This window comes from Panicum virgatum, chromosome 2N, assembly GCF_016808335.1.
Source record: "Panicum virgatum strain AP13 chromosome 2N, P.virgatum_v5, whole genome shotgun sequence".
Taxonomy (NCBI): Eukaryota; Viridiplantae; Streptophyta; class Magnoliopsida; order Poales; family Poaceae; genus Panicum; species Panicum virgatum.
The window spans coordinates 42848083-42918460 of record NC_053146.1 but is presented as its reverse complement, the minus strand read 5'-3'; the positions used below and the strand labels follow the sequence as shown (position 1 = coordinate 42918460).

The following is a 70378-nucleotide window of genomic DNA, read 5'->3' as shown; positions in this document are numbered from 1 at the left end:
CCCGCTCCTAGCCCATTATAATACTTGCTCTAAGAAGAAGACAAGGAAATGAAAGACATGCAAACCTCCAGATGATGGAGCATCATCTCCGAGCCAATACATATACTATTAAGTATAAATAGTAAAGAAAGCAATAATAGGTCTGTACGGACACAATCTACATAAACTAAATCCAATATATGATGATAGGGCATGAATAGCTGAAAGTGTGTGCTGGTTCATGTTCAAATCATGTCTCGAAAAAGGAGCAGACATAGTAGTGCCCAGAAAGAGGAGGATGGGTGAGGTAAAACATAGGTTCATGATGATACAATGAGCATATATAATTGGATTCTTGAGATTAGCAGCGTAGTTGGCTAATTGCAAGGTTGAACAAAATCTTTGATCAACGATTGTGGGAATTTCATATGACACCCATAGTTTGCAATTTTTTCCTGGTTAACACCATGAAAATGATCTTTTTGTATGAAACTACAAATATTATACATTTGCTGGTTGCTACACATAAATGGTTAGAGGAACCCTTGCTAAAAGGAAAGAGTAATTGTGTCCTCTAGCAAAAATACAGGGTTAATTATATAGTTTTCAATTGCAAATGTCAGTTTCGAGTGTCTTTCAGCAAAAGCCATGCATTTACGGGTGGTCTAAACATGGGGTTGAACAAAATGTTTGATCGGCTAGGCTTCGCGTGGTTTTTCTAGATGATGCTTGTTTAGGCGTTTCTTCGTCCTTGGGAATTTTTAGAGTGCACCCATAACGTGTAGCTTTTGCTGACTACACTCTAAAAAAATGTTGTTTTGCACTTCATTACTTTTTAAGACTACAATTTATTTGTACCAAGGCTTCTCAAAATTAGCACATGAGCACTAATTGTGCCCTCCGGTAAACTACATAGTTTTATGGAGTGTACTCCCTCCGTTTCAAATTATAGGTCGCTTGATTTTTTAGACACTAAGTTTGACTACTCGTCTTATTTAAAAAATTTATGCAAATATAGTTAAATTTAAACCATTCTTCAAGAATTTGTATTAATGAAGCAAGCCACAACAAAAGAAGTGCTGTTTTGCACAAATTTTTGAATAAGACGAGTGGTCAAACTTAGAGTTGAAAAAGTCAAACGACGTACAATTTGGAATGGATGGAGTAGTAGCAAATGCTAGCTTTTCCCGTATCTTTCAGCAAAAGCCACGCATTTTAAGTGTCCTACTGCCCTTTGTGTATTTCTTTGGACACGAGAATATGGGGCTAGTGTAAAGCAGAGAACAAATTTAGATAGGTGGGGTTGAGGGAATTTATTCTCTGGCAAGACAAAAGCCCATGACACATGATAGTCTAACTACTGAAAGCAGCCCTACAAATGTTCCCTTTTTCATGCGTTTAGGATCAAGTAGTCTACCAGAAATCTTGCCTCGATCCAAGCTTACTGCGAGGAATTCTGGTCAGTAGGCTGCAACTGCAGCCAGCACTGTCTTCCAATTCACTAATGATACTGTTAAGTAGTGTTTCCATGTAACATCTGTCCCTAAATAAGTGTTAAGTAGTGTCACTAATGATACTGTTAACTACTAGTCCATTCATCTGTCCCTAAATAAGTGTACGGCTGATGAGAGTGGGTAGGATTACAATAGTGGCCAGACATTCTCCTCTGTTGTTCTGAGCCAGACAGAATTCTGTTTCTGGTTTTAGCATTATATAATCTTTGATTTTTTTCTCCCTCCGTGGTTGTTGGGTTCATCAAGACTTCAAGAGCTGTTTTCCAACTGCTATTGCCATATAGTATTCTGGATTATTGGACGACATGCATGTGCAAGAGCAGGGGGACACCGGAAGAGGAGGCACAGGGCACAGCTCCAGTAATGCGGCGGGCCGGGAGGAGCCAGCCAGTCGCTCAGTTCTCACGTCTGCTAGTGTCCTTCTTCATTTTTAGTATAGTCCTGGTTTTGGGTCAAGGTCACCAAGAAACGTCTTGGGTGGGTTTTTGTCCTTGTTTAATTTGTGCAGATTGGAAAAAACGTAAGTTGCAGGGTGTACTCTCCACTTATACGAACAGTACTACAAATATACTACCATGGTCCCAGCAGGGTCTTGATCGGCCAACTGTCTTCAATCAAGGCAATCGCCTTCTTTCAGAAAAAAAATCGAGGCTGATGTCCAGGTGGCTGTTTTCTTTTTTCTTTTTATCCAACACTGCCAAGAAAGATGCAGTGCTCATAAGAGCAAGTATAATAAAGGATGAGGAGCCGGCGAAATTCAATGGGAAAGAGAGAAAATAGAAGAGAGAAGGAAGCGGGCGGTTGGTGAAGCGCCGGCAACAAACAAGCGAAATACGCCGTTGGGCAGCTGCCCCACAAATTGCCTCCCTCTTATTGGTTTTCACAACTGCTATTCGTTGGGTAATCTTGCAACCGGCAGTCGGCGTTTTTATTAACTTTGCTCTAAGTGATGATTCCAAGGAACAATTGATACTCCTACCCAAGCGTGGGTCCATTTCAGTTACGAATAAACCTAGCTATATGGTGATTGTTGGTATGATCAGTAGGAGTGGAGAGGAGAGCATCATTTGCCCTGAACTTGCTGCAACCAACCAATCCCAATTCCCAAGAGTGACTTTCCCCGCCCATGATGAGAAATACTCTACTCTACTGGGGGGAGAGAGAGAGAGAAGAGCTAGGGTTAGTTTAATCCCAGGATAAATAGACAGTGGTATGGTGCAGGAAAAAGTACTTAACCCGCCCATCACTTTCTGGATTGGTGATGGCGGTGGTCGACGACGACGATACCAATCAGAGACCGGGCATCCATGCCTCAATCACCTTGGCCGGTTGGCTGGGCCTGTAGTGCGGGTGTGGTGAGGTGTGTGGCCCTGTACGTGACAAGCGAAGACATCGCCGGAGAAGAAGCGATATCATGCGGGGTTTCGGGTCACGTCGTGGCATCAATATGCTCGTACTACCAATCTATTCCCCGGTTCAATGGGCAGTTCATGCTAGCCGATGGCGACGACCACGACCGGCTTGATCAAGTGCAGGAGGGTTTGGAGGAGAAGCTTCCTGTGATCATGCCTTGCGAGATGAGCACGTGAAAACGACTAATATTATGTCTATCTGAATCAGAAAGGGCAAAGACATAAGACTTTCTGAAACCGTGCTTTCTTAGCCTGCCAGCATGTTTGTAGACATCTCGCGTTGATCCAAGTGTCATGCACAAGATTTGCTTCGCCGAGAGAGAGAGAAGGACAAAGGAAGTCACGGTGATGCTAGACACACTATCTACTTACTGATTGCAGTTGAAAATTGACTGATCGATTAATCTAACCGCCTCAAACGAAACCGCGCCGTCGCTGTCATCTCGTGGTGCCTGCCAGTACTCAAGCCCTCCTCTGCTTGCGATCTCTCCGGGCGGTGGCATGGCTTGGAGCTCCTTCTCGATCCATCCATCGACACGACGGGCGGGCGGGGAACAGCGCGACGTGTGAGGCGCGCGTTTGGTCTCGCTCGTCTCGTGTAACACCTCATGTATTAACCGCCTATAATTAATAATTAAGTAAGAATTGTCATTAATTTCTAACGCACTCGACAAATCACTAAATCCAAAATTCTTCCTGTCAGCCTAGGCTGGACCGGTCTGACCGGTCCGGGCAACCGGTCTAACCGGTTGGCTCTGGGTCAATCATTTTTTAGGCCCATAATGTTTAAACTACACTCTCCCTCACTCTCACTCTCACTCTCACCGCCAATTATCTCTTCCTCACGTTCTCCCGAGCTCCCCTTCTCACACCAAACCCAAAACTCCAAATCCCCCATTCCCACCCCAATCCAAGGCCGGGGGAAGCTTCAAGTTGGTGGAGGATCATCTTCTCCATGTACTCCACCTTCTCCATGTACTCCACCCCGGGGTGACGTGGAATCTCAAGTTCTTCGTGGGGGAGAAGCCCATTTAAAGTAACCAAGTTAGGGTTGATTCGATCTCCTTTTCTAGGTGGTTATAAGCGATTCCCTTTGGTCAAACACATCCATTTGCATCCCAGAATTAGAGCCCAGATGAGTTTTGGAATTGGTGGGCGATTTTCGCCACGCCTAGGATTCCAGCTTTTGGTCTGGGTTGGACCGGTCTGACCGGTTTGACCGGTGTCGTGGTTAAGTTAAATGGGACCGGTCTGACCGGTATGGGGTACCGGTCTGACTGGTAGGGCAGTGGCTGAGAGGGTTAAATAGGTGGTTGTTGGTGCAATTAGTTAGAAATTAATTCGAATATAGGTTACTTGTAATTTTTATAAATCATACATGCATTCTCATGTCATATGTATATGTACACGTGTAGCAGCCGCCGCGGAGGAGGTGGTATACGAGGTGGTTGCGGAACCACAGGAGTCGCAGGGGCAAGCCCTGCAGCAGGAGGTTCGTGAGGAGGCGGCCCCAGGCCCAGCCGACCCTAGTACTGAGCAGCAGACGCAAGGCAAGCCCCGGTGCACTTCCTATTATTTTAAATTATGACACCTATATACGTAACTACTACTTGTGCATTAGGTTTAGGAATAGTTTGGAACCCTAGTTGCATGATCCCTAGAGTTCCCTGAGTTAAACTAGTATGTATAGGACGATAGAAGTGCTATGCTTAATGGTTCTCCAGTAGAAGACGAGTGATCTCTTGCACTCGCGAGATATAGGATGTTTAGAAGTCGAGTAATTTCCGGTTACTCGCGAGATATGAGATATAATTATATTCCAGTACATGAGATGTTGAATTTGACATGGAATAAATAGAGAATTGAGACCGGACGGGAAATGATGAGGATACATAGGAATGGCAACAGGACTGGGTTCCTGGGTGTCTTAGTCCCGTCTGTGTTGATTAAGGACCGGTCGTTGTCGGCAGTGCTGATCAGGGATTGAATTGTACTAACCGCATGCAGGGAGTAGGAGGTAGTCGAAACCGGTAAGCCGAGTACTGCCTTGCTTCGAAAGTACATGACTCCATCTCACCTCCTGGGGTGGTCGAGTAGTCGCGGAGAAACGGGGATGCATATATTACTTTTGGTGGTCTCACGTTGAGCTCGGCTGACCATATGATGGTGGGGCGGTCCTGCAGTTCGAGGCGGGGAGGGGAAAGGTCAGTGCGTGGAGTCCTACGGGGCTTTTGCGTGCCGTGTTGGGTAGTTCCACCTTGCAAGGTTAAATCGAATTGATTCGCCGTGTCTCGCGGTTACGAGGGACTAGATCTCTTTGCTGCATCGTAGTCTCATGATAGAATGAGGAGGATATGTATAAATATGACAATGAACACATGGAATTATTATTTGATTGCACCAACATGTTTGCTATAGTTGATTCATGCAAACATTATATTAGAGTTAATTTGTATAGAATCTGGAGCTAAAATACTGAAAGTAAGGAATTACTTTAGTCGTTTTTCTGCAAAATAACCGCCAGCCAAAAGCCTTGCATGTCTAGGTATGTGGGCTAAATTATACCCATTGGCCAGCCAAAAGTCTTGCTGAGTATTAGTTACTCAGGGTGTTGCCACCATTAATTTGTTTCTGGGCACCCCGACGTCGATTTCTGCCCCTTCTGCGTCAAATTCATCCGCCAAGATGCAGAGGGGTGGGAAGTTGTGGAGAGAGACCAGTAGACTATAAAGTCGGCGGGTTGCACACTTGAGGGCAGAGTGTGCCGCCCTCAGTTTTGTTCAGACCGGTCTGAAGGACCGGTCTAACTGGTGTATACGTGGGGAACCCATGCACACCGGTCTGACCGGTGGTGTTAGGCAGAACCTCTAGGGGTAATGTAGTATAGTTCTTTCCTAGTGTAAATTCTAGTTTTATTTGTTGGAAGACTTTTATATTAAGTATGTTTTTAAACCCGGTTTATAAAATTATTGTATATGAATTTGGTTTGTAAGAAGTTATGTGTTATTTGTGTCGTGTTGTTCTATTTTCAAGTATTATGTCGTGCTTGTACCATCTGCGCCCACTTTCGCGTGGGACTACCGGTGTTGTTTCGATCGGGCCGTGGGTTGAGAAAAGATCGCCAAATTAAACTGTTAAGCTAATGCGCCCGATATATTCAAATGACGACCATTACACTTAATTTTAATTTAGAGTCTTAATTTGGCCGTTCCGTCACATCTTACTCTCGGCAGAAGCTAAGCGCGTCGCCGTCGCCTTCAGCGCTAATGAGCGCGAGGTCGTCCCAGACGCTTGTCAGGCCCTCAGGCGTTCGTTGACTCATCCTCGTTGATCGGGCTCGGTTGTCTATCTCTTCCATGCCACGTTTCGTCTCCTTGCTTTTCCAGCGAGGCCTTCTTCGATCAGCTAGCTTATTTCGTCGTTGTCCGACCGGTTCGTCAGGTGAGAGCTCCGTCCTCTTCCCGGTCGGCTGGCTGCTCTGGTTCCTTCTCCTCTCTTTTTGGGGCCTGTTTAGTTAAAAAAAAATTTGCACAGTATTTATCACATCAAATCTTCGGATACATATATAAAATATTAAATGTAGTTGAAAAAATAATCAATTACACAGTCTAACTGATTAGCACGAGCTGAATCTTTTAAACCTAATTAGTTCATAACTAGTCTGTCAACCCGTGCTCCCGCACGGACTAATTAGAATTAATATAAAAATAAGATCAATAATTATAATTATCCATCTCACGCCCTTTTCATCTATTAAATATTCTAATATATTCTAAAATATTTTTTTATTATTTAGTTATAATAGATTTTATTTTGTGCAGCTCCATATGTATTCAATATATGTTTAGTTGAACTATTTGTCTGTGAATTGGTGTTCTTATCTCTTCCATCATACATGAATATATGGTGACATATATCGTTGGTAGTATTTTTATATAAATAATATATTATTAATGATAGAAATAGTAATTTTAGAATTTTATATTGGTGCACTTTAATATATTATTGTAATTATATAATTTAGATTCAGATTTATGACTACTTTAATTTGTAATAATAATAACATAATTGGATAATTTATATGCAAATTTAGGGAGGTATTTATATTATTTTTATAATGGCATAGGTGGGTAATTTACAAAAAAATTAGGAGGTTACTTTAGATTTTTTTTATAACGGCAGAGGTGGGTAATTTAAATACATATTTAGGGGGTTATTTTAGTCTATTTTTATAATGACAAAGGTGGGTAATTTATTAGGAAAGATAACAGATCCGATGATTATTATAATTAGAGTTGTTGGATTGATGGCCGGATGTTTTTGATTTTTGTGAGAATTTATAGGATTTCTCTATTTTTTCCGAGTGTTCACCTAGGATCCTAGGTGGCTTCACGTGAAGGCTCCAAAGAAGCCTCCAATTAGTAATAGTAAAATTGGACATTATTTGTCAAGTTACAACGAAATATACTATAGTACTAAAATCCAAACTTTTTCACCAACTAAACACACCCTTGGTTTGGAGGTCGCGGAATCGAATATTGGGAAATTACTATTTGTTTGTGTGTTTCATAGGCACGCATGTGCTGAGCGAGCTGCGCCTGTTGTAGGCGAGCATGCATGATTGGAAATTTGGCAAAAGTCTCGTCGAGTTCGTGTTCTGGAAAGTTGATCCTCGGACACTACTAGAATCTTCTTTCTTTTTTTTTCTTTTTTTTGGAAAAGAAAATTTTTATTAATTTCAAGCACAATACATCAAGATGATACATCGTCTTGAAATATTTCCGACCTCTGCATAACCAGCACACAGCCTAATAGAGTTTGACAAATAACCTTCCACACTAATGACTGTTAATTCTAAGACTAGACCGCCACCCATATGCCCGGGCAAAAAAATCTTTGGCCACCTGTACCAAGAAATAAGATGCCGCTACAAGTTTGTCCTGCAAGGTATGCTTCTGAAGGATAGTCCACGAACGGAGGCAGTGCATAGTTGAGTAAATAACCTGAAAAAGAAATATTTTTTGTTATCAAACACCACAGCATTTCTGTATAGTCAAACAGACCAACACAAAATTGCCGCGCCCAGAAGTACTAGTGGTTTATATTCTTTCGGAATTCCATTGAGCCAGCGTAATGAAGATCAATGCATCATTGATGCATATAAAGTGCGTCTGAAAACATACAGAAGAGTGCAATTTCCTTAGCATAGAAAATTACTTCATCTGTCTCAACTGGACAGCCTTGTTTCAGCAATAACCTAAAGATTATATAAGCTTCTTGCCCATGTTTCTTTTTCACAAGAGACTCTACCTATATGCACAAAGAAGAGGAACCAATATGGGTCTGATTTTAGGATATTTGAGTAACCCTAAACAATAAAAGGATGAAACAGTAAAGCATTCACGTACCTCATCATTTCGACATGCAAAAATCTTACATAAATAGCTTATAGTGTCAAGGCAGATAGTGTCATAGTGGAAGTCCAAATTAAGAATTACATCAGTGTTCAAGAAAGGCTACATGGTAAACAGCATGTTAAGTCAAAACCACTAGCACTAGGTCAGCAACCTCACAAGAGCAGAGTTAAGGTTGTATTACCAAATAATGATACCAAACTGATGCATTACAGTTTCAAGCAGAGAACCAGACAATTCATGTATACAGTGATACAACAGTCCAGTCTCCAGTTCATGTACAACAAATAGTTAAATACAAGTCTTACCGAAAGTGAATTGTTCTGGGTCCCTAGTGGTAGAAATGCACTTCAGATCATTCAATACACTTATTATCTGATCCACTGTCATTGATGGACCTCCTTCCTTCTGTCCTACTCTCTCCAAAATTCCATTCATTGGTGATGTCACTGCAAAAATCGGAAATTCATTACTAAAGTAGTTCTCATCATAATTATTGAAACTTTGCCAAGATACAGTCAAATTTGATACTTTTTTCACCAAATAGCTTTCAAAATTTTTATTTTTAGTTTGGAAACCAAAAAAATAATCATATATGCATATCACATAAGAAATGCCCCTACCCCACAGTGCCCAAAAAGATCCCAACATTTTTATTGTGTACAGTAAAGTGAGGATCAAATAAGAAATGAAATTTATGATTTAGGGAGTCAGAAAAATGATAAAACAGCACAACTCCATCTAAGGCCATACCAGTGTTGAATTAACTATTAGTCACTTCACTTCATAATAGTTTATCAGTTTATCGGGCTTCCTCGTTTCAGAACAGTTATCCTACAGAGAGATCAACATTGCAATTATTACTGTGTTTTCTATCCTTCATCTCTCCTACTAATGATGTTAAACGATATGAGTGGCCTCTTATGTCAGTAATAATGGTCTAATACCCTTAGTTATTAAGAAGATTTTATGCCTCTTTGGTCATTGCATATAGAGTAGCATTTTGAAATGGACTAACATAATGTCCGTGCGTTGCTACAGGTAGTATAAATTTTACACAAGCCTACATGAGACCACCAATTTTGTGCTCTTTCACTCCATGTACAAGCCATGCTGTGACCGCATGAGGTATTGATTGTCCGGTTTGCGATTGGGATTCAGATTGATTTGTTCGGGTTCCGATTGACGGACCGAGGAATCATTGCTTGCTTTAGAAATAGTAGAGATTAAATGTATGACATGCTCCAAATTGGTTCATAGAAGAACCTTACAGATAAATAGGATCAAAATTACCTACTTAATGAACAACTATCACATTGTGGTTTACTACAAAATAAACTTTATAGTATCTTCATTAACACTAGTATAGTTTTAAACTAAAGCCCTGTTTGGCATGGCTCCTGCTAATAGCTCCACGACAGATTTGAGGTTGTAAGCTAAAATAAATTTGCCTAATATATATTTTTATTCTATCACTAAAACACTTGCAGAGTACACAGAACTTCAGCCCCACGAATCTGGAGCTAGGAATACACAGCTCCAAGAATTCTTCGAGCTGGAGCTGTGGACACACAGCAAGTGTTTTTTTGGCCTGACAGCTCTGCAGCCAGCACCATGAGGCAAGACAAAATCAGATGCACATTCAGAACAGAGATACATGTTTAAAAACAGTCTAACTTCATGAAGTATGCAGGAGAGCTAAACAAAAGCTGGATCAACCTAGGACCAACCATGTGGCTTTGTATTATATACGAAATAGGCACCCAAATTCACCTTGACAAGGATTGAACTTGGTTGGTGTGAATAACATCCACATCGTTGCACTCAAAAAAAAAAAAATCCACATCCCCAAACAAACTGAGCCAGGCTCGATTCCTGGTAATGTCTATAACACTTATATTTCATGGTCTAGTATTGAGAGCATTTGACCAAGATATTGGATGTTACCAGTCTTGTTGTCATTGTTCGTTACATTGGCCTCAAAAAATGCTTCCCATATAGCAAGGGTACCAATCTTCAGCTTTGCTTTCTTTCGGTCTGCACAGAACTTCAGTACAAGAAAGAATAAGCAGTAGGCAAGTTCAAGGTCATGCTTCTCTGACCTGCACTTAGCATGTATAGACAAATAAAATGTATAACAATTGTGCTGTCAATATTTATTTCTTCTTTTTCTGTACCCCATGCATGTACAGACATGATATATAAATAAATTGTGAAGCTAACAGTTTTGTATTTTCCTTCAACTTAACTTGTAAAGTACACCCAACTCTGTGCCACAGATGGTAAGATGTTTTTACAGAGAGAACCAAGTAGTGGTTCGGTTGATAGACCCTCCAGTTAAGAGGCCGCCCACTCGGGCTCGAACCCAGGTGCTCGCAGGGCATGTGAGTAACTTCTTTATAAGGGTTCAGTACTCCCTTCTCTAAAGACAAAGTCAAGGGGACGTCTCTACCGGTGGATGATTCTTTCTTCTTTATAGAGAAGCAAAGTTCGACTTACCTACGTCTGATGTGAAAGTAACATATATGAACTTTTATGGTAAACCTTTTTTTCTGTAGTTCCAATCCATTCTTAATTCTATTTGTTGATATAATTTTCCAGAAGTTGCACTGTGCTTGTATATAGGATATACTACCTCCGTTATTAAATATATGACACCATTGACTTTTTTCATTCATTTGAATTTTCATATTTTTTTCTAGAAATGTTTAAGTCCATAGATAAATTGCAAGTCAAACATAAAGTACATACATTTGATGATAGATCTAGTGGTACTCGTTTTACTTTACTGAACTAATTTGAGGAAAAAATTCAATTCAACGGTGTCATATACTTAATAACAAAGGTAGTATTAGTTAAGAAAAAGGACATAGTTAGAATAAATTGGCTTGCAATTAGCTAGACTAGGATTCTGCTTCAAGAAGTCCCATTTGCAGACAGGTAAGCACAAATGCACATGGGAAAAAACATGAATACATGCACCTACATAGATATGCTATATATAGTAGTGCTAAGAGTACATAGAATGTTCAAGAAAAAAACGAGTACTCTCTTCTTTAAACAAAATAAGTAAAATTTATTGTCTGGGACACCAGAAATGTATTGTCTGGGAAAGATTTGAGCTCAAAATAAGAAAGGAGTTTGGATAACAAAGATAACGCTCATTTGGATCCATATTTAAGTAAAATTTCAGTTTTGGCATTTCACAAGTCTATATATCCTGAATACATGCAGTGCAAATGTGTCCGCCAATCAACCTAAGTTTTTATTAACAAAATAAGTAAATCTATACCACTAAATGTGTTATCTGGGTCAAAAAAATCACTAACATGCAGGAATATCGTTATATTAATTAATGAAGAAGGTATCAAGGAAAAATTAAGCTAAAAATATAAAAGAGGTGTGGACAACAAAAACATCACTCATTTGGATCTATGTCTAAGTAAGAACAATAACCTGAATATCATGTTGCCTTTTCTAGTTTAACACAAGGAAGGCAGAATCAGGATCATCATAGACATTTTGTTCTGTAAGCATGAAGCCAACACATGACCGGGTATCCCCTGCAGGGTGTATAATCGATTCGAATCGCCGCACTTCTCGGTTATGAATACCGCTTGATCTCGCTTGAACATCATAGAGTAACAGGATGCAATAATTGTAAAAGTTAAGCTTGAGCTTGCTGAACCTAGTTTACTACATGTTGGTTTGATGCGGTATTAGATGTCATAGGTTACAGTTTTGCTCTTGTTTCCTTTTATATTAGAAGTATTTCGAGTCCAAATATTTTCGGCCAATAGACCGGTCCAGTCAACAAGTCTTGCATATCCTTGAAACCTATATATTCATACTGGTTAGTCGGGTCAGTCTTGCTGAGTACCTTCGTACTCATTGTTTGTGTTGTGTGTGTTCAGCTACTGTAGGAGGAGCTCGGGAGTTCGGATCTTAAGGCATATAGAGGGTATGTTGAGTCCATATACCTCTAGATGATCTGGAAATTTTTTGTGATAAGGCCAGTTTGACAATCAAACCCTACGACTACAGGATCTACATTTGAAACTCTATATTTGCTTTGCACTAAGTTTTGTGCTTATTGTGTAATAACTCTCATCTTGTTTTTATGATATATATTCAACTGATGTGTGTAATATCTGATACTCTAATGCAAAACGATCCTGTAAACATGATTATGGCACTGTTGTAAGGTAGAAGGTTCGGGTGAAGCCTGATGGACTACTGAATTAATTCCGTTTTAAGAGCGTTGGCTGGATTATGCTTGTATATAATGATCGGGCGCTCTAAAGCCGGTATAAATTGGGCGGTTCTGCCACAACCACGTCGCTTGCAATCATCTCAACCGCCAGATCTTGCATCTACGATTACAGGCCGGGCAGTGTGGCGTGCTCTCAGCATCTCGTGCTCCCTGCATCCGATTTCTCCAGTTGTGACAGCAAGCTTGTTCTTCACCATCGCCTCGCCCTACCTCCAGTTGCGACAGCATGCTTGTTCTTCACCGCCGCCTCTCCCTACCTCACGGCTTCTTCCCCATTTGCCTCTGCCTCATCCGTGCGCCCGTCTTCGTGACCCTTCTTCTCTTTTCATTCGATGTGATGGCGGGTCCCCTCCCCGGCCTTCTCTTCTCGTTCAACGCAACGAGGAGTCCCCTCCCCGGCGCCTCGCACTCGAGCTCCATCGCGCGGACAACCGTACCTACTGGGGACACGCCTTGAGCGCATTAGCGCCCGCGATGAGAAGGTGGAGCGTAAACGTGTGGACTTAGGCAGCCTGCCACGACAGTGGGGGAGGTAGTGGCAACGGCTACCTCATCAGTAGCAAAGCCGCCGCATCCGGCGGCGGCGAGCAACTGCACAGGGCAGCAGCCAGTACGAGCAAGTATTATAAGGCCAGATCAGCTGGCGAATGGACAGAACACGTCATCACGATCTGACGTGGGAGAGAGAGAGAAAAGCAGCCGATTGGTGAGTCGCCGGCGCAATATGGGCGGATATGATGTGGCGCAACGCTCCTTGGTTCCTATTGGTTGCATGTTGTTGTTCTAGCTGCTCCCAACTTCCAGCTGCTCCCAACAATAAATGATGATTAACTAATCTCCGCTGCTCTCCCAGCAGATGAGCTGGCGTTTCTTACCGCCCGCAATGCGCTCGATGTCGGCGAAATTATTAACCCTGCTCTACCCATCGTGCGTTAAGGGGATCGGACGACGGCAGTTGCGCGCGTGAAGGAGGTTCGCCCAATGGGGCTACGGTGAATGAGCACGACCACGAGCCATCATCTCTGTGACCATGGGTCAGCCCACATGGCTGGCAGCCCACGGCAGTGTTCTCTCGCACGTGACATGAGGCCAGAGCAGGGATTTTTTTTTATTTTTAACCCTTTTTAATAATTTTTTAATATTAACTCGGTTCTGGTTTTTTTACGCGACATAGCCCGTTTGGTCGCGCCAGTGGTACTGGCGCGACAGTTAGCCTCTGTCGCACCAGCCGCAATGGCGCGACAGAGCTACCACGCTGGCGGGGCGACCCGGCCCTGCGCCACGTGGGCGCTGACGTGGTCGACCCTGTCGCGTCACATGCGTTGGCGCGACAAGGCTTGTCGCACCATGCGGGCTGATGCGGCAAGGCCAATGTCCTAGCCCGCGCCAGCCCTTCTCCCCTACCCTAAACCCTAAACCCTTCCCCCACTCCTCTACCTACAACAGGCCGCCCCCCCTAGATCCCCTCCAAATCCTGTGTTAAGTGGGGAAAAGTGGGGGGAAATGTTCCCCAAGCTTTCCCGAAGGTATTGCCCCTATTTTCTCTTCATTTTACCATGTACATTATTAGTTATGAGTAGTTCTTGGTTATTAGGGTTTGGGTCTTGATTTGAGAAATGGTCTTATAGTTGGTAGTGTACTCATGATTAGAGCTTTAGATGACACGTAGATGGTACTCTGCTCGCGATTTGGACGTGAGATAGTACGTGCATGCATCGATTAATATGAAATCTAGTGTCGAGTAGCGGGAAGGATATTATGAAATAAATTCATGGGTAATAGGCACCATGGATTTATTTGTGTAGTTGCTTTCTTTGTAGGTGGACTAATTAGTTCGGTTCTTTCACGGGGGTATGTTTAAGAAAAATTGAGAGTTTGAGAATATGATAGAGGATGTCGAAATTTTCGATAGTTCCCCATCGTTCAAGAATTTGGTAGACCGAGTATTGATTTGAGAAATGGTCTTGTAGTTGATAGTGTACTCCTGATTAGAGCTTTAGATGATACGTATATGGTTCTCTGCTCGTGGTTTGGATGTGAGGTAGTACGTGCATGCGTCGATTAATATGAATTCTAGGATTGAGTAGTGGAATTTAACTTTTTTGGTGGTCCAATCATGACACTGTCTTCAGGTTGATGGCGGAATGCAAACGTAAGGTTGAGATACTGTATCCTACAGTATCATGCGAGGATGCCCCTGTCCCTCCTGCACTACCTGTCCCAAATTGTGAATGCGGTATTCCGGTAGAGGTGGAGCAATCTAGGTGGCCGACTACAGCCGGTAGAGGCTACTACATGTGTTCAGTTAAGTGGGAAGTGAACACTGTGAGTGCCGAAAGAGATACATATTACTTCACAAAGCCATGTATGTTTTTTCAATGGATTGATGGACGAGACAAGTTTGACCCTATGATCCGGCTTTTCCCACATGATAAGGATGAGACAAAGCCACTCAATGAATTCAAGAGGTGGGTGCCTCCTCCACCTAATCCTCCTCCAATGACCAATGTAGAAAAGCAGGCGGCAGCATGCATCCGCGTGGACAACCCTCCCTTTTGCTACTATGGACATCCTTGCAAGCTGCAGCATCCCAACCTTGAGCTCCCTAAAAAATTCACTCCATTCTTCTATTGCAGGCTAACCACTCATGTATGATTCGGTAGCTAAGGTTTTGAATTGGTTTAGCATCACCTACTATTTAACCAAGTATCTTCGTATTGCATATTCATTTTTTCATGCAGGATGGATGGCCTTTATGTGACTTCCAGGAGTACATCTACGGCCCCAAGAGTCACTGGTACTACACTGAAGAGCAAGTTAAAGAATTTGAGAGTGGTAAGGAGAAATTGCCATGTGAGAGGGCTCCAAGACCGCGTTGCAAATGTGCATTTTGGCTCGAAGGGGTGTCGTTCCAACGGAGTTGGGCTACGGTTGGTATTGTGGCAACTCTTTCGGACTCTATTGGGTAAATCACTATTTTGTCTTCCATGCTTGTTTATCTTTTTTCTTTGTCATCCAGTTGGCCAATACATTTGATGATGTGTAGGAGGGAACAACCTGTGACTGGGAAACCTTTCCTAGAAGGGAGGAGCTAAGGTGTGAGTTGGGTCGTCGAGCCGAACCCATGAAGACGAGAAGGACCCTTGAAATAAAGGACAAAATAAGGCGTGAGCACAAAGTTCCTCTTCTAGACGATACTATACTTTTTGGTCCAGTTGCCCTTGATTTAGTAGCCAAACATGAAAATTTGGGCAAGATTGGTCTTGAGTGTCGAGAGGAACTCATCACTTTTTGGAGGAAGAATAGAAGCAGGTACTCGGAAGAAAAGATAAGTGCGGCGGTACATCGAGCATGTGATTTCACGAAGGTTTTCCCTAATGGAACGTGGGAACACCACTTTCAGTGGAAAGAGGCCCTAAGAAGGGGTGTTAACGTTGATGCAGTAAGGTTGAAAGCAAAAAAAGCCAAAATTGCGAAAGAGGCACAATTGGAGGCAATGAAAGCATTTGTGGCTGACTTGGCCGGTGCGGAAGTACGTGTGAGGGCTTCTCAGATTGAGGCAATGAAGGCAGTGGTCCAAGACTTGCCCATCAACATAGATGTAGTCAATGACAAAGGAAATAGTGCAGTGCAAAACAAAGGGAAGAGTGCTTTTGACCATGACTACGTTCTTGATAATGGAGATAATGACGAGTGGTGGGCAATAAATGCAGTGGAAGTAGAGGTGATAGTTTCACAAGTTGAGGCAAGGCAGGGAAAAGCTGGAGCGCCGTTACCCATAGACAAAGATGATGGAGATGATGATGATTGGGGAGATGACGAGCTTTTGATTGAAGGCGAATCTGATTAGGTTGTTTTATTTGTAGATGTATGGGCTCTATGTATGGTTGGACTATGTGTGTGATGGACTATTTTTATTGCTGGACTATTTATGTGCTTTACCTTTTTATGTGGTTGACTTATGTTTTCACTGTTAGAAAAGACAGATCAAACTCATTAGCTTATTTGGCAATTGACCATGCAACCAACAAGTCCGGATCTAGGATAGATGATCCACCAATCCCTACATGCCATTCTACAAGCTGACAAAAGCAAGCTATCTGATCTTCCGAAGAATCATGTGTGATATCTAGTAAATAGTAATCAAACTTAGTCCATCACAAGCTCAAATAGTCCATTACAAGCACAAGTAGTCCATCACAAGCTCAAATAGTCCATTACAAGCACAAGTAGTCCATTACAAGCACAAATAGTCCATCGAAACCACATGTCGTCCATGACAATCACAAATATATTGTCACAAATGTAGAAAGTTCACTAAAGTTCTAGTTGACATATTTAGAATAACTCGAGGCACATAGTGCCGCTGCTTCTTCATCTACGGTGGCGGTGCTGGTCGGGAGGGCTGAAAGGATCAGTGGGGCGTCGTTGCCTTCCAGGGGCTGTTGGGAGCACGTTCCCGCTACAAACGTCGGTGTGGTCACGAGATCGCCATTGTCGGCGAGGCGGTGGGGAAGCGGTCCCCTAGTCTCAAGGTGCCTGTAACAAAAATATGAAGTATTGAGGCATCTTTAAGAGCAATGTTGTGTACATCATGACGTTTTAGTTATATAATTTGAATTACACATGCTGACCTGGCTCGATTCGCCCTGAGTCTGCGTTGCTGGGGGAGCATCAAACATCTGTGACATCCTGAGAACCTAGTAGCTTGGGTCCTCATCTTCTGAGTTGTCTTGCTGGTCGGACTCTTCACTGCTTTGGGGTGATTGGATAGCTTTCCCCCTTGACAAGGCACGTGATGACATCCTCGAAGTGGACCGCGAATGACTTCTGGAAGCGGAAGGCAAAGGAGTTGTAGCGGTCATGTTACTGTAGTGAATCGGTGTCACGTGCACTCGAAGCTCCTGCACCAGGTGCCTGTGGACCGAAGGCCTCGTCAGGGCGAGCCATGCAATTAAGCTTTGCGGCCATCTGCCTGCAACTCCGGTGGACCCTCTATATTCAGGCAGAAAATGTTAGGCAATACCCGTAACAAAGTATCACAAAGATGGTAACAATATGATTCAACAAAAATATGGTAACCTCGACAAATGCCCTAAAGTGTCCCCCTCCATTGTCTCCTTCGCTTGCATGCGCCATTGCCACGCCTGCCTCATTAGCGAGACACCCGAGTTGTTGTGCCTAATACGATTGAGTTAGTCCTAACATAATTGAAATTGTGAATATGTTTCTAAGGACACAACATTGAAATAGAGTGATGTACCATGTAGTTCTGCAAAGGGCCCCTCTCGGGCTGCACTCCAGCGCGAGTGATGTCATCGTACTCATCAATGATGTCATCATCATCGTCCGTGTCCACATGGTCTTCTATAGGCTCAGTTGATCGTGGCGGCTTGATTGAAACTCTGGTGACTGAATGGAACCAACGAAGGTATTCCATGTAATGATTGTGCCTATGTGCCGGTCCATTTTCCAGATCCATCCTTTGCCTCTGCTCCCACTACGCCAGAGGCACTGCGTGTTAGACACGCCAATCATTCTCAGTGTTCTGTTTCTTCTGGTCAATTCTGACATATGAGCGGTATGTTAGTGACATCATATTTCCAAGGACAAATGAAATTCGACTTAAATACAATGTACCTATGCAATGCTTGGGATGTCGAAATTGCCTCCGGAGGGAAGTCTTGCAATCTTGAGAACTGCCTCTTCACATGGTGCGGCAAGTGGAGCTCGACTACAAAGAAGAAAATCAAAGGCACGCACGTCCTCCACAGTTCTGCATCTCTTCTGCACATGTCACTCAGATGCAACTCCTCTAGCTCGGCTCGACTGTACGGTGTCCAGAATATCTATGTAACACGCAAGGATTAGATCTTGTGAGGACAGAAGCATTTATTTCAAAAAACCGGATGCAGATTAGTACCTGATTTTGTGTGAGGCAATCTAGGTCGTCCATGTAACACATGTAGCAGTGCAAAGGATCCCCTATGACAGCTCCAACGTTCTTCCAGCAGTAAGCAACGGTGGGCCTCGACTCAGGATCATGGTGCGGCCACGGCTGCAAACAGAGGAAAATTAGGGTTAAGAACAACAAATAATGTGCACTAAACCAAATATTTATTAGTAAGTCATGTATTACCTCTAGTTCTCCACGGTAAGGTCGGCCAACTGGAAACCACTCCCAAATCCAGATTTGCAGGAGGTATGAACAACCTCCTAGGTTCGAGTCATTGCCAGTACGCCAACATGCGTCACAAAGCTGCCGGTAAAGCCAAGCTAGTGCTGCCGACCCCCAGCTCTACCGTGCAATGTTCTCCCACTGCTGTCCCAGAATTGGAAGGACCATCAATGAGATAGTGTTCCCGGAACCATTAGGAAATAGGAAGCCACCAAACAGGTGCCACAACCACACACGAGCATACTGCTCTACAACCTCCTGAGGTGCTCCCTGAGGACAATGGTTGAAATTCTGCCTCAACCAAGCCGAGCTAACTCCTGAGGTCTTCCTGTCCTTGACTCCCTCAGGTGGTTCTGGTGGTCGAATCCCAATCTGTGCTTCCACCATATCCCTCCAACTATCAGTCTGAATAATGCCGGTCACTGCGCGAAGACAACACGAGCCAGAGGAAGCATCCCGGCCCGGTGAAGGTACGGCACATACCGCTCATCCAACTGAAGTGGGGAGTGGGTACGTGCGCGAAGGGGCTGCATCACCTGATATGGTAGCAAAGGAGTCGTTAGACGGCAGAAAAAAATATAGATTGAAGTATTTGGTAAAATGAATACTAACCTCGCCACGGTCAACTAGGATGTGTGCTCGGTGGTTGGAGTCGTTGAACGTCTCTAGTAGGGGGAACGTGGGGTGCGCCATCCTGCAGTGACGAATCAAAACTTGATCAGTACAAACCAACATAAAATGAACTGAAAAGTAATTAAAATGATCATGGTAAGTAAAACAACAAATGTAGATGATCAATCAATTTTATTGCAATTGTTATGGTTGATGGTAAGTACAACAATGACTGTAGAGTAACAATGACCTCTATTGAAATTTATATGGCTAATTATTATTTATGCTAAGCACAAACTATTGTACCTCTCCCCGTGTGCTATGCCTTATCCTCTTTCTCGCGTTAGGTTGGGCCGTTGTTTTCCTTTTCGATTTCTTTTTCTTCTTACACTTGCACTGAGAACAAAATCTATGGCACTTGGAGCAACGGTTCTGGCTGCTGTCCTCATTGAAATCACCGGTGCCATAGTCCGCACTAGCCTGACCTTGCGACTCGTCCATGTCACCTTTGAGCCTTTTCTTCTGCCTCCTTCCTTTTTTAGGTTTCAACAATGACTCATTCGGCACGTACTCTAGTCCCTTGTACTCGGGCCATTGGGACGAATCGAGGTAAGGCTCAAAACTAGACTCCCATATGTTGATTGTGTTCGACCGAGCGTAGTACGGACTCAAATAAGTGAGGCTTTTGAAACAAAGTCCTCGAGCTCTACATGTCATTATTAGGTGCGAGCATGGAAGGTGTAACAACTGTGGTGTCATGCAAGTGCACTCGCCAGATCTGAGGTCCGCTTTGTAATGGCATCCTCTATGACTCTCTCCTCCTATATTTGTACCACCTGCACCTCTAACACCATAAATCATTCTTTCAGGGCCGTAAGGCGCTGCAAGTTGGTTCACCGATCTATCCTCAGCATCCTTAAGGTGTTCCTCCACTATTAGTCCCCATTGTTGACCCTTATCCAACAAACTCCGGGCTTTACCCCATCTATCGACGAAGTACTCGTTCAACTTTTCGAATGAGAACTCTACAATGCCTGCAACAGGTCTTGAATGAATACCCCTGAATATATTGTTTAATGACTCAGCGTTGTTTGCGGTCATGATACCGTACCGCTTCCCTCCTTCATCATAAGCAAGAGCCCATTTATCCTTGTCCACCATTTCGCCTTTCAGCCACTCCTTGGCCGTCTCATTCATTTCTTTCTCCAAATCTGCAAGTTTTTCTTCAAAGGTTTTCTCCGTCCGCACTGAACAAAGCAACTTTAGTTTTCCAATTAGTTCCTTCTTTTTCTGACGCCTCCACATGTTTGCTGCAAAGTGTCGCATGCACCACGTGTGCACAAGAGGGGGAAATCCATCCATGTGCTCTTTAACGCAGTTTAGGAGACCATGGTGCCGGTCAGATATCATACAAACTTGCCTGGAGGGACCCAATACATACCGCCGCACCAGCTTCATGTACCAGGACCAGCTGTCGTTGTTTTCTCCTTCGGTCAAAGCAAATGCTAGCAGCACTAGTTGCCTCTCAGGATCCACGGCAACTGCCATCATTAGTGTCCCCCTTGTATTTACCCGTCAAGAATGTGGCATCCATGAGGATCGCAGGTCGGCAATGCTTGAATGATTCAGCACATTGGGGAAAGCACCAGAACACCCTTTGCAAAATATGCTTGTACACTCCATTGTGAGGGAGAATCATGTTTCCCATGTAGATGAACCACATAATCCCTGGATTAAAGAGGGACATGCCCGTCAAGACTCTGGGCACCCTTGCATATGACTCTAACCAATCTCCCTACAATAGAGCTATAGCATGCTGTTTTGCACGCCATGCTTTCGAGTACTTCACCCGGTAAGAACAAAAGGTAAAACTTGACTCCATAAACGAAGGAACTGATGTGTCGCTGTCCTTCTGAACAATATCAAGAATGTGATGTGCTAGGTAACGTGCTGTGCACTGTGCGTGAACTTGCTTCGGTTTCGAGGATGCACATGTGTGAGGCTGTCTTACTTTGGTGATTTTCCACTGACCAGTGCCCCTAACAATCCGTGCCCAAACACCCCATATGCATCCCTGCTTGCATAGCACATCGTACCGTACTCTCTTGTCCGAATGAACCACATTAAATGGACAATGATGATGCACTGCATAATCATCCAAGAAAAACTGCAACTCTGGAAGTGAATTGAACTTCATGGCCTTGCGAATCTCTGGACTGTCACTATCAATTATAGACTCGCTTTCAAAAATATATGAGTCACAAATGGCTCTATGGATCCTGCTAAGATCTTTAGCATTTGAAACCGCCGGGACTTCAACGTGGGCTACCTTCAACATGCGCAACTCTTCAGCGGTATAACTAAATCGTTCATCAGCGTTATTAACAGCCTGACCCATTGACCCATCCATACACTCCTCATCACCACCTATTTCCTCATCACTAGCATTGGATCCATCGCCGTCATCATTTTCCTGCTCTACTTAGGGCACCCTAGTATTACCCTCCGGTTCTTCTTCCCCAGTGTCTTCATCATCGTCGTCCTCATCGCTACTATAGTATTCATTGTCCTCAGAACCTAAAAATATTTCTTCATCATCTCCAGCACCCCTGTCATCCTCCTCCTAGAAGGTACCGTTGTCGAAATGATCTGAAGCGACGGCCATATCATAATCCGAAACAAAATCACTAGCACAAGTGAGATTTGGAACATCTTCTACAATGGCAGACTCTTGAGTTATATTCTGAATATGAAATGGAACTTCATCTACTCTCCCAACTGGTTCTTGTGATCTAGTTCTACCGGTTATTTCAACAACCACCTCCCAACAAACCACATTTGCACGAGCTACTATATCCTTGTACTTCCTCCAATGCATCTCCGATTCCAATGTCAACATAACATAATGTGCTCTAGTTTTACCACAATCAAATTTGCCCCTCAGAGATATTTCATCAATGCCACAAGAATGCTTTGAAACAACTCAGTCTACCAAATCCTTGAACGATGGAGAACTATCGAAAAGTTCGACATCCTCTATCATATTCTCAAACTCTCCATTTTCCTTAACCATACCCCCGTGAAAGAACCGAACTAATTCGTCCATCTCTAGGTATATTCAGAGATCTAAAAATAAGAGACACAGCCACTATTAATTAAGGCAGAAAGAAGTAGTCTATAATGCTATGTGCCCTACAACTCAATGCAATTTAAATTTCATAATCTCCCATTTTACTAAAACTGACCAGTCATTAGTAATGACCTTATAGAGTTGACGAATATGAAGTATAGATGCCACTAATAGATGTTGTCTTTCACGACACAAAATATATTGAACCAGAACGGCAAGAACACTATATTATTTTCCATAAAATAGAAGGGACATTTACTGTATGAACATGAAAACTTTGCTATCTAGACTTAAATATGACTAGTCTAAATTACAATTGAAATATAAGTTGCTAAAGAAAAATCTTAGCTCAACAAATTTCATTTGTGCACAAAACTATGCAAGCACCACAAAATTTTCAAGCTGCTTAGTGCTTACTACAAGTTTTAGGAGCATGCACATGATTAAAGAGGTTGCAGTGTGCAAACACAATGAAGAACTAGTACTGTGTGTACACGTATATTTTGATGAACAAGTAGTTAATATTGGCATCACAAAGGATATTATTTTTCCCTCTACTCAATCCTAGAATACATATTAATCAGTGCATGCATGTACTACCTCACGTCCAAATCATGAGCAGAGTACCATCTACGTGTCATCTAAACCTCTAATCATGAGTACGCTATCAACTACAAGACTATTTCTTAAATAATCAACCAAACCCTAATCACGATGAACCACTCATATCTACTAATGTGCATGGTTAAACGAAGAAATAATAGGGGCAATACCTTCGGGGAAGCTTGGGGAACATTTCCCCCAGTTTCCCCCCACCAAAACGCCGAATTTGGAAGGGATCTGGGGGGCGGCGGCCGGCGCCGGCATCTCTGGACACGGAGCGGTCTGGAGGAAGGGAGGAAAGAAAAGGGGGTGGGGGAGAAGGGGCTAGCGTGGGTCCATGACATTGGCCTTGTCGCGCCAGCCCGCATGGCGCGACAAGGCTTGTCGCGCCAGCACATGTGGCGCGACAGGATCGACCACGTCAGCGCCCACGTGGCGCAGGGCCGGGTCGCCCCGCCAGTGTGGTAGCTCTGTCGCACCACTGTGGCTAGCGCGATAGAGGCTAACTGTCGCGCCAGTACCGCTGGCGCGACCAAACGGGCTGTGGCGCGTAAAAAAAACTAGAACCGGGTTAATATTAAAATATTATTAAAAAAGTTAAAAAAATTCTAGAGCAGGCGGAGGCGCGTGCACGCGGAGGCAAGCTGGCTTTAAACTGCGATAGCTCTTTCGGCGTCTCTACAGTCTGCCAAACTATACCTTCCTCTTCCCGTATTCCTGTTGTGCTCGCCTTCAAATGGCTGCTGCTCACCACAGGATCGATGAAATGTACAAGAGGGGCTTGCGTTGTGTTTGACATATCATTGAAGATTAAAATTCTGCTGATTTGATTCCTGGCCACTATTTCTTTCTCAAATGGGCAGTCCCTTCCGCTTTCTCTCTGCTGCCCGCTCTCTCTACAGGTATTTAATTACAATAACCTTACTTTCTTAACTGAGTTTTGCTTATTTGCATGATCCTCCATAGTATACTTCTAATTGTACCATGTTGTTCAGTACAAATCTGAGAATGTGGAACTTGCTTTCGTTAGAAAAATATATATTTGACCAATAGTTGTTACGAAAGTCTACTTGACAGATGCAATTGGCTGGTCATCTGCCGTGCTGAGTGCTGAGAATTATGATTACCAGTTGCTTTTTTCAACTTTTCATCTACCATTTCAGTAGAAGTTTGCATAATAACACAAAGACATGCATTGGATTACAAATGGGCTCCATATATACCCAATATTTAGGTCAGCTCACAGCAACCAAATTTCCTAAATTAGTTACAATTCATCAATACTTCTGCAGATTAAGCTGATTTTATTACGATTGCCTATTTCAGGTCAGAGAATTGTCACTGTAGAAACACAACCAAACGTAAGTATTGCAGTCTTATCTTCATTAGTTAGAAAAAATAAAACTAAAATAAATTAGATTATTTTTTTGCAATAATATCATTTCTTATGCTGACATCAAAGTAAAACATAAATAAATTAGAGCAAATCAAAGTATAGAACCAGACTGACTATAGTCCCGAACTTGTAATGTTTCACATTTCATTTTTATTCACCTGGATCCAGACCTTGATCGAGATTTGTAGTAGCTAAAAAAAAGTAGTTAACATTTAAATAACAATTAAGGAACACAACAACACTTAGCAATGATCAATTACAAGACAAGTTATACTGTTATTTTAATATGTTCTACTTAAATTGTGCTCTTAAACGGACAAGATTATTGATTAAGTATCGATATCTCGTTTCTGTTACATCTCTCGCCTGAATATAAGTTTATTTAGGAAGACTGTTTTGTTCTACACTTTGACCATGGCAAGCTTCATATTCTGGTACGTCCCTCACTTATGGACAGCCTTCCTCTCAGCAAACTCTGATGAAACAATCAGATATCTGAAGTTTGATAGTCTTCACAGTGTCATACTGCCAAGTGCAAGGTTTAGTATCTATGGTTTGATTGAAACATTTACATTTTTATAGTTATTAGGTCAAGGGTAAAATATAGCTGTCATGTGTGAAGCATTCAGCTGTAGTGCTTCCCATACCATACCAATTGCTAAATAAATTACTTCTATCAAAGCGGAGGCAGCTTGTATAAACTGTAAATTCCTATATATCCAATATATGTTTTATCCAAGTTAAGTATTTATTCAGTAGCATACCTTATGATCTCCTATTGAACCTTGAGGAGAATGGAGACCCTGAAACTCAGTGCATTTTCAGGGACTTCGTGCAGTATTGGCTGGTTTCTTTGTTACACGTACATTTAATTTTGGATGAGTTGCTTCAATCATCTCTAGCTGCCTTATTTGTTCGCTTGCAATGTACATCTGTTGTTGTATTTACATTGACAATTTAGTCTACTGGAGTACCAGAGAAACATGAGGTGATTAGCAGATCCATCATCACATAAGGTGATTAGCCAATATGCAAATTATATCAAGATGGAAACTAACATTTACCTTATCTGAAACCCTTAAGACGCATACATGATATATGTACACGCGTTTGAATCAGAACTATCATTGCTTCATAGTTCATGAGGAAGAAAAAGAATGTGTTCTCTTGCAGCAATGCAAGTTTATCTCTTTTTTCTTTCTTAAATCTGACACGTTTGCTGAATTGAAACAGGCGCTTAAAAAGATACCAAGAGTTCAATACAGCATGAGGACGTAGATGTGTATAGAAGCAGTCCTCCCAAGTGCGCACGCGAGACCATATGATTATCGCCTGAGTGATGATCACGTAATAGATCCATTCACAGATAGTGAATATGACGATAAATTCAGTCGTACAGACACTGAAGAGGCAGCTGGAGGATGTGGTGGTGATCGAAGTCCCAGCCTTGCAGAGGATGCGGGGCTGGGCACCCGAAAGGGCCGCGTACCACTGCGTGCAAGCACAGAGCATGCACCAAGCTGGCGATACCAGGTATGGCTCGTTAATTGGTCTGTCTTTTGCTACTTGGTCGACTACTTTTGTTGTTTCATCGAATTGCTTTTCTCCTTGCTTCTTCCTGTTTTGTAGCCTAAAGGGCAAGGTTCAGAAGCCGGCTTCGTCTGGGGATGATGCTGGGACGGGAACAGTTGTCTCCCCCGACCCAGCGGACCCGTCAAGGGAGACTGGAACCACTCTGCGGGATGTTACAACACCGGCAAGTGGTTCCGAGAAGACATCCTCTCCAAGCCCCCAGGCGACGGTGAGCGTAGAGACTCCCCCTGCCCAGCAGAATATTTGTGCGGGGGGGGGGGGGGGGGGGGGGGGGGGGGGCAGCCCCCAGAAAGGGCAAGGGACTTCTGCCACTAATGCCTTGACAACATTGAGTGCTTTAGTGGTACATCCAGTCCCCAAGCTAGTGAAGAGGGGGAAGCTCCCGATCAAGCGGGCAACCCAGTAAGTCCTCTGCATTAGTTTTTGTTTCTGAATTTTGTCTAGTTTTTGTCGAGTACCCAATTTGCCTTTTCTGTTCCTGAAAGCGGACCTTGGATTGGGGGACGCTGGAGACATCATGTCCTCTCCAGCCCCCAAGACTGCTGCAGCAGCTCCCCAGGGCGCCGCTCCCCAACAACCAGGCCATTGATGAGCTGATCATCTCTCTTGTCAGGGATTCTCCCGCCAAGGAGACGGAAGGAGCTCCGTCCTGGGGAGATGGTCAACTCCAGTCAACAGAAATCCTCACAGGTGAGCCAATCTTGCCGCCTCCCTTGAACTTTGACGATCTTCCTTTTGCTCGGCTTGCTCATCCGAAAGAAGAAATAGGTCCAGCGTCCCAAGAAGTAATCTTGGAGTGCACCATCAAGGACGCTGGACCCAAAGATGGGGAGAAGACTTCGCTGGCCGTGAACGAGAGTGCTTCAATTGCTCCTGCACAAAGGCCACCACTACCAGCGGACAAGATCAAGCTTGTATAAGAGAACATGGCGCAATGCCAAAAATTCATTCAAGAGAACGTGGCTGAATGCCAGAAGCCTCTGGCAGTAAGAATCGAGTACTTATCTTTTGTAACCGGCTAGTTGTTTGCCGACTCTTGTTGGTTGTTGCAGGATATTGCCGAACAAGAAGGCGCCAGGTTCCAGGAGATCGACAAGTTCGAGATTGAACAGAGCCAAGAGTCTTGCCTCCTGAAAGAACAAGTGGCAAAACTTGCGGAGGACAAGAAAGCTCTCGAGGAGAGATATAAGTCATTGCAAGAGAAGAGCAAAGCCAGCGCCAAGAAACAGAAAGGTATGTTACTTAGCTTGCTTGGGTTTTGTTGCCGAGTAGTCGAGTAGCCTTCCTTTCACTACTTCTGGTACTTATATGCTTGTCAAATACACGCAGAACTCAAAAAGTTGTTAGAAACTCATGAGGATGTGGTGACTGACTTAAAAGCTTCTTATGTATCATTATGAAGAAGGACTTCGACAAACAGCTTGTTGAGATGCTGCAGCATGTCAAGGATCTAGCTGCCGAGATAGATCTCTTAAAGAAAGAACTCGACGAGCTGAAAGTCGCTGCTCAAGCTGTTGTAGACATGGTCGAGCCAACTGAGGAAGATACTGGAACACCTGGAACCCCATTGGAGTGTCTGCAAAGGGCTCCACAAGGGATTGTAAAGTATTGCTCGAATACCACCCGTCAGTAAATCTGGCCCCTCTTGGAGATGGCGTGAACATCGATTGTGTCGAGGACACATTCGCCGGGCTCGTAGAGGAGGTTAAGCTAGTGTCTGAAAAATTGTCGACAGCCTGGAGCAGGAGTCCTAGATATTCTCATGTTGATGTAATGGTTTGATGTACACTGGGTACAATTTGGCCATGTGTGCCACAAACTTATCTTGATGTGTACAAACTAATGTTGCTTTGTATGTGATCTTGATGTATATATGTTTGTATGCACATTTGTTTTGTTCAATAACCATATGATGTGGAAATCCATAGTTGTTAATACTGATCTTAGCCGATAGTACTTATGCCTGAGCATGCAGCGTACTAGATCGTTTTCGGCTACGGCCTTACTCGTCTCGGAGTAGTAGTAGGATGCTTATCCAATTCTAGCATAATTGATTTTGCACCTACTCGATTGTTAGTATGTCGTTGTCTTTGCAAGGCAAAGGTAGACTTATGCCTTCAAGTAGAAGAGTTTATATAATCACTGGCCACTACTTCGACCTAGTCCTTTTCGCTTGAAAAGATTTAGGTGCTCGAACTAATGAGGAAAAAACTATCTCATCAAAAAGCGTTGTAGCTGCTCGGTTTTGTCTTAGCCTTTGTTCCCTTAGGATGCAAGGTGAAGGCAAACGTTCGAGCGACAACTTCTTTTTGAATGATGAAAGTTAATTTCATTGGAATGTGCTAAGAAGCAGAAAGCTTAGAACTACTCGGCTTGTCTACGTCCTTCAAAGGAATGAGCTAACGAGTAAGTTTTTTTAATTAAGTGTTGATGGTCCGTAAGTCGAAAATAATACCGTCAACTCCTGCATCTTTTCATTCAATCACCGAACGTAGCTATAGGGCTCATTTCTAACCATTTCCACGAGTTTTGGTGATTCTTGTATTGCAAGCACCCATACGTGAAATAAGGATAAAATGAGCAAAAGACGCAACACAAGTGCACAGAATATCCAATCCTGCGTCACACTTACAAAGAGGGCCCACAAGACAGAACAAACCGACGAACGAAGCCCCGGCACTGATGTATACTGAAGAGGACCCACCTACCAATCACCCTACAAAAGACGGTGGACAAAGGCGGTGCTGTGGGGCCGGCCGAACCCCTAGTTCGGCCGAACCAGGACGTGCACCCGTCCAGGTGCACTTTGGCCGGTGATTCACTCTTATCCATCCAAAGGCGGTTGAGCAAGTTTCCATACTAGAAGATGGCGGGAACCAACCTTTCAAGCTATAAAAGGAGCCTCCACACACCCTCTCAAAGCATTCAACTTTTTCCCATTCACATACACAAGGAGGAGAAGTAGTAGTAGGACTCCACTTGTATCATTAGAGTAGGGAGTGTGGGAGGTGGAGGATCGGAGAAGAGCCGGACGTGTCGGCCTCTCTTCGTCTTGTACTTCAACGGATACGAATCATTTGAGTAAGTATCTAGAGTTTTATCTTCTGGTAAGTTCTTGGCTCAGTATTCTTAAGTTATTCATTTGTTTACAGGTTCATCATCTGTTTTCGTAGCGGATACTCTAGTAGAGGGTCCCTGATAAAGATGGTAACCCTGCGCAACGCTAGAGTAGTAGTTGAAGGCTTAAGCGTGGTGCTTAGGTCCTAGATTGCCTTCATTTGCCTCGTGCTCCACAGTATTGAGTGGTAGACCGCGGGTGGTGACAGCCCCGTCGGTCCGCTACGAAGTTGCTTCGTGGTTAGTACACTCCCCCTTGTCCGAGTACGGCGTAGAGCTACAAGCCGGAGGTCCCTAACAGTACCTGGGTCAGACCGGTGCCCGAAGTAAACGAGTGAGGAACCTAAGTTTGCCTTACCTTGATCCTTATCTTTAAATAAATCACACTACCCGAAGCTCTAGATCGTTACACCTCCGTTCCCTGTGATATTACGATACTCTGAATACTCTCCAGGTGTACTTTCCGTGCGCTTGCGGATCTTATATGTGATCGTTAAGAAATACCAATGAGCATTTCTTGTGCCGTTGCCGGGGAACGGTTGTTGTAGTTATCTTCGAACCTAGTTGGCCCGTGTATCCTTTCTATTATCTTTTCTTTTACCCTTGTTTATCACCATGGAGCACATTTCTATCCAAAACCTTTCTGCTCCCAAGGGCGAGTTCGTAGAGCCACCCCAATCGTCGAAGCCAATCACAGCTTCCAGCTTTGAACTCCGCCCTGCCTTTATAGCCATGGTTCTGTTCAGGGCTTAGCAAGGAATCTGCCCTACAACTTGACATTTCTGTCGGAGGGTCGTTCACCTATAAAACCACAGCCGAAGGAGAAGCTCTCTTAGATCGTATCCTAGAGAACACCTCCTTCACAGAAACCCTTCTGACAGTGGAATCCTCTAGCCATGAGGAGGTTCTGTTGGTTGATTCTACAGCCCCAGCACCAACTCTTATAGAACCAACCACCGAACCTTCCCCCGAACCAGAAATGATGGAGGATGAAGAAATTCAACCTCCGGAGTTTCCTTTCAACATCGAAGAGGATGTTTTTCAAAACTTTGGAAACACCTCGATGTATCCCCGAGAGAAGAGACCTCAAGTTCCCAGAGATCCAATAACTCCTCTGGATAAAGCTTCCCTACAAGAAGCAGTCAAAGGGGTAACTGCCGTCATGAACAGTGGATGGGTACACGAGGGGGAGATGTCACACGAAGCAATTCGAATTCAAACCCCCTTGTATAGCCTTCCCTGTTTCATCCAAGGAACTGTTGTCTCAGTTCTCTACAGCCCTACGGTCGGAGCAAATATTATGTCTGCATCTTTTGCGCTTAGCCATCTGAGCGATAGCCCATTGCTCCCAACGTCGAGATCCCTATGGATTGGACCACGTTCCACCACGGAAGGGATCGGAATCTTCCATGATGTACCAGTGTGGTACGACAAAACTGAAATTGCCCTAGATTTTCATGTCTTCAAAGTCCAAGACTTCGATGTTTTAATCGGGCATCCCGTCGAGAAGATGTTCCAAAACATTTCTCCTTTAGGAACACTCAACGTAACTCTTTGGGGTAACGCCATTAGCTTACCAATCCTTCGGTCCAAAGATTGCGTGGCCGAACCTACACCTCAAGACGAATCAGTTGACGGGGTAGAAGCAGTTTTTCCAGTCGAAACTCTTGAGTCTTCTTTAGAAAAAGACGCTAAACTCTTTACTGAAGAAGAAGACGACCAGGACGAAACTTTTGAGTTACCCACTCATGAACAACCTCCTCGTCAACCAATAGAGCTGAAGCCTCTTCCTTCTGGCCTCTGTATGCCTTTCTAAATGGCGACACTGAAACTCCCGTCATCATTAGCGACAAGCTATCTGACGAGGAAACAGCCAAGCTAATCGCCATTTTAGAAAAGCATAGGGCTGTGTTCGGCTACTCGCTCCAAGACCTTAAGGGAATTAGCCCTACCCTCTGCATGCATCGCATTCCTATAGATCCATCCAAAACACCTTCTAGGGAGCCTCAGCATAGGCTCAACAATGCGATGCGAGAGGTCATCAAAAAAGAGGTCCTGAAACTCCTGCACGCCGGGATAATCTATCTCGTGCCACATAGCAAGTGGGTTAGCCCCGTGCAAATTGTACCAAAGAAGGGAGGCATAACGGTCGTTGAAAACAACAAAAAAACTTATCCCTCAACGAACTGTCACGTGATGGAGGATGTGTATAGATTACCGAAAACTCAACGCAGCCACGAAGAAGGATCACTTTCCGCTTCCGTTCATTGACAAAATGTTAGAACAACTAGCCAAGCACTCCTTCTGATTCCTCGATGGGTACTCGGGTTATCATCAAATCCCTATCCACTACTACAGCCACCCCTATCACCGCCGGTTCTAAAAGTGCATCACCAACGGTTTTGAATACCGTTGGATTTAAGTTGCTGGTGATAGCGGGGCCATCACTGCTGGTTCCAGAACCGGCGGTGATTGAGGGGGTTCATCACCGCCGGTTCATAAACCGGCGGTGATGTGTGCGCCAACTGTGGGTGATGTGCACCCATCACCGCCGGTTCGTATTTGGAACCGGCGGTGAAGACATTTTTCCCATAAAAAATATTTTCATATAATAATATTGCATCATTTGTACAACATATATAATATATAATTATAGTAGCAGAATTCAACCATATGAGCTCATACATCGAGATTAAACAAAAGAGTCCATACAATCACCTCTCAGCCTTCTCTCAGCCAAAGTAGAAATAATTTTCAGATATCTAGTAGAGATGTTGAGAAGTGACTTTTTCTTGTCGATGTCAGGAATATCACTTCTCTCAGCCTTCTCAACAATCACCTGCATTGCACAAATCACCAGAAGTTAGACAAAAGTAACCATGACAAAACTAACTATTGCTGTGAAACGGGCTCTTAATCAATAGAGTCTCAAATGTTGCTAAGTGCAAATTTACATTATCTGCTTCTTAAGGAGAAGAAAATGTCCCATAAAATCCCAGGTACGAAATAGTAACAAATTGACATAAATCAATTGACATAAATGGTAGTACACCTGTTCTGCTAGGAAATAGTAACAAATTGACATAAATCATCATAGTTACTAAATGCAGCTTATAAGAGTTACATTATGCAGTGTGAACTGAAAACCAGTATGACACAGTGTGCCTTTGGATTCAGTCTAGAAAACTTATTATTTGATATAAGTAACTAGATGTTGACAGAAGCACTATTTGAGATTCGAGATGCAGTCATAAAAGAACAAGTGCTACTTATACTAGATCCGAGATGCATTGGTAAAATAAATAACAGGCAAGTACTACTAATACTCGTTACTCACTGCTCGGCCTCTAGTACACAATAAGAAATAGTATTCAAGTACTCGGACTATTAATTGCTAGCGAAATAGTAGGTGATCAACAAAACTAATACCTCTTTTCGTCAGCACGTGGCCCTCGATGTGGCGACGACCGAGTTGCATGTGAAAGCACTGCGTTTTGGGATCACCTTCATGAAAATAAAAAATTTCAGAGGTGTTTTTCATTACTTTCACAAAAATGGAGCCCTCATGGTCATTGCTGACACAGGCATGCATGATGACAATGTGATGGCATTTTGTTTAGATACACACGGTGTCCGGTGTGTGTGATAGCATTTTGTTTAGGTACAAACATATGCATGCATCCAGCCAGCATGTTGAGAGGCTCAGGTGATCTGCTAGTGCTTGATGATTTCTGCTGCCAGCTCACTTGGCGTGGTCACAAGATGTAAGCAACCAAAATTTACAAATCTGCATCTTCTTTTGATCTGAACGACTGAACCATTATACTCCCTCCATTTCACAATATTTGTCAAAGTGTGGTCTAATATTTTTAGCAGCTAGGCGGCATAATATTTGTTATCAGAACCATGTCAAATCTATTCTCATTGGATAGATCAATAGTTCATCTAGCGATCAATAGACCAAGAGTGTTCCAATTTCGCCAAAAAAAAGATACTAGTATATTTAGCCTTTGAGCTTCCTAGGCATGCAGGAAATTATTGTGAATCGGAGGTAGAATATTAACCGGCCAAAAAAGATTTGTAAAGCTTCAATTTCAGGTAAAGCTTATATTGGAAGAACCCGAACCTAATGTAAAGCTTCCTAGCAGGGGCTGATAAGCTTCCTAGCCAAAAAAAAAGATACTTATATTGGAAGAACCCGAACCTAATGTAAAGCTTCAATTTCAGGTACGATAATGTTCCAATGGAGATTAACCGGCTAAGATGCAGAGTCAACTACCATGCTCTAAAGTTTCATATTGAAGAGATGGCTGATAAGCTTGCGGCAAGGATGAGGAACCGAACTGGCAGTGTAAATCCATAAATGTAAGCTATAGTTAACTACCTTCTGCTCGTAGAGGCAGAACGCGACGGCGGCCCGGCGGCTCCTCGCAGGGGCGGCACCGGGACTCGGGGACGGCGCCGGGGCTCACAGATGGCGGCTCCACTCGGGGACGGCGGCGACGGGACTCGGGGGGAGGCGACGGGAGTCGGGGGAGGCGGTGCCGATACTGGGGGGCGGCGCCGGGGGTCGGGGACGGCGGCGCCGGGGCTCGGGGACGGCGCCGCATCTGGATCCCGGGGCGGGGGACGGCGCAGGGGCGGCGGCCGGGCCTCGGCGATGGCGGTGGGGATTGGGGCGCGCGAGGCGCTGCGTCTGGACAGGACCGACGAGATTTGGGGTGCGGGCTGGGGTAAATAAAAGGAAAACAGAGCTACACCGTCGGTCCCAGCCCTCAGCCGGCGGTGATGGGCCTCTACACCGCCGGTCCCAACGGCCACTATGGCCACCAACTTCGAACCCGGCGGTGATGAGGCATCACCAACGGTTCGAAACAAACCGGCGGTGATAGCCCGTTTGCTATGACTAGTTCTGTAGTAGTGATCCATCCCGACGATCAGAGTAAGACCACGTTTACATGCCTCTATGGAACTTATGCTTATTGTAGGATGTCGTTTGGGCTATGTAACGCCCCTGCATCATTTCAACGATGCATGATGTCTATCTTTTCCGACATGATCGAGGAAATCATGGAAATTTTCATGGACAACTTCTCCGTCTATGGAAAAACTTTCGATCATTGTCTCGAAAATTTAGACAAGGTCTTACAAAGATGCCAAGAGAAGGACCTGGTACTCAATTGGGAAAAGTGCCATTTCATGGTCCGTGAAGGCATCGTCCTCGGACACTTAGTGTCCGAAAGAGGAATCGGGGTGGACAAAGCTAAGATCGAAGTCATAGAACAGCTTCCACCTCCAGTGAACGTTAAGGGCATCCGTAGCTTCCTAGGCCACGCAGGGTTCTACAGAAGATTCATTAAGGATTTTTCACAAATCGCTAGACCCCTTACAAACCTGTTGGCTAAAGACGCACCCTTCAAGTTCACTGACGAGTGCTTAAAAGCTTTTCATATTCTTAAAAAAGCACTCGTCTCGGCTCCAATCATCCAACCCTCTGATTGGAGTCTTCCCTTCTAAATAATGTGTGATGCTAGCGACTTTGCTGTTGGGGCAGTTTTAGGCCAAACCAAGGATAAAAAGCATCATGCAATCGCTTACTCTAGCAAGACTCTGACTGGAGCTCAACTTAACTATGCAATCATGAAAAAAGAGCTCCTGGTCGTCGTCTTTGCTATAGACAAGTTTAGATCTTATTTGGTTGGAGCAAAAGTTATTGTTCACACTGATCATGTAGTTTTAAAATACTTGCTTACCAAGAAAGATGTTAAACCTCGTTTAATAAGATGGATTCTCTTACTCCAAGAATTTGACCTTGAAATAAAAGATAAAAAGGGAGTAGAGAATACTGTTGCAGATCATCTATCACGTATGCAGGTTACTAACTTGCAGGAACCTCCGATAAACGACTTCCTACGTGATGACATGCTTCTAAAGGTGACAGACTCCACCCTATGGTACACGAATATTGTAAACTTTATTGTTTCAGGGTATGTGCCACCTGGGGAGAACAAGAAAAAGCTTATCTTCGAGAGTCGTCGCCACCTTTAGGATGATCCGTACCTGTACAGGGTATGCACAGATGGTCTACTAAGACGATGCGTGCCTGCAGCTGAAGCCATGCAAATTGTCGAGAAATGTCACACTGTAGCATACGGAGGCCACTATGGAGCATTCAGAACTCAAGCGAGCATCTGGCAGAGTGGTTTCTTCTGGCCAACGATGTATGAGGACACCAGAGAATACATCTGGAGGTGTTGAAGATGCCAATTGCAGGGTGGCATAACAGCTCGCAACACAATGCCCCTCACTTACAACCTCCAAGTCGAACTGTTCGACATTTGGGGCATTGACTTCATGGGACCATTCCCGAAATTCCAAGATTGCATGTACATCTTGGTAGCTGTGGAATACGTATCCAAGTGGATGGAAGCATTACCGTGCAGAGCTGCTGACGCAAAACATGCCGGAAGATGTTCCAAGAGATCATTTTCCCCTGGTATGGAACTCCACGAATGGTCATAAGTGATGGGGGATCACATTTCATTGACAGAACCTTCCGGAACTATCTAAGAGAGTTAGATGCCAAGAACAACATTGCCACCCCATATCACCCACAAACAAGCAGTCAGGTAGAAACGTCCAACAAACAAATCAAAACTATTCTACAGAAGACCGTAAATGAGATGGGGAAGGGATGGAAAAGTAAACTGCCAGATGCACTTTGGGCATACCGGACAGCATACAAAACCCCTATCAGAATGTCACCTTTCCAACTTGTTTACGGTAAAAAATGTCATCTGCCAGTAGAGCTATAACACAGGGCCCATTGCGCCATTTGGCAATGGAACATGGATTTGAAGCATGCCGAAAAGAATCGACAAATCCAGCTGGCAGAGTTAGAAGAATGGAGAGAGAAGGCCTACCACAGTGCCAAATTTTACAAGGATAGAACAAAAAGATGGAACGACAAGAGGATCAAGCCGAAATAATTCAAACCTGGAGATATGGTATTATTATTTAGTTCCAGGGTTAAGCTCTTCGGCGAGAGCAAGCTCCGGAGCAAGTGGAAGGGACCATACACCGTCGTCAACGCATCTTCACACGGGGCCGTCACGCTCCAAGACGACGACGGTAAGTTATTCAAGGTAAATGGCCATCGTTTAAAAGTTTTTCATATGCCATATAATTCCAGTGAAGGGTTTGATACTATAAACTTAATAGAATTCAATGCTTTTCAAACTCTTCAGCACACAGATAAAACCCGAAACCACTTGCACGTGGGCCATCCCTTGGCCCCTGACCCATGAGAGAAAATTGAGGGTCAGAGGAGCCCAAGTGGGGCCGGCCGAACCCCTGGGTCGGCCGACCCCACCTGGCAGAGAGAGAGCACTTCAAATTTCGTATTTGAAGTCTCTTAAATGGCCACTTTGCATTTTCATACGTACCAGGATGCAGAATGGAAGTTTTCTCCCGGTTTTGCCTTTAAAATAATCCTCTCCTCCTTCTCTCATCCTCATCTCCATTCTTGATCTCTTTGCTCTCTTCCTCTCCACATCTCTAGACAATCCCCATGGCCGGCAAGGTGATCGTCCCATTCAATGAAACCTCATCCACCTTCGCCCTCGAGGGAGAGCCCTCACCAGCAAACCTCGCACTTGCAGCCATGGACATCGACCAGGAGGCCGAGCACATTGCCAAGACACCATTGGCGGTCATCCCTGCACTAGCGTCGGAGGGGATGCCGGGAGGCACCAAAGGGGGGTCGGCTGAACCCCTAGTTTGGCCGAACCCTCAGGGCAGCCCCTCGGCCGCCCGCTCGACACCGCGCGTCATCAGGAAGATCTCCGCCAAGAGAGGCAGGTGCCCGGGTGCTGGAGGTTCTACATGGCCGACCACGGGCATTCTAGTGCCAAAGGACGTCTCCAAGCGCCTCTTCGCTGATCCGCTTCCGCCTAGGCCGCTAGAAGAGGGGGAAGAATATGTGTACTCACTGTATTCAAAGAGTGGCAACGTAGTTAGCCATAACTATGTAACCACACCCACACACACGACCACGACACCTTCACCTCCACAACATTTTCACGTTGTAGGCATCCGTACCCCAGGCGGTGGGTACGGTAAGGGGTTGATGCCCGGACTCTCTCCTAAGGATAAAGGAGAGGCCGAGTCCGTGGCATCCTCCCCTAAGGGTGTCAAACGCGTTAAGAGGCATATTCCCCCTCCTCCGATCACGCGCCCCGATGGGCAATATGAGAGCGAAGATGAGCAGGTCCTCAAAGGACCTAAGGTCGCTCAGCTCCTCCGCACAGTCATTAAATTGCGCGATGGCCACAAGGAGCTTAGCAATCGCGTGGCGGAGCTCACTCTAGAGCTCAAGTTCGTCAAGGACGACTACGATACGCTCCACCTCGGTCTAGGTGTTAAGATAGAACGCCTAGAGAAATGTGTCAAGAAGGGCAACCATTAGACTGCACATCACCCTTCACAGTTATCCTTGGGCACACCACATTTACCTTTCAGTTTTTATCTTTTATGTATTTCCCTTTGAAATGCAATGTGCCCCATTTTGATAATTCAATAAAGATCAACTCCCCGGTTTTCAAAATTGGAAGAGTTTTGTTTTTGTTTCCATATGTTTTTGAATAAGATCGCAGATAAAAGTCCAGTGTGGGGGAGCAGCACGTATCTAACTCAGCATACAACACCGAGACAGACCACGTGCAAAAAGGACAGGGCCAGCTGGGTCACTCCTGGGCCGGCTGACCCTAGGGTTCGGCCGAGCCCAAGGAGGGCCCATCTCGGCCCTACATTCTCCTGAACTTCGGTTTGCATCTCTCCCTCTGTTCCCCAATGTTCCAATGAAAATCCTGCACAAAAGCTCCATAAATAAAAATTAAAAAAGAACTATGCACTCCATGCACTTCATGATAAAATTTGTATACTTCTTATTCCTTGTTTTTATCTCATTCTTGTGAACCTATACATGATAGGGACCCCATACTATCTAGTAATTGACTCTTGAGATATGGTTAAAATAAATAGAAACTAGTTCTCCCTTGCAAAGTACTTGGAATTTCTTTTACACTATATGAAAATCTCAAATAGGTAACGTGGCATCGGTAACGAACTTATGTGGCCCGTTACCAAAAATATTAAAGGTAACGGATGTTAACGAAAAGGTCCGTTACCAATGAGTCTACGTCTGTTAACTATCGCCCGTTATCTTTAATATTTGTTGTAACGGACCACAGAATGTCTGTTACCCATCACAGCTTCCGGACCCGAATTTTGATTTCAATCCCGTTAATTTGCGTCTCACGTCCGCCCACACCACCCCGACCCCCCTTCTCGTGTCCGCCCACCCCCTACCTCTCCCTCCAGCAGACACGGATCTGGGGGTATTTAACTATTTGCTATCCTTACGGATTGCACCTGCTCGATTGCCATCATCCCAAATGAACCTAATTTTTTTGCCATCACTCTCTATCTGAAGCTAAATTTCTGCCAATTTTGCCGACATGGCTGGCCAGATCGAGCCATGTCACGTTGCCAGCGTGTAGGGCGCACGTGAAATGACCGTCGTGCCCCTGGCCCTTTCTTAACCCCGCGCCGACGCCGCACCCCCCCAGGCACCCTTCACGCAGCAGCAGCTGCACCAGGCCGCCGCCGCGGGGCACCACCTCCAGCTCTTCCACGAGCAGCAACACCACCACCACAAGCCCCCGCCGCCGCAGCAGCAGTCGGCCCCGGCGAGATGAGCTCCGCAGCACCACCAGCACCAGCCGCACCAGCAGCCGCACCACCACCCACACCACCTGGAATTCGATGTCGAGGCCGTGCCGGAGAGCTCCAGGGCGGGCACCGGAAGTGCGGCCTCCGGCGGCGCGGCCCCTCCGGGCGTCCCTTCGTTCCTGGCAGCCGCCATGAACTCCTCGCCCCCACTACACTAGCGGTTCTTGGCGGACCCAAATCCAAAAAAAAAAAAACAAGGCTGCATCTTGTTTGCTTGCTCTGCTTCGGATGCTCGTGAGGGAGCAGAGGACGCCAATAATAGTGGCATGATTGAGAAAGAGCTGCTCGACATCGACTACATACACAGCACGAGCAGCAACAAGAGGACGCCGGGGAAGGAGAAGGTGGCCACACCGGAGTCCCCGGCGCCGACTGCCGCGGCAGCGGCCGCTGCCGCGTTCGCGGGCGGCAGCAACTACAAGCTGTTCAGCGAACTGGAGGCCATTTACAAGCCGGGGAGGAGTGGCGTGCAGATGGGCTCCGGCTCCGGCCTCACCGGCGACGACAATGCCATCCTAGACCCGGCCATGGCCAACCTCCCGGGCGTGGTGGCCCCGGACGCGCCGCAGCTCAACACATCGGACACGTCAGCCGGGGAGGACGCGGCGGCGGTGGTGCAGCCCCCGCAGCCGCAGCCGCTCGCGGACCCGGTGCGGCGCAAGCGCAAGCGCCGGCAGTAGGAGCAACTGAGCGCATCGGCGTCCTTCTTTGAGCTGCTGGTGCAGCGGCTGATCGAGCACCAGGCGAGCGCGCACGCAGGACCGCGCCAGCGCCGCGGCGCGCGAGGCCGCCATCATCGCCTGCCTGGAGAAGATCTCGGGCGAGTCCATCGCCCTCCCGCCGCCCGCCGCGGCGTCTGGCGACGACACGAGTCAGGACGCCGGCAACGAGCTGGTGCCCTACGACGGCGGAGGCGGCGGTGGTGACACGGCGCCCGCCAGCACCTGAGCACATCACGGTGGCCCAAGCACGAGGTGGAGGCGGGTCGTGGCGTTCTCACGGGGTAGAGAAAGGGTCAGGGCACGAGGGACATTTCACGTGCGCACTACAAGCTAGCAAGAAGGTGACATGGCTCGATCTGGCCAGCCCATCGGCAAAATTGGTAAAAATTTAGCTTCGAATAGAGAGCGAGCGGTAGCAAAAAATTAAATTCGTTTGAGATGATGGCAATCGAGCAAGTACAATCTATAAGAATAACAAATAGTTAAATAATTAAGTATACTCGGATCTGAGGCCGCCTCTACCTCTGGCTCTGGCTCTGCCTCTACCTCCACCTCCACCCTCGTCAGTCACCTCCCTCCCCTCTACCTCCGCCGGCCTCCCGCTCCCCCCATCCCCTCCACCCCGCCGGATCTGGGGCCTGCCGGCGGATCTGGCGGCCGGCCTGGGGTAGCGAGCCGCCGCTGGATCTCGGGTCGACGCCTCGACGGTTCTTTCCAGCTGCACTGCGGCCAGCTCTCCGCTCCAAGGCAGGCAACGCAAGTGCTGGCCGTCGCCTGGCTGCCGGCTGCTCGGCTTTCTCAGGTGGTGAGTCCTCTGTGCCCCTCCCTGCGTATGTAATATGTTGGCGCAACCTCGCACTTGCATCTTGCGGGCCGGATTTGACTCAGCTGGAGATTCTGGACTTGCAGCTTCTGTTGATCTGGTCACTGGGGAATACTATTCTACTGTTACGTATGTGCATTTCCAGTTACCCGTACTGCAGTCTGCACAAGAACCGGTTCCTGTCTAGTATACCTCTAGTACACGCTCATGATTCTGACCAGTTCCCTTTGCGCTCTTCAAGTTGAAGCACTCTAGAAACCAAGGGACATCTATATATCTATATACTGGATGCGAAATCCCATCTTTTGTAGTTAAAGGCAAAAATGGGGAACTGAAATTAGCTTCCCACTGCAAACAAGCCCATGATTCTGCATCAGGTAATTACTCCTAAGCTGATAGGATCTGAGCATTATAGTATTCTTCTGCTTTTTTCTTGGGGGCATATGGACGTTGTGATATGATATCAGTATTCTGTACTGCGCCATTGGTTTTTGGTAGTCTGTTATCAGTTGCCTCGAAATTAATAAAAAAAATACCGGGCTTAATATGATGTTTATAGTTAGTTGCTTATTAATGTGATTATTCCAGTTTGCATCTAGGTTAGTGAGCAGCTGATGGTATCTCATATCTGTATCATTAATTGATTCAATGGGGTGTCAAAGACAGAACAACCTAGGGATTTATTACATGTGTATGCACTATCATAGTATATTTTAGATTGGATGTATCTGGTCATTTAGTTGCGCTTGTTGTCTCTTAACTGTATTATTTGGTCATTTTGAAATCCAAGCTAGTTGATTGCCCATATAGATATTGATGGATAAAACGTGGATCGATGATGATGTAGGTACAGAACATACCACTCTTCTCCTAGTACTATTTGATCACCAAATCAAGTCATTAATGATCATGAATTAGCTCATCATGCTTATGCCTTCTGTGACTTTCAGCATGCATCCTATATGGTTCAATTTATTTGCCCAGCATGACTATATCTACAAACCTGATTTATACCTATCTGTCCTTAGCATGTGCATGCATCTTCCATTCAACATTGAGCATGTATACATGCAGTAATAGCAAAGTCTTATTTAATGCATGCTTGACCTTGCAGATGCTCCAGTGTCACGCGTGCCCTCGTCGTCACGAGGAGGAGGTGCTGCAAATGCTTCAATGACCACCTGCTGGATCGAGCACTGATTGCTATATCCACAAGTTGAATGCGTCCCATGACGTCACCAGGCATGTCTTCGTTTCCTCTCTTTCTCCCATTCTACTGATGTATGTGATCCAATTGTGATTATTCTATTGCCACTGCATACAACATATTTATAGAAATACCTAATAGGACAATAAAGCTAGGAACCTCGGGTTACTTGTCGATGTATTGCTTGAGAGAGCATAATTGCGTAACTTCCATTTTCCTTCAAATGAAGTAAACGAAATCTTACTTCAATTCTATTGCTGGTGTGTGCAAAACATCAAACTAGTCAATTCTCAATTAAGACCATAATTCAGAAAGTTTGTTGCTTCCATTATTGACTGTATAGCTTCCTTTTTGTTGCTTCTGTGCTAGGGCAATGTGGATAATGCAAGAGCTGTCTTGTCTCTGTTCTTAGGGCTGGCCTTCTCTATGCTTGTTTATATATATATATGAATCATGTGTCCAATATTTCTTGCAATTTAGCTAGTAATTTTCTGCAGAAGTATTTTTTCTTCTAAGTCTATAGAATAAAGAAAACGAGACCTATTTCACCTCCCTCTTGTGTTTTTATCCATGAGAAAGGTCTAAGCTGATGATATTAAATTATTCATGCATCATCAATTACACCCGTCTTGAATCTTCTAAGTCTATAGACAAATTAGCTCATCAATCATGCACTCTTAGCGCATAAATCAAAGGTTTCAGTTTCATCAAATACTTGAATCTATGCGAGAGATAAAGCTGTTTTTACCAACTTAACTGTTGGACTATTACTGAACTTGTTTACTGTTAAGAGTATAGTTATGTTTTTTCCCTCATTAGTGTCCTAAAAGGCTAAAAAAATGAAGCAGGAGTCAAGCAAAATGGTATACTTCATGAGGCAGACGATTGGAAACTCCTCCGGAACAGTTGGTATTATTCATGCACTGGGGAATGCTGCTTCCAAAATCAATCTAGGTATTTCTTTTAAGTTTTCATCTACATGTTTTGGATAATCATCTAATATGAGATAGGTCATCTGATCAGCACTTCGTTTGCAGGTAAGGGGTCATATTTTGATAGATTTTATAAACAAACTACTGATATGGATCCATTCCATTTTAGTGGTTCATGTGTTACAATTCAAAGGCTTCCATGAAGATGGATTGCCTTTGTGTTAAACTAACATATTGGATACTTCATAATTTCAGCGTTCTTCATTTCTTGAGGAGGCTACTCATTTTATACAGACTGTATGTTATGGATTTAATGCATTTCTTTGTCTCACGCCATAAGGCTACTCATTTTATACAGACTTATGTAATGGATTATCAGTTGTAGAAATTTTGATGAGTATGGATGTAACTGTGTATGGATGTAATGTAATGGATATGTATGGATGTAACTGTGTATGGATGTAATTAAGGAATATAAGAAATTTTGATTTTTTTTATTTTTTTAATTCCAAATATGCAACGGGCATTACTATAATGCTCGTTACCTATGACTGTTATCGGTAACGGGCGTATTGGTGTTTGTTATTGATATTCTGTTATCGGTAACGGGCGCAATTGATGCTAGTTACTGATATTCTGTTATAGGTAACGGGCATTGACTTAATGTCCGTTACCAATGATTGTTATTGGTAATGAGCAAATGTCCGTTACCAATGATGAGTCATTAGTAACCCGATAACGGTAATGGGTGCTATGCCCGTTATCAAAAGGCCATTTGTGCTCGTTACAAATTTGTAGTTCTACGTAGTGTTATAAAAATAAATATATAATAGCATGGCTCCTTGTTTATTTATAAGATTCCTATTTAAGGCTGTATGTTGTTCAAAACTGAAAATCCTCTACATATGTAACTTGTTATCTCATTGAGCCTTGTCAAATTATTGTGATCCTATGTGAAATGCATTTTATACTCCCATGAGCAAGATCATATACACTCCACATATTTTGTCAACTTCCACACCGGGAGTTGTGCATGAATATTTCATCCATTCCATTTCGCAAAATAAAAACTTCATGTTATTTATGACTATTCTCTCCAAGTTTTCAGGACATGGGCTAAAGAAATAAAGGACATGCCCGAGAAAGCATGATGAAAGAAAAAAAAAAAGAGTTGGACACATGAAGGTCCAAAGTATTAAAAAAAGGGTCAGTTGGATCCATGCCACTCCAACTTCTTGAAATTGGATTTCATGTTGAAATCCATGCCATTGAGTGGCATGATTTTGAACATGAAACTCAATTTCACGGAGTTGTGGTGGCATGAATCGAATTTTCCCATAAAAAAAGAGAGAGAAAACTGGACACATGAAGGTCTAGTATTTCAAAAAAGAAAAGGGAAAATTCGATTCATGCCACCACAACTCCGTGAAATTGGGTGTCATGTTGAAAATCATGCCACTCAGTGGCATGATTTTCAACATGAGATCCAATTTCAAGAAATTGGAGTGGCATGGATCCAACTGACCCAAAAGAAAAATAGCTCATGTCTAAAGAAAGAAGAGAGAAATAGTTCATGAAAGGAGTTCACATAAAATTCCACACACATGCACATCTTGATCAAAGTTCATGACTTGTTTCTCCTAAGGATCCGGTCTTTAACTTAGTAACATATGAGGAACAGGTATGTCTTCAACTTTTTCCTTACCCTAAGCTCCACATAAGCCTTCCTAAACCTTCCTAAAGGTAGGTGAAAAAGAAAGCAGTAATTTGCCTTGGTGAGGAATCCAAACAGCAAAAAAAAGGAGAGATTTGAGAGAACAAACCAAGGAGCTAGGCTATCTTTTGATTTTGAAAATTAATAAAAACCAAGTTTCCAATCAAGGGAGATTAAGGAATCTGAAGTTTAAACCGTTCCAAGTTTCAATTATCAATGTAAGCATGGTAGACACTTAAAAGTTCACAAGTCTGGGAGAAACTTTGAATAAATTGTATGCAGGTTTCTTCAAGGGAGTTGCATCTGCCTTAGTCTTCGCATCTTTACTCGAGGACAAGCAAAGGCTAAGTGTGGGGGTGTTGTTGATGGTCTTTAAGTCGAAAATAAAACCGTCAACTCCTGCGTCTTTTCATAACATTCAATCACCGAACATAGCTATAGGGCTCATTTCTAACCATTTCCACGAGTTTTGGTGATTCTTGTATTGCAGGCACCCATACGTGAAATAAGGATAAAATGAGCAAAAGACACAACACAAGTGCACAGAATACCCAATCATGCATCACACTTACAAAGAGGGCCCACAAGACAGAACAAACCGACGAATGAAGCCCCGGGACTGACATATACTGAAGAGGACCCACCTACCAGTCACTCTACAAAAGACAGTGGCCAAAGGCGGTGCTGTGGGGCCAGCCGAACCCTTGGTTCGGCCGAACCTGGACGTGCATCCGTCCAGGTGCACTTTGGCGGGTGATTTGCTCTTATCCATCCAAAGGCAAAGCAAGTTTCCATACTAGATGATGGCGGGAACCGACCTTTCAAGCTATAAAAGGAGCCTCCACACGCCCTCTCAAGGCATTCAACTTTTTCCCATTCACATACATAAGGAGGAGAAGTAGTAGTAGGACTCCACTTGTATCATTAGAGTAGTGAGTGTGCGAGGTGGAGGATCGGAGAAGAGCCGGACGTGTCAGCCTCTCTTCGTCTTGTACTTCGACGGATACGAATCATTTGAGTAAGTATCCAGAGTTCATCTTCTGGTAAGTTTTTGGATCAGTATTCTTAAGTTATTCATTTGTTTATGGGTTCATCGTCCGTTCTCGTAGCGGATACTCTGGTAGAGGGCCCCTGATAAAGATGGGTAACCCTTTGCAACGCTAGAGTAGTATTCGAAGGCTTAAGCGTGGTGATTAGGTCCTATATTGCCTTTGTTTGCCTCGTGCTCCACAGTATTGCGGGATAGACTGCGGGTGGTGACAGCCCCGTCGGTCTGCTACGAAGCTGCTTCGTGGTTAGTGCACTCCCCCCCTGTCCGAGTACAGCGTAGATCTACAAGCCGGAGGTTCCTAATAGTACCTGGGTCAGACCGGTGCCCGAAGTAAACGAGTGACGAACCTAAGTTTACCTTACCTTGATCCTTATCCTTAGATAAATCACACTACCCGAAACTCTCCTACTTCTTGTTCTCGTGGGTTACACTAGCCAGAAGATCGTTACACCTCCGTTCCCTTTGAAATTACGATACCCTAAATACTCTCCGGGTGAAGTGCTACAACGGTACTTTCCGTGCGCTTGCAGATCTTATCTGTGATCGTTAAGAAATACCAATGTTAAGGACAAGAGTGAACCCCGTAGGATTACTCGAGATAGGCACGCAGCCTAAAAAACTACTCAGCTAATCAGAGTCCTACAAAGAAATGAGCTATCGAGTAGGTTGTCCTAATTAAGGACAAGAGTGAATACCGTAGGAAACCTAGATAGGCAAGCCGCCTAAAAAACTACTCGGCTCGTCAGAGTCCTACAAAGGAATTAGCTATCAAGTAGGTTGTTCTAATTAAGGACAAGAGTGAATCCCGTAGGATTACCCTAGATAGGCACACAACCTAAAAAACTACTTTAGCTCGTCAGAGTCCTACAAAGGAATGAGGTATCAAGTAGGTTGTCCTATTTAAGGATAAGAGTGAATCCCGTAGGATTACCCTAGATAGGCATGCAGCCTAAAAAACTACTCTGCTATTGTCCCGGATCTTTTTGGAAAGATAGGGAACTTGAGATACTTAGTGAGCAAGTATGGGCCATGTTAAGATTAGAATTATGGATGCAAAATCCAGGCATGAGTAGTCAATTTGTAATGGAAACCGACTTTATTACGAATAATTTTGTGAGTACTTGACTTAGAGGTAACAGACTATAACCTTGTGACTTCGACAAAACTAGACTCTTAACTAAGACCTGCCACTTGCCTAGAGTGATATGCACTTTAACAATGGTTATTTAACGTACTAAATATGACAATATCTAGCATGATTTCATCGGATACAATAGTTGATTAGACTCTCAGTGAGGCATTAGGCGTCAGAGGAGAGCCCAGGGCTTTGCGCAGGTCTTTGCACTCAAAGGTCGAGTGGGAGCCTTTCGGGTGCACCTGCACTTGCCATGTATCAATTTGGTGAATATTTCTTTGACAGAAGCTACCTTTTACGCGGCACTGATCACAGGACATGCCTTGAGAGTCAACGTTGTTGTAGCGGCACTTCCGGGAAGGTCCTGGACGATCTTCAGGGATGCGGCAGTTGGAAGTAGGGTTGTAAGCCTCTATTTCCTCCTGCTCCTGTCTTCTGGAGATGATCAAGCTGCGGGCGTCCCTCCCAATGTTAATAACATTATGGAGGTCGTTGTTGGAGTAGTCATAGTTGTCGCCTTGTTGCTCCTAACGGCGTTCGGCTACGCGCTGGTGTCGCAGGGCTCGCTTTTGGTTGCGAACTTGACGGCGCTCGTAGAGATCGTCCACCACAAACTCGTCTTCCAACTGGACGGTGACCGTCACAGTTGGTGGAGCTAAGAGTGGGTCTTGTTTGATGCTGGTCTTGACTTCTATGTTCGCCTTTGGGCTCGTCTCCATGTTGTCGGAGAGGTAGTAGTCAAGGTTGAGGCGTTCCATCGAATCATCATCTGATTCATGGAAGTCGGAGATCCGCACCATGAGGACTTCTCGACACAAGTCTTCGATGTCTTGGTTTTCTCCAACCTCCCGCGGGTCTAGTGGAGCACCTGTTTGGAATGGGAGCTCGACGGACTGAGGATCAGAGGTCCTGGCAGAGCGACTATCGAGCCCCGACTCTTCCCAACGCACCGTCCTGCCCTCCGGAGTTGGATATATTACCAAGTTTGGAAGGGAGTCCTGATCGGATTTGGTTTTCTTGCTCGAGTCGACTTGGCTTGGGCATCTTTACTGAATTGGATTAGGTCATTGAGTTCGTCTTCCCAATCAGAATAGGAATCAGACTCGCTTAACCCGTGGATTTTGGAGTATGTGTGCTTTGGACATGGGACAAGGGGTATGCCCATATCCACCCGTAGAGCGTTCTCGTTCATCCAGTGAAGGTAGGATTGGTGTGAATCCTTCAGGTACCTCGATCCAGTGTTTGTCAAAAATCGACTGGCTGGTCTCTTGTAGGTCCTTAGTTGTGGCTACCCGATCTGTCCCAGAGATAGGGTCACCCATCCGATCGAGTCGGGGGTTGTTCTTCTCGGGTATTGGGTGGCCGTCCGAGTGTAGTTTGGATTTTTCTTATTGCTTCTTGAGCTTAGCTTCTTGCCAGAGGACGTCAGCCATGTGAGGTGGATGGCATATTGCCTCCATGAACAAGCCGACGTCATCTGACCAATCTTCGAGATTGTCTAAGGGTTCGAGCTTGTCTAGACTTTCCATGAACTCATCGAAATCCTGATCAAATAGGGGATTATATAAGTCAGTGGGTTCTGGGGTCCCGTTGCATTTGAATTTTGATTAGCAAGCCTGGGTGATCCCTGAGGTAGTCTGTCCCATCCGATCAAGTCGGGGGTCTGCCTTCTCGAGTTTCCTGCGGAGCTTTGCTGTCAAGTCCTGTTTCTTGGAATCTCCATGTTGGAGAGTATCTTCAGCCATGCTGATGCAGTCCATTAGCATGGAATCCATTCGATCGATCCCAGAGAACATATCGCCCATCCGAGCGCGTCGTGGGTTCGGGTCCTTGGGTTTTGATGTGTCTTGGATTGGCCAAGAGCGGATTCCGCAAGCTTGATACATCCTTTAATGGATCATGAAACCTGATTTACTCCGTCGAGTAGTTCGGAGTTACTGACCCTAGGGTGCTTTAGTGACTTGTGGTAAGCCACATATTTTCTGAGGGTTTCAGAAAATTGAAAATTTTTGGAGTCAGGGATAACGCCAGGCTCGTCTGACTCACCTTGGTGAGTTGGAGCCGGAACGTTTCCAGCACTTCCCGAATTGAGGTTGGATGGAACCCGAGTTGATGTCTTCTTGCGGAGTTCGGCAAGTTGATCATCGTTGGTCGTCCTCGGCTCCTGGGGGCGATCAGGTGGCTAGTGTAGCCACCCGATTCATTGGTCGTGCAGGCCCAGGAGCCGAAAATGATGGTTATTCTCTCAGGCATGTTGTTGTTGTTGGAATCGGCCATCGAATTCGCTGGTGAACTCGCCGAATCCCCTACTTGGCGCGCCAGCTATCGGTGTTTAGCTGCCAAGCCTGCTCAAGGATACCCCTAGTAGTAGGATTGTAGGCAAGGGATCGACTAGTTCTGGAACCGATGGTGCAAAAAACACAAAGATTTAGACAGATTCGATCCACAAGATGTGTAATACCCTACGTCCTGTGTGGTTGTTTGTATTGCCTTAGATGATGTATGCGGTTGTATGTTTTGGAGGGTCCCTGTCCGCTCTTATATAGTTTGGGAGGACATGTTTACATGGAAAGTCCTAGCCGAGTACTGATAGAATCCTACTTCAACTGGGTCAAATAGTTTCCTTGTACTCCGACTAGTTCTATGCCTAATCATGTAGCTACAATCACTACTAGAAATAACCTTTGTACATACATTTTAATTTTGTGATAGCTACACTTTATTTCATCGCTAGTGGAGTGTAGATACGTTTTAGCAATTCGTATCTGGAGCGTCTCCGCATGGACTGTGTCAAGATTTGTAGGGATGATTTTTTAAATGTATCTAGAAAATATGAGACGCTTTGTTGAAACACATGCTGGATCAATAATTGTAAGAAGAAGAAAAAATAGGGTTTGAGGATTCGAACCAGGGTCTCCCAATTCGCTAGTGGAGTGTAGATACATTTTAGCAATTCGTATCTGGAGCCTCTGGCATGGACTGTGCCAAGATTTGTAGGGATGATTTTTAAAATGTATCTAGAAAATATGAGACGCTTTGTTGAAACACATGCAGAATCAATAATTGTAAGAAGAAAAAAAGGGGGGGGGGGGGTTTAGCAATTCGTATCTGGAGCGTCTGGCATGGACTGTGCCAAGATTTGTAGGGATGATTTTTAAAATGTATCTAGAAAATATGAGACGCTTTGTTGAAACACATGCAGAATCAATAATTGTAAGAAGAAAAAAAGGGGGGGGGGGTTGAGGATTCGAACCAGGGTCTCCAATTAACATCAAAGCCAGCTAGCTAACCAGCGCGCACCAACCAATTCGGTACTAGTATCACTTTTAATTGTTTTATCTTTTATCATCTACTTCTTGATCGAGGCCATGTACTTGATTTCAACGCCTCCTCAGTTTCAAAAATAAGAACTCCTCCCTGCTGCCACAGTGTGTGGTCCTGATCTTTATTTTGCACCGATGCTGCCAACGCATTGAGGATGGGAGTGGACCTTCGCACTCACTAGAGGTGCAGCATCAGTCACGAGTCACGAAATAGATTTGACAAAGGAGGAAGCATAGATTTTCTTGTTACTGTGATGGACCATATATTTATAAAATATATAAAGGAAGACATGGTCGATTGTGCTTCTTAGTTGGTATGCTAAGAGCTTTTTCATATCTGGAGGTTGCATGTTTGAAGGACAGTCTGATTGTTTTTATTACATTTTTAAAAAAAAAGCCACTCTAATTTATTTCTTGAGACACATTAAAAATTGTACTTATAACACTTCTACCTGTAAGCCGATATGTGCATCAGTAGCAAGTTTTTTATGCGCTTTCTTAAGACTTGTCAACACTATCTAGTAACGTATCTAAATACTAAGATTACTAGTGTTTTATTAAACCGTGTCAATACCGGTTTAAAAATGTATCTAAGTTGTAAGTTTTGAAACGCTTATTGAAACGTATCAACAACCATATCTAATAATGGAACCACACAAAATGTTGACACACTTTTAATAGCATAACAATGCAAGTGTAGCTACCACCTAATTTTGTTGTAGTGATAAGATAAGGTACATGCCATGCACTCTCTCTTATTGTAGAATATTCTATGCCTGTGAGCATTCCCGCTAGCCCAGGTCTCACAGGAGAAGAGTGGGCCGCCGCCGGGTAGGAGCCGGGCTCCGCCCGCCGCGCTGCCGAGAGCCACAAGCATAGGCTTGAAGAGAGAGAGAGAGGAGGGAGAGAAGAAATAGAGAGATGAGAGAGAAGAGAGGAAAATGGGATGACATGTGGGTCCTACTACCACGTGTTATCCACGTCAGCGAAACCATCTTTCAAAACAGTCGAATGGTCAAATACGAAAGGTTTTGATAGTACGATGGTCAAGGATGCTCGATTTTGAAGTTGCATGGCCAAAATAGTGGCGGAGCCGTATGGCGAGCCATGGCGGCCGCCATACCTGGCCGGCGACGACCCCCCCTCCCCCGGCGGCCAGAGGCACCTGCACTGCTGGTCTACTGCGTAGGGATGTAAATGGTACGGATATTTTTCGACTGTATTCGAATTTGATCCGGTCTGGAAGGGTTTTTATCCGTATGTATCCGATTCTGAGTATTCAATATCTGTAACCGATTCGTATCTGAATACTCAAAAGTTACATTTTTATGATGTCGACATCCATTGCAATCATATCCGGCAAAAACTAGCACTATCTGTATTCGACTCCGTATTCGTATAAAAATATAAAAATAAATATAATATTAGTAATATCCGTCCATATCTAATCCGTTTACATCCCTACTACTGCGCCATGGAGGATGAAACCTGTTTGTCCGTCTAGACTATGGAGGAAGAAGAAGCTAGATAACGATTCATTTTTTGGGCGTTTAAGTAGTTGGGCCGGCTTCAGCCTTCAGCCCATCACAAGCCTGAAGACCAACCGTCACACTGCAGACTATCGGAGGTGGCCGACGGCGCACCCCTTGTCTTCTTTTCGGATTTTTTTATTTTTATATTTTAAAAAATATAAATTTCAAAAATATATGGCGGTTTCGAAAAATTTCAAAACTATACCCCTGTCGCCCCCTACCTGGGCGACAGGGGGCCTGTCGCCTCCTGGATGGGCGACAGGACCTAAATGTAAAAAAAAAATTATATTTAGATCCTGGCACCCGGGACGCATTAAACAGCGAAATTGTAAAATCAATATAAAATCGTAGAAACATCTTAAAAATACAAACTCAACTGTTCTGGATTCTATGAAACAAGATCTACAACTTTTGTTATATAAAGTTTTTCATTTGATCAATGTATCTTGCTCTATTTTAAATACTAGTTTAATACACTTTTATTTAAATCTCAAGATCCATCCTTTGGATGCAGGTCACCTTTGGCTAGAGTGTTTCATATGGTGAGTATAGACTTGTACAAAATTGGTAGATCCAGAAAACATTTCTAGAATAAGTTTTTAAATTAAATCTTGCAATATGTCTAGTTTAAATGGATTATTTATCCATGCTGCTATACTGAGTTTTAGAAGCCATAACTTTTACAGTACCATTATTTTATTTCCTAAGAGTTATAAAAAAAGTTTGGTAAATTTTAGATAAGCACAACTAGACCAAATGAATTATGCATTAGTTAGTAGATGTATTTAACTTAGCTTGCTTCAGGTTTGCAGCTATGTTGAGGCCGTGCGTCCTTGGGTCGACCGGCTGGCGAAGCGGGTCACTTTGGAGGATGCTCAAGCGGTGGTACTTGTCACTGCAATTTCCAGCAACTCACCCGGCGTAGGAAAGCGCGCTCACCTTCTTCCTCCGAGATAACTGGAACATCTTCGCATGGAAGTCCTCTGACATGCCAGGAGTCCTGAGGGAGGAGGCTGAGCACTTCTTAGATCTCAACAAGAAGGTGCGACCCGTCAAGCAACGGCTTCGCCGCTTCGCGCAGGATCGAAAGGAGGCAATTAGAGTAGAAGTAATTGGCTCCTTGCCGCTGGTTTTATCCGAGAAACCACGCACCCAGATTGGCTGACAAACCCAGTCCTTGTAAAAAAAAATGGTGAATGGAGAATGTGTGTTGACTATACTGATCTCAACAAACACTGCCCTAAGGACTCCTTTCCTCTACCTCACATCGATCAGGTTGTTGACTCGACGGCCGGATGTGTCCTTCTATCTTTTCTTGATTTCTACTCAAGGTACCATCAAATCGCCCTAAAGGAGTCGGATCAGGAGAAGACGTCCTTCATCACCCCCTTTGGGGCTTACTGCTACAACACCATGACATTCGGTCTCAAGAATACAGGTGCCACCTACCAAAAGGCCATCCAGAAATGCCTCCAGGGGCAGATCGGGCGGAACGCCGAGGCCTATGTCGATGACGTCGTCGTCAAGACAAAATGTAGTGATCAGTTCATTACAGATATCTCGGAAACATTTGAAAATCTCTAGAAATTCAAATGAAAGCTTAACCCGACCAAGTGTGTGTTTGGTGTCCCGTCCGGAAAACTACTCGGTTTCATAGTCAGTAGCCGGGGCATCGAAGCCAACCCCATAAAGGTCAATGCCATCAGGTACATGAAGCCTCCCAGAAGCAAAAAAGGATCTGATGAAGCTAACCGGGTGCATGGCAGCCTTGAGCAGGTTCCTAAGCCGGCTCGGTGACACGGGCCTACCCTTCTTCAAACTTCTCAAAAAATACGATAAGTTCGAGTGGAACGAGGATCCAGTGCATTCCAGTGGCGCACCCCTCGGTCTTTTCCGCCTCCCGCTCGTCGGCTCGTTGCCAGTCTAGTCACCTCGGTTCCTCTCCTTGCCCAGACGGCCAAAGCCCACTCGCCCTTCGCCTCCGGTCGTCGGCTCGTTGCCAGTCTAGTCGCCTCGGTTCCTCTCCTCGCCCAGACGGCCATAGCCCACTCGCCCTCCTTCTGGTCGCCTGCACGAACGGAGGCTCGGAGAGCAGAGCTGAGCAGGGCCAGTGGCCAGCGCTGCAGCGCGTGATGGAGCCTGATGGAGGGCCAGCTTGCCGCACTTAGTGCTTGATGTACAGTATGTTCATTGAACATCTACTAACTAATGCCTAATATTTTCGTACAATTGCGACTCATGATCTAATGTATAGTAAATTTATGCATATTTTATGGTTATGTTTTTTATACAAATAAATAATGATAGATTCGCCTTAGGTAGATTTTAATCCTGGCTCCACCACTGGGCCAAAATGAAACTCGGGCGATAGTTAGATGATCAAAAATATATATTTTTTCATTTTTCTAAGCTAGCAACAGTGACATGGCTTCATCTTAGCCTATTCCAAACGCTGAAGTTGGCCTAATCAGCTACCGTGTCACATCACCAGTTCATCATGCTGCCTTGGACGTGGTATGCAGGGTAAAGCAGCAGGAGTTCTAGCCTTACGGGAACAAACCGTCGCTCGACGCCAAGCATCATATTAGAATAAAGGAAGACCTACTAAGCACGCTTAGGATAAATTCTGCTCGGAAGTGTCGGTCCAATAATCACGTAGTTAGCGATGTACGGCACGAGCTCTACCTGAACTTTAATTTAGCGCACGCAAGGGTGAGATGCTGGACAACGTCGTCTGCTTTTTTATTTAGACAATGGATATTAAATCGAAACCCTATATATATACATCGATTCACTCACATCTAAGCAGAGTGAACCCTCGTACTCGTATATTGCCACCATCGATCACATTCACAATCACAATCCAAGCGTGGCGTGCATCGTAGATGGAGCCAAGCAACAGTTCGAGGCCACCAATCGAACATGATAATAAGAAAGGCAACGGCGAGCGCGTGCACGCAAGACCTCGCCGTGGTCCGCCGACCGGAGCTCCTCAGAGCGGCGAGCTCGGGCCAGCTGCGGCTGCTGGAGGAATTTCTCAGCAAGGAAGACGGAGGATCGGCTGCGGCCACTGCGTTGGCCCGGGAAGTCGCCGTTCATCTGGAGGTGGAGACTCCTGCACTCTACCTACCATCAGTGGCCACGGAGGGGGCCTCTGCACTCCATGTGGTTGCGGCCAGTGGAGACAGTCCAGGGTACCTTCAGGTGGCGGAGGCAATCTGCAGGAAGGCCAGCCAGCTGCTGTTTGCCTGCGACGGTAACGGAGACACGCCGCTGCACTGTGCCGTGCGGGCGGGGAACGCTGAAATGGCCTCCCTGCTTATTCGGCAGGCAGACTGCTGCGACCGGGAGAAGATCATGCTGAGGATGCAGAACAAGCGCGGGGAGACGGCTCTGCACGAGGCCGTTCGCTTTGGCCACAAGAGAGGCATGCGAATGGTCGAGGTGTTGATGTCCCATGACAAGCAGTTGGCCAGTGTGGTTGCAAGGGATGGTACATCGGTGTTGTACCTGGCCACCTCGCTACATCATAACGACATCGCTCAAAAGTTGATTTTTGAGGACAGGGAGCTCGCCTACTCCGGCCCACTTGGACAGAATGCGCTGCATCCGGCTGTTCTGCACAGCAAAAGTAAAGTACTCTTCACCCTTAAATTTAAATCTATTTAGGATTTTTCTGCTAACACTAAAGTTAAATTTGAGCCCTTGGATTATGTGTTTACATAGATAGTGCCACAGAGTAGCGTGATGCTATCAATCCTTTTTATATTAGTTGTGAATTTAGACGGTTATACATACAGGCAAATTAAAGTGATTATATGCATTTTTAGTAAACATATGAATTTCTCCTGACAAATTGTGAAAATGATTATGATGACTTTGGTTATGTTTGGATTGCTAAAATTGAGTGCTAAAGTTTAGCACCTATTAGCACTTATATCATTGCTAAAGTTTTTATGTCTTGGCTAAGATTAAGCCCATCAAATTAGCATTTTTATTTGGATGAACTAATGCTAAAGTTTAGCACTTTTGGACAATAGCACTTTGATCCAAACACCCTTTATTCATGACGGGCTGGAAACATGGAGGCCCGTCATTTCTGACCCTTGCTGGTGACGGACTTTTGAGGTCCTAAAAGAAAGTATTATGAGGTGATGTAAGTGGGCTAAATGGAGTATCATATTATATTTGTGCTGAGTTGGAGGGGAGAAATGGTGAGGGAGAAGAGAAGCGAACTGCAAGTTTACAACCTGCTTCCAGCCTGCTGCAACACAAACTCCAATAGTGGTGAGAGAATGAGAGAAGTAAGATAAATTATTAATGTTTCAATCCAGCTATACAACTAACTATTATATGGGATGGCTATTAGATACATACCAAAAATCCAGTTGTTTCTTGTCGTATGCTGTTTTTTCTCAGAGGAAAAAGAAGAAAGAATATGTGCTATTTGTACAATGTACTGCAGTTCTATTCTCTTTTGCGTTTGACTAAGTGATTAAGTGTACCTGCAGTGATGACAACAGCTCGACTGAAACTGAATAAGGACCTAACCAAACAACAGGACCTCTCTGGAAGTACGCCGACACACTTCGCTGCATCAGCACATGATCCTTCCCTTGAATTTTTCCTATATGTCTTTATGGAGAGGACCCTCGAGTTTTACTCATTGGGCATCTATTTCGCACGGAAAAATTGGCTTATCAAACTCTACAGGTGCTTGAACCTTCCTCTTTACCAACTGGTCGGTGCTGATCCTTCTTCAGCGTTTCAGCCTGACAACGATGGGTTGTTCCCGGTGCACGTCGCTGCCTCGGCAGGCAACCTGGTTGCTGTCATCATCCTTCTTATCATGTGCCCTGGCTGCGCTGGATTGCGTGATTCTCAGGGCAGGACCTTTCTTCATACTGCTGTCGAGAAGGGGAGCCTTAATATTGTGAAATTTGTGCGCATGAGACCACAGTTTAACTCGATCCTGAATATACAGGACAACCAAGGGAACACTGCTCTGCATCTAGCTATCCTTGAAGGACATTTGTCCATATTCCAGACTCTCATCATCAACCCACATGTTCGCCTGAACTTGCCAAATCATGAAGGAAAAACCCCCATGGATCTTGCCGAGAGCAAAGCTCCACCAGGTTTTTATTTTGGGATGGTAAGTAATTCATCGACTACTACTATTACTCTTTATTTCTCATTTATTTAGAAAATGGAAGAAAGCTCAATTTAGTGTTTTTGTACTAATTGTGGTAATTTTAAGCCACTTGAAAATTTGCTCTTTTCTTCTCAGCCCTAGGAAATACTATAGTGCCACACAATGTGAAGTCCCAGTAAAAATTACCGCGAATAATGGACCTTTACGATGTTTTTTTTTCTTGCAGCATGCACGGCGTAGGATACTTGGTACGCTGACTTTTGTAAATGCTCAGAATGGCAACTGTCGCCGTGATCATTTCAAAGAAAAGCTCGTTCCGAAGCTAAACAAGGATGAAGAGTCAAAAAAGATAACGGAGTTTGCGCAGATTGTGGGCATCTGCTCGGTGCTTGTCGCGACGGCAACATTCGCCGCAGTCTTCACAATGCCCGGCGGTCTCTGGTCTGAGGACAACGAGGGTGACCCCAGGGCGCCCGCCGCTGCGCCGAGCCCAGTTGGCCCCATTGGGACGCCTATCATGGCCGGGAAATATGCTTTCAACGGGTTTGTCCTCGCCAACACATTAGCATTCAGCTGCTCGGCTATAGCCACCTTCAGTCTCGTCTACTGCGGGATGGCTGCGGTTGACCTAGAGAAACGCATCAAGCTGGTTTCTATCTCGCTAGCACTGCTGAACGGCGCCGCGAGAAGCTTCTGCGCTGCCTTCGCATTTGCGCTCTATCTACTCCTTTCTCCGGTGGCCCCGGCGACCGCCATCGCCACGGCCACGATGACGGCTCTTGTGTTGCTCGACGCGCTTCGCTTCCTGTGGCTACTGTTCGGTGACACAGTCATCGTCCTCAAGAGAAGGGGAGGCGCGGTGCCACTGCTCAAGTTAACAACTGCATTCATTGTCAACATGGTGTATCTCTTCTGGCCTTACATCATAATCTTCAGCCTGCTGGGAGGTCATAATAAGAGCCCGTTGCACCCAAATTGACTCCTCTGCCAGCGTACATGTGATTCAGGACAGCTGTACGTGATGGACCCGTGACACCGTGCCAAGACTCCTTGCCCGTATTTAATTTTTTCTTGAGAACAATTCTTTGTGAGCCATTTCAAGTCTATAGTCTTAATTTGTACGTGTCTGTGGGTCGTGGGTGTAAGCAGCTCCTATACTCGCGCTCCATTTGTTTGTTTCTAAATGGACTAGATATATGCCCGTGCTTTGCTACGGGTTGCAAGAAAAAATTTTCATAACAATGCACAAAGTACGAAAAACATGGTGTTATTAATGGCATATTAGCTGCACGTAGGATACACCAGCATGTGAGGATACATCACATACAAGGTGCAATGTGACAGCTTTTTATTTAAAAAAACACAGCAAACAAAATAAACTTCCCGTGGTGAATTGAATTCTCCACACTGAACTACGACAACCAAATAACGTTTGCAGAGAAGAGTTAAACACATACACTCAATGCAGGATATGTATAGCGCAGTTGAGAATATTGCCAACTCCATGTACATATATAATCTTCATCAAATAAATGATTGCTCCAATTGGCGTTCCTAAATTCGGGCACCCGTAGCGTGTAAGTTTCAATGGTCTTTCGCATCCTTGCAGGCCACGTTGCGTCTCCTTGCTTTCCAGCGTGGCCTTCTTCGATCAGCTAGCTTATTTCGTCGTCGTCCGGCCGGTTCTTCAGGAGAGAGCTCCGTCCTCCAGCCAGGTCGGCTGGCTGGTTCTGCCCTCTTTGGGTTTCAGATCGGACGACGCGAAATTAGTTTTGAGAAGTAGTTAGTCTCTGTGTTTCCTGGGTATGTACGCATGTGCTGAGTGAGCGAGCTGCGCCTGTTGTAGGCTTGCATAAGAGCATGCATGATAGCAAGATTAGCAAAAAGTTCACGTGCTGGAAAGTTGATCCTCGGAAAGTACTAGACACTTCTTTTTCTTTGATTACAAAATATACTAGTAGACACTTGTAGTACTAGCTTGTACTGACTCTAGTAGTATATAGTACTAGCTTGCTTTGGTTCCTTCTCTCGTTTGGTTTGGAGGTCGCGGAATCGAATACTGGGAAATTACTATTTGTTTGTGTGTTTCATAGGCACGCATGTGCTGAGCCAGCTGCGCCTGTTGTAGGCGAGCATGCATGATTGGAAATTTGGCAAAAGTCTCGTCGTGTTCGTGTTCTGGAAAGTTGATCCGCGGACACTACTAGAAACTTCTTTCTTTTTTTTTCTTTGATTGATTCTAATATACTGCTAGTAGATACTTGTAGTACTATTAGCTTGTACTAGTTCTAGTATACTAATAGCCTAGACCGAATCCTAAATCCTTGCAGACATTTTTTGTATAATTTTGCGCCGCATCTGGATATATGGTGACCCGAAGACGCCGACACAAACGACCATCGTGGTGACTGGTGAGGACCGGAGGTGGAGGCGTTGGTGGCAGCTACCGCTGTCTAGGCTACTGGGGCAAAGCACCGGCGAGTCGGCGACGCAGCGGCTGAGCGGTAGCGCGGCGCGGCGCACGAGCCGAGAGCAAGCAGCAAGCGCAAGTAGTGACCGGTGAGACGAGGGGCGCCCCTTTTGAGGCGGGAATTCTGCCGCGAACGCCAGAAAAAATACTGAACAATAGGCGAGACGAGAGAGCGGTCAAACACTGAAAACTCGGGGCGCCCGGCGACTTCGATTCCCCCGGCCGGCCATTGCGAGCTGCAGCAGGCCAGCGCCGGCCTGATTGTTTCAGGAATTCAGGCTCCGGCAGCCGGAAGAGGCCGTCGTTTTCGGCCCCCTCGTCGGCACGGTGGCTAGCTAAGCTAGCGTACAAGTCAGTGGTTCAGCGCACGATGCCATCAGCGACCGGCGCCTGCTCCGGTATCATGTTACAAGAGCAGACACGTCTACCTGGTCGGCTCGGCATGGTCCGGGACTCCTGGTCCGGTTTTGTTTGGCGTTGTTCAGTTCCCAAAAAATTTTGCGCAGTACTCGTCACATCGAATTTTCGAACACATGCATAGAGCATTAAGTGCAGTTGAAAAAATAAATGATTATACAGTCTAACTGATTAGAACTGATTAACATGAGCTGAATCTTTTAAGCCTAATTAGTCTATAATTGGACATTATTTGTCAAATAACAATGAAATGTGATACAATACTAAAATCCAAACTTTTTCACCAACTAAACACACTCTTACATTGCTCCTTGACCGGTCCCAACCCTTCTAGTAGGATGTCCATATAATTAATAAGGGTGCTATAATAAATAAGAGAGTATGACATAAGAGTTAATAGAAAAAAATAGATATAATTTCTTATGCAAGACACCATATTTACACCAGAACCAGGAAAGAGAGAATAATGATAGGATAAGGCAAGAAAAAAGAAAAGAGAGAATTAGATGAGATTTATTTTCTGTATTTATGTTAAAAACTATGTATTGAGAGGTAGTGTCCATAAATACTTTCTTACTCTCTTTTTTCTGTAGACAATACGACACTCATTTGGCTGGTGGCTGATGTTGATTTGTTATAAGAAAAAATTATTGGCTGTTGCCTGATCGACTGGACACGACTGCATCGTCGCCGTCACCCCTCCCCCCCCCCCCCCTTCTTTTCTGAACGGAGCGCTATGGGATGCTAATCAGGCCGATAATTGCATGCATGCGGTCAGCCTAAACCACCCCAGCTCTATTGATTAACCCGAATATAATTTACGGTCTTCTCGCCGCGCCAGATGTTCCCACGCGTAGGGAGAAAGGGGGGAGAAGGAGAACATGGACGGGAGCGTTCGCCACCAGCAGCTTTATTTGCGCCACGTCAAGCACTCGCCGTTCAGGGCATGGTCACTCCACTCGGCAGCCGCGACATGGCATGAACAATGATTTTTTTTTTGAGGGACATGAACAATGATCCCAGCCAGGCCAGCACCGATGTGACGCGTCACGACTGAGCATATTCGCTCTCTCCGTGCGAGAGGATAGGGAACTGTGCTTTCACACGCCCCTGCTGCTGCTGCAGCAGCCGGTGTGTTGTGTACTTGTGCTGTGTTTTCTCCAACTCCGACTGCTCCCGCGCCGTCACCAACAGTAGTTATTCCAGCCGGTGCAGAAAGCCGAGCCCGTCGAGGAGACAGGTCGTTGCTTGCATGTCGTATTAGGCTCTCCGCACTCGTCACTCTCTAAATTCATTTTCTAAAAAAATATTCTTGCCTAGTCATCAAAATTCTCCTTTCTATATTCAGTTTCTCCGCGTTCATTCACTCTCTATATCACTCTCTATACCAACTACCAGACCGTGGGGCCCACGTGTCGTAATTTTTTTTCCTTTTTTTACCCCCGCCCTCCCTCCCCGCTCTCTCTCCCCCGCAGCCCCTCTCTCTCTCCCCCTCCTCTCTCCCTCCGCCACCGCGCCACTCCTCCCCCGGCCACCGCCGTGAGCCTCGCCGAGCCACGCCGCCCCCTGCTCCGAGCTCCGCCGCCCCTGCTCCGAGGCCCGACGGCGCCCACGGACCGGAGCTCGCGCGGCGCGGGGCGGCGACGGCCCACACGGCGCGGCGAGGCAGGGCGGCCTCCGCCGGCGGCCATGGTAGACCTGTCCGCCCAGAGCCCGCGAGACGGCGCTGGGCTCGGGCTCTGTCCGCCCAGGGAGCTCGCCGCCGCCCCCTGGACCTCGGCGCGGCGGTCCCATGGAGCGAGCGCGCGGATCTCGGCGGCGTCGGCGAGCGCACCTCCCCGGTGGCCCCTCCCTCTTGCTGCTGCTCCGGGCGGCTTGGGATGAGGCGAGGCGGCGCGGCCACGGCGAGCGCGCGCACGAGGCGGCGGCCGCGGCGAGCAGGGCAGGGCGGACGTGGCGAGGCCAGGCCGGCGAGGCGAGGCAAGGCAGCCCCCGATGGCGCCGCGGGCGGTGCTCAGCGCAGCCCCAGGGGAGCACGGGCACTGCACCCTCCCTTGGCGGCCATGGCGTGCGGCCCGGCAGGGTGGGGCGGCCGGCGCACAGCACGGAGGGGCAAGGGCGGCCGGCGCACGGCACGGCGGGGGCAGGTGCGGGGCCGAGCGGCGGATCTGGGCGGCGGGCAAGGAGGCAGCAGGGGTGGAGAGGCAGGGGGCGGTGGCGGTGTCGAGGCCGTCGCCGCACCAGGGCTTGCGGCGGGGCAACGGCGAGAGCAGGCGCGAAGCCCATGGCGGCCGGCGAGCGGCCCGACCTCCCTCGCCTCCCATGGCCGGCGCGGCGGACCGGGGCAGCCGGCGCGCGGCCAGCACGACTCCTCCACTCCGCGCCGCCTTCCCCATGGCAGTGCGGCCTCGGCGAGTCCAGGCGACCATGGCGGGGTGGAGCAGGGCCGGGATGGGCGCGCGGGCCATGGAGCTCGCCGCGGCGCCCCCTCCTCGTCGGCTCTTCGAGCTCCGCCCGCGGCGGCGGGGCATGAGCTCGTCCGCGGGCGGAGCAGGGGCGGAGGAGCAAGGGCGCGCACGGCAGAGAGCAGGGAGCAGAGCGCGGCCCTCGCGGTGGCGGCGCAAACCGCCCTCCTCCCTCCTCCTCCTCTCTTCTCCCTCCTCCCTCCATTGCCGGCGTGGGGCCATGGCGGGCCGCGCGGCGAGACGGCCGCCACCTCCCGCGTGCGTCCATGGCCGGCTTGGGGTGGCGGCCGTGCTCCTCCGACGTGGACCGTCGGCGGGGACGGTGGCGGCTCCTTCCGGTCCGAGCCGCGGCGCGAAGGCAGGGTGGTTGGGCCGGACGGCAATAGCGCGCTGTCCGTACCCGCGCGCTGGGAGTTGCGGGCGGGAGGAGCTGCGCTAACTTAGCGCAGCATTTAGAGAGCCCCGCTGCGGGAGTTTTCTCTCCAAACTCCAACTGTAAAATGCATAGAGAGTGGGATAGAGATCCCAGTGCGGAGAGCCTATTACTGCATCAGCACGATCTGCATGCCGACTCTCCAGATCAGGATAATGTACAGCAATCAGGCCGTTACTACTACCGCCTGAAACCCTGATAAGCTACGACTTTGCAACAACCGTGGCCTCTCGGCGACTGCTTCGCTTGCTCCACCTTGTTGTCATCTCGGCATCTCGCCTTTTGCTTTCGTAGCAAAATTGAGTGTTTATTGCCGGCTCGATTCAGCCCTGTTCGTTTGGCTGTGGCTGGTGCAGATTTATTATGAAATAAAAATACTACTGGCTGACTGATGGTTTGTTGACGGGTGCTGATTTGACATGAGAAAAAAACACTGCTACTGGTTGGCTGACAAGCCAAGTGAACACATTAAAGCCGTGCTGAATCCAAACCAGTGGAGTAACCAATCATGTCAGGGCATGGCAATGAACGGCCGTACAATAAGACATGAATATGCGTGGGAGTGGGACCAGCATGCAGCATCCTGTACAGTTCAACGGCCAGGGTAGAGCATGATCTCCGCTGACACTGATGTGACACAACTGAGCGGATAGTCAGCCAGTGCTTTTGGCACCAAAGAATAAAACTATTTGGCATCATGGCATCATGGCTGGAGTTGTAGTGGGGAAAAAAGGGCAGCAAGTGATCGGTGCATATCAAATGAATCCAATTAGCAGATCAAATTTACCTGACAGACAGCACAAAAGTTTCGACTTTAAACCAAATGGTTGGCATTTTTTCCACTTTCAAACTGGAAGCAATGACACAGCAAGTACTCGTCGAAGAACACTAGTATTGGTTCATGTAGGTTGCTCAACTGACAGGCCGCCTGACAGAAGAAACATGCACACAGGTAAGCTACGATATTTAGTAAGTTTACCCAGTACAGCGTGTTAATATGACATGCCAGCATCTGTTCTTGTGTTATCAAAAGTCATGGAACACCATGAGGGACTCATCATGTCTAGTGAGAGCTAGGATCAAAATGTTCTTTCTGTTCCGAAGTTTGGTTTCATCCTTTGTACCCTGAAATAAACAATGCATGAGGTTCTGATGCGCAGCAGTGTACTCTAAATTGTCTGACTTTGCATCAAGATCAATTCTGGCAACAAGATACAGCAAACATGGGATGCAAGCCCAGGAACTTACATTGCAATTTGTATTCTAGATTAAAGAATGCGACTTCAAGTATGGCAACTTACTACAAGGAATTATTGTAATTGCCAAAGATGATTAATAGCTAACCTCGAGTAGAAGTTCAGCCATACAATTGACCATCTGGCGCAAGTTTAAAGCAGCATGATAAAGATGATCGATGTAGTGTTCCCGATATGTATTTTTCACTCTCCAAACAAAAAACTGTTGCATTTCCTGTTCCTGATGCCGCAGAAGGGACTCTCTGCAAAAATAATTGACTTATATTCCCAGCAGGAGCAGTTCTTTTGTTGTGTCCATTTAAAGTACAGAACAATATTGCTTGCAAATACTTAACTCACTACTACTCTACTAAATGCGCGGCAACTGGCAAGTGTAACAGTTCAGCAATTGTCTTCACTGCTGAATCCATGCTTGGCTTAATCTATCGATCAGGTAGAAGTATTCTGAAACTTTTGCTCCATGAAAATAAAAACTGAACTCTCCATAAATGGTATTATATTTGGCAAGGACTATGGTGGTACGGCTGATATGTTCCGAGAAGAATAGTTACTTTGTACTAGACTCTTAGACTAGTAAATCATTAAGAGCAAGCAAAAGCATAAAGAACAGGGGTAATATAAGCATATAAAGTTTTCCTGTTCTGGCCTTCAGCTTTAGGAATTGGCAGTTGCGTAAAATCACTTCATATAAATTATTTGTGTTTACCTAAATTATTGATTAGCTAAATATGTAGTTGCTAGCAGAACTCTCCGTGTAGGTTGAGGAGTTAAAGTTTAGTTTTCAAGCAACATTCACAAAAGTGAGCCTCCTGGAGATGCAATGGCTAGTCCATGGGACTCACACTAATTCAGCACTTGGTTGTTGGACCTTGGGTCAAGGCATTTTCTCTGCCTCTTCTGACCCTGAGAAAACTCAGGGTCGCCTTGTAACCTTAGATCTCAAAGCATATTGTAAGTAATATGTAAATCTGCCCAATCAAACCACCATCACCACAAACACCCACCCACCCAACTGGCAGATGCACATTAACAGCCTCCATTGTGCCAATCATGTGCACACTGAAGATTTTTGAAGATGATAATGTAGCCTGTCTGGTAGCATCCATCGATGTATAAGTACACCAATGTTCAATAGACATGGAAGACAAAACAGTCTGAGATTTCTTCATTCCAAACTAATCATTCTATTTGGCAATATTTTTTCCAGATATACCACTCAAAACCCAGAGGTCAGTAAGAGAAGGTTAGCAAGAAATGTCCAGATATGCCCTATTAAATGACATACTAAATCAGTCAACCCCTTTCACATCATTAAAGTAGGGTAGAGAGCAAAAACATTGCAATAAGTAACTGTTACTTTTTTCAACTGAAAACTATTTTTGAAGCAGCAACTCCAAAGTAAAGGGACAAAAGTATTGTTAAAAAGATGGGAGTAGACAAAAAAATTTGTCGAAGCAAGAAACGCTACATGTGTAGAGTTATGGAACAAACCTCTGAATCTATGTATTCATCCTTCCAAAGTTTGTATAAAGTTTCATGAACAATCTGCTTGTCTAGAATTGTCTTGTCAGTAATCTGCAAATTTCGATGGAAAGTCTAGCATCATGCTCTGAAGTTAGAGAGTGAATAATAAAAAAAAACATGAACACACCAGCGTAATGAAGATCAATGCATCATTGATGCATATAAAATGTGTCTGAAAACATAGCAGAAGAGTGCAATTTCCTTGGCATAGAAAATTACTTACTTCATCGGTCTCAACGGGACCGGCTTGTTTCAGCAATAACCTAAAGATTGTATAAGCTTCTTGCCCATGTTTCTTCTTCACAAGAGACTCTACCTATACGCACAAAGAAGAGGAACCAATATGGGTCTGATTTTAGGATATTTTAGTAACCCTAAACAATAAAAGGATGAAACAGTAAAGCATTCACGTACCTCATCGTTTCGACATGTCTCGACCAGTTTGTTTAAATCTGCAAAGAACACACAACTGTCATGCAAAAATCTTACATAAATAGCTTATAATGTCAAGGCTGATAGTGTCATAGTGGAAGTCCAAATCAAGAATTACATCAGTGTTCAAGAAACGCTACATGGTAAATAGCATGTTAAGTCAAAACCACCAGCATTAGGTCAGAAACCTCACAAGAGCAGAGTTAAGGTTGTATTACCAAAAAAATGATACCAAACTGATGCATTAAAGTTTCAAGCAGAGAGGAATTCAGATAACTAGACAATTCATGTATACAGTGATACAACAGTACAGTCTCCAGTTCATGTACAACAAATAGTTAAATACAAGTCTTACCGAAAGTGAATTGTTCTGGGTCCCTAGTGGTAGAAATGCACTCCAGATCATTCAATACACTTATTATCTGATCCACTGTCATTGATGAACCTCCTTCCTTCTGTCCTACTCTCTCCAAAATTCCATTTCATTGGTGATGTCACTGCAAAAGTCGGAAATTCATTACTAAAGTAGTTCATCTCATCAAAATAATTGAAACTTTGCCAAAATACAGTCAAATTTGATACTTTTTTCATCAAATAGCTTTCAAAATTTTTAGTTTGGAAACCAAAAAAAATAATCATATATGCAGATCACATAAGAAATGCCGCCACCCCACAGTGCCCCAAAAGATCGCAACATTTTTATTGTGTATAGTAAGTGAGGATGCATTAAGGATATGTACAAAGATGCGACGACGTTTGTCCGGACATGTGATGGAAACACCACTGACTTTCCTATTAACATAGGCCTACACCAGGGGTCAGCATTGAGCCCTTATTTATTTGCTTTAGTGATGGATGAGATCACAAGGGATATACAAGGTGAGATCCCTTGGTGTATGCTCTTTGCTGATGATGTGGTGCTAGTTGACGAGAGTAGGGCAGGGGTTAATAGGAAGTTAGAGCTGTGGAGACGCACGTTAGAGTCGAAAGGGTTCAGACTTAGTAGGACCAAGACCGAGTACATGATGTGCGATTTTCAGCGCGACTAGGCATGAGGGGGGAGACGTTAGTCTAGATGGGCAAGTGGTGGTCCAGAAGGATACGTTTCGGTATTTAGGATCGGTGTTACAAAAGGATGGCGACATTGATGAAGATGTTAGGCATAGAATTTCAGCTGGCTGGTTGAAATGGCGGCAAGCTTCTGGCATTCTTTGTGACAAGAGGGTGCCACAAAAGCTAAAAGGCAAATTCTATAGGACAGCAATTCGTCCGGTGGTGATATTATACGGTTGCTGAATGTTGGCCTACAAAAAGACGACATGTGCAGCAACTGAGTTGTAGCAGAGATGCGGATGTTGCGGTGGTTTTGCGGGCACACAAGGAGGGATAGAGTCCGGAACGAAGTTATTCGGGATAGGGTCGGGGGTGGCACCAATTGAGGAGAAACTACTCAGCATTGGCTGAGATGGTTTGGACATGTCCAACGAAGGCCTCCTGAGGCGCCGGGTGCGTAATGGGATCCTTGAGCTAGTCGATAATGTAAGAGGGGTAGAGGTAGACCCTAAACTGACGTGGGATGAGTCGGTTAAGAGAGACCTTAAGGATTGGAACATCTCTAAAGAAATAGCTTTGGATAGGAGCGCTTGGAGACTAGCTATCAATGTGCCTGAATCTTGAACTTATTTCTTTCGGGTTTCATCTCTAGCCTACCCCAACTGCTTGGGAAAAAAGGCTATGTTGTTGTTGTTGTTGTATAGTAAAGTGAGGATCAAATAGGAAATGAATTTTAGGATTTAGGGAGTCAGGAAAATGATAAAACAGCACAACTTCATCTAAGGCCATACCAGTGTTGAATTAACTATTAGTCACTTCATAATAGTTTATCAGTTTATCGGGCTTCCTCATTTCAGAACAGTATCCTACAGAGAGATCAACATTGCAATTATTACTGTGTTTTATATCCTTCATCTCTGCTACTGATGATGCTAACAATAGAGTGGCCTCTTATGTCAATATAATGGTCTAATGTCGTTAGTTATTCACAAGAAGGGCAGGCCTGGTGCAGCGATAGAGTCTACCATCTGTAACTGGAAGGTTCCGGGTTCGATTCTCAGCCTCTGCACATTTGTGCCGAAAAAAGCTTGGTGCTCCCCCAGACCCCGCCCAGTGCGGGAAACCTACGGCACTGGGTATGCTCTTTTACCATCAGTTATTAACAAGATTTTATGCCTCTTTGGTCATTGCATATAGAGTAGCATTTTGAAATGGACTAGCATTGCGCCCGTGCGTTGCTACGGGTAATATAAATTTTACCCAAACCTACATGAGAACACAAACCACCAATTTTGTGCTCTTTCACTCCGTGTACAAGTCGTGCCACGACCCGCATGAGGTATTGATTGTTCTGGTTCCGATTGGGATTCGGATTGATTTGTTCGGGTTCCAATTAGGATTCCGATTGACGTACAGAGGAATCATTGCTTGCTTTATAAATAGTGGAGATTAAATTTATGACATGCTCCAAATTGGTCCATAGAAGGACCCTATACAGATAAAAAGGTTCAAATTACCAACTTAATGAACAACTATCACATTGTGGTTTACTATAAACCTAGCTATCAGTGTTTTTTAGCACCGGCTAGTGATTCTTTGTGGATGCGCGTTTGTGGGCGGATGGTAGTGCATGAAGATGCAAGGATTTATACTCGTCCGGGCCGCCGCAAGGCATAATACCCTACGTCCAGTTCGTGTTGCTCGTGTATCTTGCACTGGTTTGAACTTTGAAGTAGGGGGTTACAAACGAGCGAGAGAGGGACCGGCGTCCCAAGTCTCTAAGATCGGTGAGGTGGAGTGTTCGTGGTTCTCGTCTAGTTAGGGCAGCTGCCGGCGGGTTACAAACTGGCCAGGTGCGTTTCCTCCTCTGTCTGTTCGTTCGCCTGACGAGGCGGGCCGCCCCAATAGGTCGGGTGGGAGGCGCGCCCTAGGTCGGGTGGACGCGGCGCGCCCCTTAGGTCGGGTGGACGCGGCCCGCCCCTTGGTTCAGACGAGGCGGAAAGCCCTCCACGTAGGTCGGGGCTAATCAGTGACACTATCACGCTGGCTGATGAAGCGTCTTAGCCCTTAACCCTTAATCTCTGGATATCCGGTATATTATACCTAACACTATCAATTATGCTCGTGCATTGCTACGGACAAAGTTGGTATAGGTATCGGATGCGTATAGGTGCCCATGCGTTAATTTTGTGAGATCTACGTGATCGAGTCGTGGACGGAGGGGGCTGGTCCGACACGCATACGGGATGGACTAAGGTTCACCTGTCAATGACACGAGACAGACCAAACCAAACGGACCAAACCTTTAGATGAAACCTTACTTGCTTTAGAAATAGGTATAGATAAAATTTATAGTAAAGCTCTATTTGGCACGGCTCCAGCTAATAGCTCCATGACAGATTTGAGGTTGTAAGCATAGTCACCGGGTTTGTGGAACGAGGGTGCGTTCCACGTTCCAGGAACGCTGTTCCGGGGACGGGAACGGGGAACATTTTCGTTCCCGCAGTGTACAAATCAATCCCAAACACCGCTCCTCGTTCCCCGTTCCTCATTCCTCGATCCATTGTTCCGAGAACTTCGGTGACTATGGTTGTAAGCTAAAATAAATTTGGACTAATATATATTTTTATCCTATCGTAAAACACTTGCTGAGTACACAGAACTTCAGCCCCACGAATCTGGGGTTAGGAATACACAGCTCCAAGAATTCTTCGAGCTGGAGCTGTGGACGCACAGCAAGTGTTTTTTTTTTTTTTTTTGGCTTGACAGCTCTGCAGCCAGCACCATGAGGCAAGACAAAAACAGAATGCACATTCAGAACAGAGATATATGATAAAAATAGTCTAACTTCATGAAATATGCAGGAGAGCTATTAAAAAAACAACAAGCTGGATCAAGCTAGGACCAACCATGTGTGGCTTCATTATTATATACGAAATAGGGTACCCAAATTCACCTTGACAAGGATTGAAACTTGGTTGGTTGTGGATAACATCCACATCCGCAACAAACTGAGCCAGGTCAATTCCTGGTAATGTGCATAATACTTATATTTCATGGTCTAGTATTGAGAGCATTTGAGCAAGATATTGGATGTTACCAGTCTTGTTGTCATTGTTCATTACATTGGCCTCAAAAAATGCTTCCCATATAGCAAGGGTACCAACCTTCAGCTTTGCTTTCTTTCGGTCTGCACAGAACTTCAGTACAAGAAAGTATAAGCAGTAGGCATTGACATAGTTCAAGGTCATGCTTCTCAGACCTGCACTTAGCATGTATAGACAAATAAAATGTATAACAAATGTGCTGTTAGTATTTGTTTCTTCTTTTCTGTACCCCATGCATGTAGAGACATGATATATATAAATTGTGAAGCTAACAGTTTTGAATTTTCCTTCAACTTAACTTGTAAAGTACACCCAACTATGTGCCACAGATGATAAGCTTCTGCAAGATGTCTTTACATAGAGAACCGAGCAATGGTTTGGTTGATAGATCCTCCAGTTAAGAGGCCGCCCACTCGGGCTCAAACCCAGGTGCTCGCAGGGCATGTGAGTAACTTCTCTATAAGGGTTCAGTACTCCCTTCTCTAAAGGCACAGCCAAGGGGACGTCTCTACCGGTGGATGGTTCTTTTTCTTTCTAGAGAAGCGAAGTTCGACTTACCTACATCTGATGTGAAATTAACATATATGAACTTTTATTTTGGTAAACCTTTTTTT

General features: G+C 45.2%; 5 protein-coding genes, 2 long non-coding RNA genes and 2 pseudogenes across 11 annotated transcripts; 6 read left to right on the top strand and 3 right to left on the bottom strand.

The window, feature by feature from the left end:
* Positions 1–8541: 8541 nt before the first annotated feature.
* On the bottom strand, positions 8542–10372 carry LOC120660568. The gene is made up of 2 exons (XR_005669649.1): positions 10267–10372; positions 8542–8768 (listed from the first exon to the last, which is right to left on the bottom strand). It is a non-coding gene; the product is annotated as an uncharacterized LOC120660568 (long non-coding RNA).
* A 15421-nt stretch (positions 10373–25793) lies between these two features.
* On the top strand, positions 25794–27024 carry LOC120662648 (CCR4-NOT transcription complex subunit 3-like). Its single transcript, XM_039941751.1, has 3 exons — positions 25794–26044; positions 26141–26498; positions 26590–27024. The coding sequence occupies exons 1-3, from the start codon at positions 25887–25889 to the stop codon at positions 27022–27024; spliced, it is 951 nt and encodes a 316-aa protein (XP_039797685.1). The 5' UTR covers positions 25794–25886.
* On the top strand, positions 26360–28027 carry LOC120660566. Of its 3 annotated transcripts, none has more exons than XM_039939139.1 (5): positions 26360–26506; positions 26718–26794; positions 26873–27090; positions 27157–27337; positions 27507–28027. In XM_039939139.1, the coding sequence occupies exons 3-5, from the start codon at positions 27031–27033 to the stop codon at positions 27530–27532; spliced, it is 267 nt and encodes an 88-aa protein (XP_039795073.1). In that variant the 5' UTR covers positions 26360–26506; positions 26718–26794; positions 26873–27030; the 3' UTR covers positions 27533–28027. The 3 variants fall into 3 exon arrangements, with proteins under 3 accessions (XP_039795073.1, XP_039795071.1, XP_039795072.1); XM_039939137.1 differs by having other exon boundaries at positions 27434–28027; XM_039939138.1 differs by having other exon boundaries at positions 26372–26506; positions 26590–26794; positions 27434–28027.
* Positions 28028–31913: 3886 nt separating this feature from the next.
* On the bottom strand, positions 31914–33836 carry LOC120660564 (sulfated surface glycoprotein 185-like). 3 transcript variants are annotated; one of them, XM_039939134.1, is made up of 4 exons: positions 33606–33836; positions 32651–32725; positions 32176–32278; positions 31914–32060 (listed from the first exon to the last, which is right to left on the bottom strand). In XM_039939134.1, exons 1-4 carry the CDS (start codon positions 33829–33831, stop codon positions 32057–32059), a joined length of 408 nt encoding a protein of 135 aa, XP_039795068.1. In that variant the 5' UTR covers positions 33832–33836; the 3' UTR covers positions 31914–32056. The 3 variants fall into 3 exon arrangements, with proteins under 3 accessions (XP_039795068.1, XP_039795070.1, XP_039795069.1); XM_039939136.1 differs by lacking the exon at positions 32176–32278; XM_039939135.1 differs by lacking the exon at positions 32651–32725.
* Positions 33837–38880: 5044 nt separating this feature from the next.
* On the top strand, positions 38881–41796 carry LOC120660563 (annotated as a pseudogene).
* An 818-nt stretch (positions 41797–42614) lies between these two features.
* LOC120660567 lies at positions 42615–43194 on the top strand. The gene is made up of 2 exons (XR_005669647.1): positions 42615–42719; positions 42803–43194. It is a non-coding gene; the product is annotated as an uncharacterized LOC120660567 (long non-coding RNA).
* An 11180-nt stretch (positions 43195–54374) lies between these two features.
* On the top strand, positions 54375–55121 carry LOC120662647 (ankyrin repeat domain-containing protein 23-like). Its single transcript, XM_039941750.1, has one exon. The coding sequence runs from the start codon at positions 54375–54377 to the stop codon at positions 55119–55121; it is 747 nt and encodes a 248-aa protein (XP_039797684.1).
* Positions 55122–55231: 110 nt separating this feature from the next.
* Positions 55232–57814, top strand: LOC120660562 (protein ACCELERATED CELL DEATH 6-like). Its single transcript, XM_039939133.1, has 2 exons — positions 55232–56607; positions 56834–57814. The coding sequence occupies exons 1-2, from the start codon at positions 55966–55968 to the stop codon at positions 57584–57586; spliced, it is 1395 nt and encodes a 464-aa protein (XP_039795067.1). The 5' UTR covers positions 55232–55965; the 3' UTR covers positions 57587–57814.
* Positions 57815–62854: 5040 nt separating this feature from the next.
* Positions 62855–66086, bottom strand: LOC120662646 (annotated as a pseudogene).
* Positions 66087–70378: the final 4292 nt, after the last annotated feature.

Coding starts and splice junctions, on each gene's coding strand:
- LOC120662648 (XM_039941751.1), top strand. CDS start 25,887: ATGACGATAAATTCAGTCGTACAGACACTGAAGAGGCAGCTGGAGGAT. Junction 26,045..26,140: donor CACCAAGCTGGCGATACCAG/GTATGGCTCGTT, acceptor CCTGTTTTGTAG/CCTAAAGGGCAAGGTTCAGA. Junction 26,499..26,589: donor GGAAGCTCCCGATCAAGCGG/GCAACCCAGTAA, acceptor TGTTCCTGAAAG/CGGACCTTGGATTGGGGGAC.
- LOC120660566 (XM_039939137.1), top strand. CDS start 27,031: ATGGCGCAATGCCAAAAATTCATTCAAGAGAACGTGGCTGAATGCCAG. Junction 27,091..27,156: donor AATGCCAGAAGCCTCTGGCA/GTAAGAATCGAG, acceptor TGGTTGTTGCAG/GATATTGCCGAACAAGAAGG. Junction 27,338..27,433: donor CAGCGCCAAGAAACAGAAAG/GTATGTTACTTA, acceptor AAATACACGCAG/AACTCAAAAAGTTGTTAGAA.
- LOC120660564 (XM_039939134.1), bottom strand. CDS start 33,831: ATGCGGCGCCGTCCCCGAGCCCCGGCGCCGCCGTCCCCGACCCCCGGC. Junction 32,726..33,605: donor TCTGCCTCTACGAGCAGAAG/GTAGTTAACTAT, acceptor ATTTTCATGAAG/GTGATCCCAAAACGCAGTGC. Junction 32,279..32,650: donor CCACGTGCTGACGAAAAGAG/GTATTAGTTTTG, acceptor ATTTCCTAGCAG/AACAGGTGTACTACCATTTA.
- LOC120662647 (XM_039941750.1), top strand. CDS start 54,375: ATGATAATAAGAAAGGCAACGGCGAGCGCGTGCACGCAAGACCTCGCC.
- LOC120660562 (XM_039939133.1), top strand. CDS start 55,966: ATGACAACAGCTCGACTGAAACTGAATAAGGACCTAACCAAACAACAG. Junction 56,608..56,833: donor CAGGTTTTTATTTTGGGATG/GTAAGTAATTCA, acceptor TTTTTCTTGCAG/CATGCACGGCGTAGGATACT.